Here is a 72,089-nt window from a genome sequence, read left to right as displayed (position 1 = left end):
TTTTGTAACTTAATTCTTTTTTATTTTTTGTACTTTAGTTAGTTTATTTCATTGTAGTTATTTGTAGATGTTGTATTTAATTAATTTATTGATAGTGTAGTGTTAGGTTTAATTGTAGGTAATTGTAGGTATTTTATTTAATTAATTTAATGATAGTATAGTGTTAGGTTTAATTGTAACTTAGGTTAGGATTTATTTTACAGGTAATTTTGTAATTATTTTAACTAGGTAACTATTAAATAGTTCTTAACTATTTAATAGCTATTGTACATGGTTAAAATAATTACAAAGTTGCCTGTAAAATAAATATTAATTCTAAAATAGCTATAATATAATTATAATTTATATTGTAGCTATATTAGGATTTATTTTACAGGTAAGTATTTAGCTTTAAATAGGAATAATTTATTTAATAAGAGTTAATTAATTTTGTTAGATTAAAATTATATTTAATTTAGGGGGGTGTTAGTGTTAGGGTTAGACTTAGCTTTAGGGGTTAATACATTTATTAGAATAGCGGTGAGCTCCGGTCGGCAGATTAGGGGTTAATGTTTGAAGTTAGGTGTCGGCGATGTTAGGGAGGGCAGATTAGGGGTTAATACTATTTATTATAGGGTTAGTGAGGCGGATTAGGGGTTAATAACTTTATTATAGTAGAGGTGCGGTCCGCTCGGCAGATTAGGGGTTAATAAGTTTAGGCAGGTGGAGGCGACGTTGTGGGGGGCAGATTAGGGGTTAATAAATATAATATAGGGGTCGGCGGTGTTAGGGGCAGCAGATTAGGGGTACATAGGGATAATGTAAATAGCGGCGGTTTAAGGAGCGGCAGATTAAGGGTTAAAAATAATATGCAGGGGTCAGCGATAGCAGGGGCGGCAGAATAGGGGTTAATAAGTGTAAGGTTAGGGGTGTTTAGACTCGGGGTACATGTTAGGGTGTTAGGTGCAGACGTAGGAAGTGTTTCCCCATAGCAAACAATGGGGCTGCGTTAGGAGCTGAACGCGGCTTTTTTGCAGGCGTTAGGTTTTTTTTCACCTCAAACAGCCCCATTGTTTCCTATGGGGGAATCGTGCACGAGCACGTTTTTTGAGGCTGGCCGCGTCCGTAAGCAACTCTGGTATCGAGAGTTGAAGTTGCGTTAAAAATGCTCTACGCTCCTTTTTTGGAGCCTAACGCAGCCTTTATGTGGACTCTCAATACCAGAGTTATTTTTATGGTGCGGCCAGAAAAAAGCCAGCGTTAGCTACGCGGGTCCTTACCGACAAAACTCTAAATCTAGCCGTATGGGACCTATTCACGTAAAGTACCTTCCTGTACTCCACATTGGGCGGACCGGGTGTCTCCTCCTACCTAAAGAAACCAGGTATGATTTCCCTCTGCAACCATGGGACTCAAACTCTGCTATTTTATGCTACATTACATTATGCCATCTGATTTAGGTTCCTGTTTATATAGATATAAGCACACTCAAGACAGTTATGCACGAGGGTAGCGTGCTCTTACCCGCTCCTTCCCTCTCCCCCCCTCACCTTGACGTTGCCTGGGTGCAACAAAATTCCCTTCCCCCCCCTCCTTCCCCTCTTTTCCCACCCCCATTTCCCCTCCCTTTAAACCCCTTCCCCCCTTTCCTTTTTCCCTGGTTTATTCAAAAAGTTTAAAAAAAAAAACGGATGGGTGCTAGTCACTTCAGGAATATATCTGACCTACATGTATCTCATTTTTTAATTGTTGCTTTTTCATGTACTTTATTACTTCTTGTTGTGATACACCCATTGGGGTTTTTCAATAAATAAATAAATTAAAATAAAAAAAAATTACACAAATTGGGACCCCATTGTTCCACACAACCCCCCAATGCGTTTTGCCTATCAAGGCTTTATCAAAGGCGGCGTGCCGCCGTGGTTTAAAATATTTATTCGTTACCGATACCGGAAGTCCCGCCTCCATTGAAAAACAATAGGTTATTCTTTTGCTGTCAGTCTTTGCCGACAGCCTATTGGGACCTTTGATAGATCGGCTAGTCAGCTTAAGGTGGATTTAATAACTTTACTTGAATTCGGATCCATGTCTATTTCTGTATTCCTTGAGTCCTTGTGTCTGTTGCAACATATATAGGTTTAAGGTAGACTATTTTCTTCCTATAGATTAAAAGATAGTTTTATCATGAATATTTAAATGATATTCAATACTTTCCATATATTTGATACTTGATAAATTATAGTTTGAAGTCTTATTCAGTATTTTATAGTTTTATTTGAAAGTTGGTTTTAAATTTCAGTTTTATATGAAATTTGGTAACATCATATATCTTTGGATATTGTTATATATATACAGTAAGTTGTAGGAATGGGAGTGTGATTTCTGCTTAAATGTCTTTAAGTGTTCTGTGTTTGTTGTGAGAAAAGTTCCAACTTGATTGTGATTTTTAAAAAAGATACGGCTAGATTACGAGTTTTGCGTTAGAGGCTATGCGGTGCTAGCGAGCAGTTTATGCTCACCGCTCACTTACAGAGAGCGCTGGTATTACGGGTTTTTACAAACCCGTTGTTAAAAGACAAGAAGTGAGTGTTGAGCAAACTTTTGCTTATTACCACACTCCAATACCAGCGATGCTTAAGTCAGCGGTTAGCTGGTGTAGCGTGCTCATGCACGATTTCCCCATAGGAATCAACGGGGAGAGCCGGCTGAAAAAAAGTCTAACACCTGCAAAAAAGCAGCCCCATTGATTCCTATGGGGAAATAAAATTTATGTCTACACCTAACACCCTAACATGAACCCCGAGTATAAAAACACCCCTAATATTACACTTATTAACCCCTAATCTGCCGCCCCCGACATCGCCGACACCTGCATTATATTATTAACCCCTAATCTGCCACTCTGGACACCGCCGCCACCTACATTATACTTATGAACCCCTAATCTGCTGCCCCAACATCACTGACACCTACATTATATTTATTAACCCCTAATCTGCCATCACCAAATGTCGACGCAACCTACCTACACTTTTTAACCCCTAATCTGCTGCCCCCAATGTCGCCGACACTATAATAAACATATTAACCCCTAAACCTAAGTCTAACCCTAACCCTAACACCCCCTAACTTAAATATAATTTAAATAAATCTAAATAAAATTACTATAATTAACTAAATTATTCCTATTTAAAACTAAATACTTACCTATAAAATAAACCATAAGATAGCTACAATATAACTAATAATTACATTGTTATCTAGTTTAGGGTTTATTTTTATTTTACAGGCAAGTTTGTATTTATTTTAACTAGGTAGACTAGTTACTAAATAGTTATTAACTATTTAATAAACTACCTAGCTATAATAAATACAAAAGTACCTGTAAAATAAAACCTAACCTAAGTTACAATAATACCTAACACTACACTATAATTAAATTAATTCCCTAAATTAAATACAATTAAATACAATTAAATAAAATTAGCTAAAGTACAAAAAAAAACCCACTAAATTACAGAAAATAATAAACAAATTACAATATTTTTAAACTAATTACACCTATTCTAATCCACCTAACAAAATAAAAAGCCCCTCCAAAATAAAAAAGCCCTACCCTACACTAAATTACAAATATCCCTTAAAAGGGCCTTTTGTGGGGCATTGCAGAAGTCTACATATAGACGGCATCTTCTATCTTCATCCATCCGGAGCGGGTCCATCCTCTTCTTTCCACAGTGACTGAAGAATGAAGGTACCTTTAAGTGATGTCATCCAAGATGGCGTCCCTTCAATTCCGATTGGCTGATAGAATTCTATTAGCCAATCAGAATTAAGGTAGAAAAAATCCTATTTACTGATGCAATCAGCCAATAGGATTGAGCTGGCATTCTATTGGCTGATTGGAACAGCCAATAGAATGCCAGCTCAATCCTATTGGTTGATTGGATCAGCCAATAGGATTGAAGTTCAATCCTATTGGCTGATTGCATCAGCCAATATGATTTTCCTACCTTAATTCTGATTGGCTGATAGAATTCTTCTCATCTTGGATGACGTCACTTAAAGGAACCTTCATTCTTCAGTCGCCATAGAAAGAAGAGGATGCTCCGCGTCGGATGTCTTTAAGAAGGACCCGCTCCACGCCGGATGGATGAAGATAGAAGATGCCGTCTGGATGAAGACTTCTGCCCATCTGGAGGACCACTTCTGCCCATCTGGAGGACCACTTCTACCGGATTCATTGAGGACTTCGGCCCAGTTGGATGAAGACTTCTCCCGGTAAGGTGATCTTCAAGGGGTTAGTGTTAGGTTTTTTTTAAGGGGGTATTGGGTGGGTTTTAGAGTAGGGTTGGTTGTGTGGGTGGTGAGTTTTAATGTTGGGGTGGATTTGTAAATATTTTTACAGGTAAAAGAGCTGATTACTTTGGGACAATGCCCTGCAAAAGGCCCTTTTAAGGGCTATTTGTAATTTAGTGTAGGGTAGGGCTTTTTTATTTTGGGGGGGCTTTTTATTTTGTTAGGGGGATTAGATTAGGTGTAATTAGTTTAAAAATCTTTTAATTTGTTTATTATTTTCTGTAATTTAGTGGGGGTTTTTTGTACTTTAGCTAATTTTATTTAATTGTATTTAATTGTATTTAGTTTAGGGAATTAATTTAATTATAGTGTAGTGTTAGGTGTTAGTGTAACTTAGGTTAGATTTTATTTTACAGGTAAATTTGTATTTATTTTAGCTAGGTAGTTTATTAAATAGTTAATAGTAAAATAAAAATAAACCCTAAGCTAGGTACAATGTAACTATTAGTTATATTGTAGCTAGCTTAGGGTTTATTTTACAGGTAAGTATTTAGTTTTAAATAGGAATAATTTAGTTAATTTAATTATAGTAATTTTATTTAGATTTATTTAAATTATATTTAAGTTAGGGGGGGTTAGGGTTAGACCTAGATTTAGGGGTTAATAACTTTAGTATAGTGGCAGCGACGTTGGGGGCGGCAGATTTGGGGTTAACAAATGTTGGTAGGTGTTGGCGATGTTAGGGACGGCAGATTAGGGGTTAATAATATTTAACTAATGTTTGCGAGGCGGGAGTGTGGCAGTTTAGGGGTTAATATATTTATTATAGTGGCGGCGATATCCGGTTCAGCAGATTAGGGGTTAAAATTTTTATTTTAGTATTTGCGATGTGGGAGGGCCTCGGTTTAGGGGTTATATGTAGTTTATAGGTGTTAGTGTACTTTTTAGCACTTTAGTTAAGAGTTTTATGCTACGGTGTTGTAGTGTAAAACTCTTAACTACTGACTTTAAAATGCGGTACCAGTCTTGACAGGAGAGGGTCTACAGCTCACTTTTTGGCAGACTCGTAATACCGGCGCTATGCAAGTCCCATTGAAAAAAAAGAGGATACGCAATTTATGTAAGTGGATTTGCGGTATTTCCAAGTCTGGCCAAAAAAGTGAGCGGTACACCTCTACCTGCAAGACTCGTAATACCAGCGGGCGTTAAAAAACAGCGCTGGGACCGGCCGACGCTGCTTTTTAAGCCTAACGCAAAACTCGTAATCTAGGCGAGTGTGTCCAATATATAAAGCAAAATAAAATTAATAAAGTGAAAATTGTGAAAAAATATATATACATATATGTAAAGTTATATATGAATTAGTGCAAAGGGCTATTGCTATATGCCCAGTGTTATTCATTTTTCTTTTATTTTTTGATCAAGGAAAAAAACAAAGACATCATTCACACCAGGATCATTTAAATGCGGAACCTGTTCCACCTGTCAATATGGAAAAAAAACAGACAAAATAACAGACAGATTTGAGCATACTCACTTGATCAATAGGTACATCAGCTGTAACACCTCAGGAGTAATATATGTACTGCAATGCTCATGCCAGAAGTACTATATAAGCATGATGACTCGTAAGATAAGAGTCAGGTTGATGGAACACCTAAGAAACATTAAGAATGCCCCTAAGGACAAAACTGAAAAACTGATGGGAAAATTATTAAAAGTGTAGCATTCCATTTCTTATCGGAGCATAATTCAAATCCAAAAAACCTCCGATGCTGGGGTGTAGAGCAAATAACATTAGGCATCAGAGGGGGAGATCTAGAAAGAGCCCTTCTAAAAGCTGAAAGTAAATGGATATACTTATTGAAATCAGTATATCCAAATGGTATTAATGAAAATAATAACTACTATGTATTTCTGTAAGAGACAAAATGAACATAATTGGTGAATTGATTATATCAAGTCAAAAGATACATTGGATTATCACAAAACATGCAACAGTAAGTAAACACAAATGGAAATGGTAAGAATTAATACACTATAGGATCTAAGTCATGGTTGTAATCAATACACATATCACAAAAAATATATAAACACAGGCAATAATATAAATTGCAAGTATTCATAAAAATATGCACAGGAATTTTAATAAGAGCAGTAACACGAATAAACTAACTGCAAGCATTTATAAAAATGGAGCACAAATTCAAATAATAAAAGAAAAATGAATAACACTGGGCAGATAGCAATAGAACTTGGCACTAATTCATTTATAACTTTACATATATGTATATATATTTTTTCACAATTTTCACTTTATTTATTTTAATTTTGCTTTATATATTGGACACTATCTTTTTAAAAAAAATTGTTGCTCACAATCAAGTTGGCACTTTTCTCACAGTAAACACAGAACACTTAAAGACATTTAAGTAGAAAGCACACTCCCATTCCTACAACTTACATTATATATATATATATAAAGCAATATCCAAAGATATATGATTTTACCAAATTTCAAATAAAAGAAAAAAAACTGAAATTTAAAACCAACTTTCAAATAAAGCTATAAAATACTGAATAGGACTTCAACCCATAATTTATCAAGTATCAAATATACGGAAAGTATTTAATATCATTTAAATATTCATGATAAAACTATCTTTCTATCTATTAATCTATAGGAAGAAACGAATCCACCTTGAACCTATATATGTTGCAACTGACGCAAGGGGGCCTATCAAATGTCTTGCGGACCTGATCCGACAGTGCGGATCAGGTCCGCAAGACATCGCTGAATGCAGAGAGTAATACACTCTCCGTATTCAGCATTGCACCAGCAGCTCACAAGAGCCGCTGGTGCAACAACACCCCCTGCAGACTCGCGGCCAATGGTCTGCCAGCAGGGAGTGTCAATCAACCCAATCGTACTCGATTGGGTTGAATTCCGGTGATTCCTGTCCACCGGCTCAAAGCAGGCAGACAAGGGTTATGGAGCAGCGGTCTTTGTGACCGCTGCTCCATAACTTGTGTTTCTGACGAGTCTGAAAACTCGCCAGAAACACGGGCCGTCAAGCTCCGTTCGGAGCTTGATAGATAGGCCCCAAGGACTCAGGATACAGAAATAGACATGGATCCAAATTGAAGTAAAGTTATTAAATCCACCTTAAGCTGACTAACCGATCTATCAAAGGTCCCAATAGGCTGTTGGCAAAGACTGACAGTGAAATAATAACCTATCATTCTTCAATGGAGGCAGGACGTCCGGTATTGGTAACGAATAAATATTTTAAACCACGGCAGCCCGCCGCCTTTGATAAAGCCTTGTTAGGCGAAATGCTTCAGAGGGGTTGTGTGGGACAATGTGGTCCCAATTTGTGTAATTTTAAACAATATCTGAGCAAATACAATCCATTCATCGCAGTGTCGCCGTGGCTCCCCTCCTCTGTGTTCTTGCCACGTCACGTTGCCTAGTAACATGACGCGGCCTTCCTGACACACCCCTTTTTGATCACGGCCTCCTCTCGTCACTGGCTTTAAATGCCGGCTGGGAGTTTTCCTCGGGGCCCGTTTGTTAGTGTATTTACCTGCTTGTGGCTCTGTGTCTTTTGGCTCTCTCAACCTTTACCGCTTACAGGATTTCGACCTTGGCTTATCTGACTACTCTCTGTTTGATCCCAAATAACCTGTCTCCTGAATATTGACCATTGCTTTGCCTGACTACTCTGCTACCTAATCCTACAAACCTGCTTAATGGGACATTGATCATTGCTTTGCCTGACTACTCTGCTGCCTTATCCTTTAAACCTGCTTAAAGGGACATTGATCATTGCTTTGCCTGACTACTCTGCTGCTTTATCCTACAATCCTGCTTAAAAGGGACATTGACCATTGCTTGCCTGACCACTCTGCTGCCTTATCCTACAAACCTGCTTAAAGGGACATTGACCATTGCTTTGCCTGATAACTCTGCTGCCTTATCCTACAAACCTGCTTAAATGGACATTTACCTTTTTATTGCCTGACCACTCTAATGGATTATCCTCTGCCTGTTCAAACCGGTTGCTGACCATTGCATTGTCTGACCACTCTAATGGATAATCCCCTGCCTGTTAAAAACGGCTGCTGACCTCTGCATTGTCTGACCATTCTTAAAGTATACCTCAACCAACATAAGTCTCAGTACATTACTCCCTCATCTCTCTAGAGACTTTCCAGTGACCCTGCAACATCAGTGAGTACTCAGTTTTCTGCGTAATAATTGTCTTTTATTCTTTCCTGAGTGGGTCACGTCCTGGTTTCTTCTCAGTGTGCTAGCGTGTGTTTATCTTATCACTCTAGCAATTGGGTTAAATCCTGGGCTGATTCCTTACGGCTGACAATAGCTGTTATTGATTGCATTGCGTTATATTATTTGAGTAACTGTAGGAACGTAGATGCACGGAACCAAGTACCTGCAACGGCATATATGAACAGATATTAACAAACCAAAGAAGTCATTTGAGCTTATACATACATGAATAAAAATTAATATAACATAATACAACACTAGTGTTAGAATTGTATGCTAAGTATTAACTAAATACAATCAAATATGATTAGTGGATTAACACCACATTCCTACTTTGGAAACAAAGGAACTAATATGCATGACAAGCACTTAAACATTATTTACTGAAACCGCAATGGCAAGAGCAAAATAGCGGTTAATAGCTATCTATAACAGCATATAACTACAACTTCTGAGAGATTGTGATTTAAAGTATATAAGTAGACACATGGTTTGCATAAATAAGGAGCACTGTTATAATCATATAACTATACAACGCAAACCGATGGTACCTTACTTTATCTGCAAGGGGGATATTTAGCAAAGAGAGTATAAACAATATACCTTAGGTGGAATTGTCACAGATTGACTAACAACTATTATCACGACTGCTAAGATACATAATACGAAGGGTCACAAACTTTCACAATTGTGGATGGCAACATTGTTACCTAGACTCACTATATAACATTTAACCACCCTGGATATTATTAATATACCAAATAAAAAACGCAAACCTTGAATTATTTGTGTTTGGGTTTGCAGTTCACCAGATATCAATCAATACAATACAAAATAAGTCAATGGGCAAAATAGTAACATATTTATTTGGTATTGCAACCATTATGTGAATATAATATACTAAAAACATTGAATCACGCATGTGAATGATGAATTTGGTGCCATTACATGATATTGCAGCCATAATATAAATTACAACACAAACGCTCAATCACTGATATCATAAGGAAAAAAAAATTAAACTTTCAATTATGTACATCAGAGTGAATGTTGAATTTGGTGCTATTGCCTGATATTGCAACCATAATATAAATCACAACACAAACACTCAATCACTGATATCGTATTGTAAGTTGAATTTGGTGTCATTACCTGGTATATAATATCTAATTTTATAAGTGACACCATCACCATAAGTAACACGTGGCAAACAACCACAACCCAACAATATTTTCAATACATTTAGCACAATCAGTATAACTATTCTTATATCATTTAAAGAGAAATAGACTGCTCAGTCTTAATGCTGTAAATGTATGTAGAATGAAAGTTCAGAGGTGAAACCGACTCTGTCCAAGAGTCCCACTAATGCGGATGTCACCTAAATACTGTAAAATATCCAAGTAAAGTTGATCAAAAAAGAGGACTCACCCGATTATAACCCTCTCGGTGCGGTATTGATTCCTTGTATCGTTTTGCAGGTATTCAGAGCAAACATGTATCCACCGGGCATTAGTATGCATACAGGGCTTTAATCCAGGGCCTCACAGAATATCAGTGTAATTCCGGTCTGGCTGCTAATACTAACACTGTTGCTGGGGGCTCTCCACACCCCTATTTAGGCAAAGTCATAAACAGAAAACAGGTATCGCAACAGTGTAGTAATAATATGGAAGAGAGATATGCAGGTAAAAACATAATTTAATACATGTTACAAAGCGTACATACAAAATTTCAGGCACAGCAAACAAACCCCGCTGACGCGTTTCCCGCTTCACAAGCGGTTCATCAGAGCTGGGAAAGAAGTGTCATAGGCAGCTGTTAAATCTTAGGTAACAAATCTGAATAACCAATTAGCAGACAGAAGTCTCACCTCTGACCTAACCTTTTACACTCCATATACTTCTAAGCATTAACTTTCTTGCAGTAACATAAGAAATGTTACAATATCATTATAAACATCACATAATAATATTACAAGTTAAGACTAAATAGAACACCTCTATTAAAATGAGTTAAATCAAAGTAAAGAATATCGGAACCCTGAAAACAAAATGTTAAGCGAAAATTGTTACAATTAAATTACATGTTACACATTAAAGTAGCCAAAAAGATATAAAAGTTAAATGCAAACTTAGTTATATTACGGCAAATGTGAATACATGTCATAATGTTACAACTTAGCAAAAATAAGGAGAGAAAACACATTGTACTAATCTTAATAGTAAAAGATCAGTCCTTATATAGTAGTTACTATATTAAATGGACATATTCATAAAACTAAGCATCTATAAATAATTTGATGTCACTAATTTTATTTATTCCTAGTGGGGAACCCGTTTTGAGGGTATAGATCCAATAAATTTCTCTTTTGCTCAAGATCTTATATCTATCACCTCCTCTGATGTTAGTTTTAACCTGTTCAATACCTTGAAACCGAAAATACCTGAATTTATCAATATGTTCAAAAAAATGCTTGGCCACTGGAGTTTTGGGTACCTCCGCCTCTAGGGACAAAAGATGTTCCCGAATCCTGTCCTTTAAGCCCCTAGAGGTGAGACCTACATATTGAAAATTACAGTGTAAACAGGTGATAAGGTAGACAACAAAGTTTGAACTGCAATTAATACGCCCCTGAATATTGTATATTTTTCTAGTGTTTGTGGACTGAAAAGTGTCTCCTACCATAGCAAAATCACAACTTTTACATGGCCTCACACCACACTTGTAGAAGCCACATTTTTTGGAAAGCCAATTGTTGGTTTTACCTGTCTGTATAGTGGCTTTAGTGGCTTTAGTATTGGAGTGTGAACCTGAGTTTTTGTTTATTCTATCACCTATAGTATCTGACCTATAGGAGATAAACTTGCAGTTTTTCGACAGATATCTTAAATCATCATCCATATCTAAAAGGGATAACCTTCTCTTGATAATATTACATATAGCATGATATTGATTGCTGTATTTGGTTATAAAGTTAACACTATTACTACTCTGATTTCTGGCATTGTATCTAGTTTTTTGTTTATCCTTGAGTAATTTACTTCTATCAAAGCCAGACACCAAAGTAGCAATATCATTTAGCTCTCTTACATTATAACCTCTTTCTACCAAACGTGAAGTCAAATTTCCAGCATGTTTCCAATACATATCCAAAGAGCTACAATTACGCATTAACCTAATGTACTGTCCTTTAGGGATCCCCTTTTTCAGATGTCTGGGATGTGATGAATCTGCTCTGAGAATAGTATTCCCGGATATATCTTTCCTATAAACTTCAGTGACAATAGATTCATCTTTGTGTCCTATCAGTACATCTAGATATGGTATATTGTCTCTAGAAGCATTATAAGTGAAACTTAAGTTGTTGTCATTTAAGTTAAGATCATCAACAAAATACTTCAATTTACTTTCTTCACCTCCCCAAATTATCAAAATATCATCGATATATCTGGTATATAACTTAATATTATCTTTATAAGAGTTCTCATTTCCAAAGATCTTTCTGGTTTCAAAATCAGCTAGATATAAATTGGCATACGAGGGGGCAAATTTTGCCCCCATCGCTGTCCCTCTAAGTTGCAGATAGAACTCAACATTATACATAAAGTAGTTATGGTGTAGTAAGAATGAGATAGCTTCCAATATAAAATCAATTAATCTGTCATCATACCCAGAATATCTGACAAGCATTCTCTGTACAGCATTTAATCCTTGCTCATGCGGTATGCATGAATATAAAGAAACTGCATCTATTGTGGAAAAAACATAACCCTCCTTCCATTCAAACTGTTGTATGGATCTAAGTAAATGTTTAGTGTCTCTCAGAAACCCAGGTAATGATTGAACTATTGGCTGTAGCTGTGCATCTACCCATTGGCCCAATCTCTCCCCCAGGGAGCCAATCGCTGAAATTATTGGTCTCCCTGGGGGATTGACTAAAGACTTATGTATTTTAGGTAAGTATTTAAACACTGGTACTCTCGGATGTTCAACAAAAATTGAGTCAGCTATCTTACCTGTGAATACTGCATTTTCTATTCCTAAATCCAATAGATGTTCAAGCTCTCTTTGATATTTAATGGTAGGATTAAAGGTGAGTTTTTTGTAGGTTTCAACATCACTTAACTGGCGATATACTTCATTATTGTAGTCTACCTTATCTAACACAACTATAGAGCCCCCCTTATCTGAGTTGACTATCATCAGATTCGAATTAGAACTCAATTGGTTCAATGCAAAGATCTCTTTTTTATTCAGATTACTGTACTTGGAGGTGTTTTTGGTTGTGTCATTACTTAGTTTCAAAGATAATTCCACTAAATCTTGTTCAAGAATTGAATGAAACAACTCAATCACATCATTACGAGCCTGTACAGGATAAAAAGTACTTGACTTAGATTTCAACATTGGTTGTTGTTTGAAAACAACTCCTGAACAAGAATCAATACTTTGTAACTCACAAAGTGTTGCAACATCACACAATTCCTTGAAATTACAATTGTCACTAATGGTAATCGTGTCTCTCATATCTTCATCAGCAAAATCCTGAGTTTCAACACTATTGGAAAAGTGCTTCTTTAAAGTTATTTTACGAATGAACTTGTTAATGTCCAGCATAGTATCAAATAAGCTGAAGTCCCTTGCAGGAGAGAAGCCAAGTCCCTTAGATAAAACAGACTTCTCATATGGACCCAGAGTTTTAGATGATAAATTGATTACTTGATGTTCTTGCTGCTGTTCTTCTTCCATTGTGTTCTTCGACTTGGATACCTGGGTACGCTCTGTATAACTTCTGCTCCCTCTACAGGTATCACCACCACCTTCTCCTTTTTTGAATGTTCCATTTGCAACTTGCCGTTTTTTGGCTTTGCTCCCAGGATCTTTTCATTGATCGCTGTTGTTCTCACTGGAGTTGAAGTAGATGGCAGTGACTCTGTCGGGGTTGAAGGTGTTAATACTGAGGTTGAAGTATTACTAGAATCACTGCAACCTGTTGCACTCTCAAAGCTGGAGAAAGTCACTTTTCGTTGATTTTTATTCTTGTTCTTATTTTTATTATTGAGCTTTTGTTTATTTCTCTGTTGTTTCCTATCCGAGCTCCAGCTATAAACTATCCCCAGTTCATAGTTATTTGTGTCTCTCTCATATTTCTTATATTTACTGTCAGATAATTCAGTACTCAGTTTCTCCAGTGTGTCATCAAGTTGTTTCTGAAAGGGCAACATTCTCTCATCATCTTTAAAACTCTCTAGATCTTTATCCAAGTCTTCAATCTCTGTCAATATTGCTTCTCTTTGTTCTTTTTTAAACTTTACAAGTTTCTCCATTAGGATTAGTGAACAATCTGACAGGGATTGATTCCAATCTTGCATAAACTCAGGGAAATCTTTATGGAATGCTGGAAATTTTTTCATTCTTAGACCTCGTTGTATTTTTTTCTCCTCCAAATAGCATTCCAAAAATTCTATATCCCACCACAACTTAAGTTCCTTAATATGTATTTTCTCCTTATTTGAAAAAAGGGTTCCTAATTCAACTTTGTTTTCACTAGTTGCTGTGCCTTTAAATAATTTTGCAAATCTCTCTCTCCTAGCCGTATCCATAGCTGCAGCCATTATAATATTATTATTCCTAACTTGGAAATATACACGCAAAAATATCCTTATGCCAGTCTCTATGGAGAGTATAATATCAATATATCATTTAAAGAGAAATAGACTGCTCAGTCTTAATGCTGTAAATGTATGTAGAATGAAAGTTCAGAGGTGAAACCGACTCTGTCCAAGAGTCCCACTAATGCGGATGTCACCTAAATACTGTAAAATATCCAAGTAAAGTTGATCAAAAAAGAGGACTCACCCGATTATAACCCTCTCGGTGCGGTATTGATTCCTTGTATCGTTTTGCAGGTATTCAGAGCAAACATGTATCCACCGGGCATTAGTATGCATACAGGGCTTTAATCCAGGGCCTCACAGAATATCAGTGTAATTCCGGTCTGGCTGCTAATACTAACACTGTTGCTGGGGGCTCTCCACACCCCTATTTAGGCAAAGTCATAAACAGAAAACAGGTATCGCAACAGTGTAGTAATAATATGGAAGAGAGATATGCAGGTAAAAACGTAATTTAATACATGTTACAAAGCGTACATACAAAATTTCAGGCACAGCAAACAAACCCCGCTGACGCGTTTCCCGCTTCACAAGCGGTTCATCAGAGCTGGGAAAGAAGTGTCATAGGCAGCTGTTAAATCTCAGGTAACAAATCTGAATGACCAATTAGCAGACAGAAGTCTCACCTCTGACCTAACCTTTTACACTCCATATACTTCTAAGCATTAACTTTCTTGCAGTAACATAAGAAATGTTACAATATCATTATAAACATCACATAATAATATTACAAGTTAAGACTAAATAGAACACCTCTATTAAAATGAGTTAAATCAAAGTAAAGAATATCGGAACCCTGAAAACAAAATGTTAAGCGAAAATTGTTACAATTAAATTACATGTTACACATTAAAGTAGCCAAAAAGATATAAAAGTTAAATGCAAACTTAGTTATATTACGGCAAATGTGAATACATGTCATAATGTTACAACTTAGCAAAAATAAGGAGAGAAAACACATTGTACTAATCTTAATAGTAAAAGATCAGTCCTTATATAGTAGTTACTATATTAAATGGACATATTCATAAAACTAAGCATCTATAAATAATTTGATGTCACTAATTTTATTTATTCCTAGTGGGGAACCCGTTTTGAGGGTATAGATCCAATAAATGTCTCTTTTGCTCAAGATCTTATATCTATCACCTCCTCTGATGTTAGTTTTAACCTGTTCAATACCTTGAAACCGAAAATACCTGAATTTATCAATATGTTCAAAAAAATGCTTGGCCACTGGAGTTTTGGGTACCTCCGCCTCTAGGGACAAAAGATGTTCCCGAATCCTGTCCTTTAAGCCCCTAGAGGTGAGACCTACATATTGAAAATTACAGTGTAAACAGGTGATAAGGTAGACAACAAAGTTTGAACTGCAATTAATACGCCCCTGAATATTGTATATTTTTCTAGTGTTTGTGGACTGAAAAGTGTCTCCTACCATAGCAAAATCACAACTTTTACATGGCCTCACACCACACTTGTAGAAGCCACATTTTTTGGAAAGCCAATTGTTGGTTTTACCTGTCTGTATAGTGGCTTTAGTGGCTTTAGTATTGGAGTGTGAACCTGAGTTTTTGTTTATTCTATCACCTATAGTATCTGACCTATAGGAGATAAACTTGTAGTTTTTCGACAGATATCTTAAATCATCATCCATATCTAAAAGGGGTAAAACTCCAGTGGCCAAGCATTTTTTTGAACATATTGATAAATTCAGGTATTTTCGGTTTCAAGGTATTGAACAGGTTAAAACTAACATCAGAGGAGGTAATAGATATAAGATCTTGAGCAAAAGAGAAATTTATTGGATCTATACCCTCAAAACGGGTTCCCCACTAGGAATAAATAAAATTAGTGACATCAAATTATTTATAGATGCTTAGTTTTATGAATATGTCCATTTAATATAGTAACTACTATATAAGGACTGATCTTTTACTATTAAGATTAGTACAATGTGTTTTCTCTCCTTATTTTTGCTAAGTTGTAACATTATGACATGTATTCACATTTGCCGTAATATAACTAAGTTTGCATTTAACTTTTATATCTTTTTGGCTACTTTAATGTGTAACATGTAATTTAATTGTAACAATTTTCGCTTAACATTTTGTTTTCAGGGTTCCGATATTCTTTACTTTGATTTAACTCATTTTAATAGAGGTGTTCTATTTAGTCTTAACTTGTAATATTATTATGTGATGTTTATAATGATATTGTAACATTTCTTATGTTACTGCAAGAAAGTTAATGCTTAGAAGTATATGGAGTGTAAAAGGTTAGGTCAGAGGTGAGACTTCTGTCTGCTAATTGGTTATTCAGATTTGTTACCTGAGATTTAACAGCTGCCTATGACACTTCTTTCCCAGCTCTGATGAACCGCTTGTGAAGCGGGAAACGCGTCAGCGGGGTTTGTTTGCTGTGCCTGAAATTTTGTATGTACGCTTTGTAACATGTATTAAATTACGTTTTTACCTGCATATCTCTCTTCCATATTATTACTACACTGTTGCGATACCTGTTTTCTGTTTATAACTATTCTTATAAACCAAAAGGTTAAGAAAATTGGGGGTATTTGAAATAAAATACCTGTATTACAAAACCTGACCATCAACTGATTTGTATGTTATCGGAATATTAAGGTATTAACACTATAGAAATACATATGCAACATCGTCACTTCCTAAGTTCTAGTTAGAAGCCACATTATCTAACCTGACAACTGACTTCCAGAGGTATAGAAACTATATAGTGTTCAACAATATAAGCAAGGTAATAATACAAGAGTGTCTTTTGAGACAATAATCACAATAGAAGGCCAGATAGCCCACTATCCAGGGGCACAGTAATATTGATACAACTATTTACTCATGATAGGGATTTTAAGTGTTTTTTTGTTTACCCATCTTTTAATAATTTAAATAAAAGTTAGATTTTATTATACACCTTCTGGTCTCCAACATTAGTCTGGGCATAGAGTGCTTGCAAACATTTTCTGTTTGTGGAAACTTGTCCATAGCTTTTTTGTGAAATCAAAAATAATGCTAGCACGACTCCTCTACTGTGATAATAACTACTGAGTAAAAATATATCAATATTATATATCTTAAAAATAAGAGGAGCCTGCCTTTATAGCGCCCTTGTCAGTGTATGTACATAGAGACTCAGAAGCTGAAGTTGATAATAATAGTAAAGAAGAAGAATATTATTCAGCACCCAGAAATGCAAACATTATTTAAGAAGAACTGGATAAAGAGATTCAGATAGAAGCTTTAACAGGGCTAGCAGATGAGACAGCAAAGCAGTGTAGATTTAATACCTAGACAAGATTTACTTAAATACAAAAAAAAGCAGAAAGAAAAATCTTATAACAAAAAGGTCAAATTCATCACAACATATAGTCTAGAGTACAATAAGGTATGTAACATTGTCAGAGATTCTTTACCAATCCTTTATTCAGATTCCATTCTGAAAGAGATCCTAAAAGAGGGATGTGATTTTATCTCTAAACGAGGTAAGACATTGGGTAATTTTCTTTCTCCCTCAGATGTAAAATCTAAAAAACCATCAACCTGGCTAAAACAAAGAAAAGGTTTCTTTAAGTGTAGGCGCCCAATTTGTACCACCTGTGAATATGTTAAAGAAGGTGAAGATTTTAAATCTACTGTCACCAACAAAACATATAAGATATACCACTATAACAATTGTTCAACTACTCATGTGGTCTACCTTCTAACATGTAATATTTGTCATCAACAGTACACAGGGAAAACCAAAAGACCACTAAAAGAGAGATTTGTGGAGCACCTACGCTCTATAGAGGATGAGCATTCAGTTACACCGGTATCAAGACATTTTAAAATGTTACATAATGCAGATTCAACAGCTCTGACTATACAGGGAATTGATTTTATTCCCCGTTGGAGACGAGGGGGTGACAGAGAGATGTCGCTCGACATAAGGGAAGTCATGTGGATGTTTTATCTACAGACTACCCATCCTCATGGGCTGAACATGAGAAGAGATTTAGATCTGTTCGCCAAATAATAAACACTTTACTAAGGGTTTCTTTCTCAATACGCTTAAACAAGAAATTTTAGAATTGGGACAACTTCATGTACATGTCTCTTGTCAGAGGCTCATTTTTTAATCTTTTTTCCACCATATGAATATAATTAACGATTGAGTGTAGATGAGACTAAAACACTGTATAACTATATTTTCTATAGACACTTACACTTAAAATGCTTAATTAGATTAATAAGGATTTTATAATTAAAAGGTATGTTTCTTGTCATAGGCTCATTTGAAACTTATATCAATATTTGCTCATATTAAGGGTTTCTTTCTCAATATGCTTAAATAAGAAATTTTAGAATTGGGATATCTTCATATACATGTCTCTTGTCAGAGGCTCATTTTTGAAACTTTTTTCTCCACCTTATGAATATAATTAACTATTGAGTGTAGATGAGACTAGAACTAGGTATAATTATATTTTCTATAGACACTTACACTTAAAATGCTTAATTAGATCAATAAGGATTTTATAATGTAAATGTATGTTTCTTGTCATAGGCTCATTTGAAACTTATATCATTATTTGCTCATATTAAAGCCATTTTTCAATCTTAAGTATGTAATGAGAAGCATTTATTGTTTACCCAAGAAAATATACATGTCTTTTTCTTTATGTCCTCATATCAGGAGTATGCATAAGGTTATATACATCATGTTTCTAAGTTGTATTTAATTATATCATCTATAAGAATTTGTATGTATTTTCACATAAATTTTATGTATATGTAACAAAGGTTTCTTGTCATAGGCTCCCTTACTATGGCCAGCAATTTACAAGTTTATACACATGTAATGTTACTTTAAGATCTGTGAGAATAAAAGGAGAACAGAACAGGTGCATCAATTAGCAGTGATCAAGTGCGTGAAGCACGAAACGTTTGCTGTTTTTTGCACCTGTTCTTTTACTTGTATTTTGCACAACTGTGCTGACCACTTTTTACATATTTTGCATGTTTTTAATCATGTTGGAATAAAGCTGAACTTTTTACTTTTTTCTGGGCTTGGAGCGCTGTTTTTTTGTTCCCTCTCTGGATTTCCTGTGAGAGCAAAGTCATAGCTTGAGACAGCTGAAGAACAAATATCTCCAGAGCAAGATCTCAGGCGCTCATCACAACCTAACAAAGGAGTTCCAGCTACACGACTTTCTTAATTTGCAAGATCATTATTGCCATATGAACCAGCATCATGGAAGGATGTGGAGCAGATGCCTGCTGCAGAAGCAAACAATTGGAAAATGCAGCAATGGAAGAAATAGAAGGTTTTGTAAAGAGTAAAGCAGACCCCTGCCTTTATACACACCACAGAGAAGGCAGATGGATATTCATATTGACCTATGTTGATAATCTCATTATGTGTCATGAAGATAAAAATGGCGGTGCAGAAATAGTACACTGTCTAAGCAAAGAAGTTGAAGTTAAACAACTGGACAATGGGTATTACTATTTGGGCATGCAGATTCCAATATAAGAAGATGGAAGTTTTCTACTCACTCAAAAATAAAAGGTCCTAGAATGGCTTGAAAGCTTAGGACTACAAGATGCTAAAACAATGCCTAATCCAATGGAAGGGGGTTCAACAAGCAAATGTAACAAAGTGAACCATTACCAGAAAACAATGGCTACAGAGAAGCTGTAGGTAAGCTTATATACTTATTTACAGCAACCAGACCTGACATAGCTACTGCACTAGACATACTATGCAGAAAGACTAGCCCACCCACACAAAGAGACTGGAATTGGACAGGAAGATAGTTGAAATGGACAGCACATTTACAATTAAGACTACCAGTAAATAGCAATCCTAGACTAGTAGGATACAAATATGCTGATTGGGCTGAAATGTATCGGATTGCATTGTCCACCAGTGGGAACATATTTTTTCTATTTAACTGTAAGCATGGCAAGTCAAAAGCAAGCTTCTGTGGCCCGTTCCTCTACTGAAGCTGAATATGTTTCTGCTGCAGAGACATGTATGGATCTAATCACTGCTGAAAGACATGGGAATAGATGAACCCACACCAATACAGATCTTTGAAGATAACCAAAGTTGTATAAGACTCTCTCTATCAGAGAAAAATAGTTAACATACAAAGCATATTGATGTGAAGTACCATGTAGTATAAGATCTACATGAAAAAAGACTAATTAAGTTATGCTATTGTCCCACAGAAGAGACAATGGGGGGTAGTTATCAAGCCGTCAACCTCAAATACGCTGGAATTCCGCAGCGTATTTGTGGCGAGGCTGATACGCCTTAGTTATCAAAGGCTCGAGACCGGCAAAAGTAGAATTTTGTAACGTAAGCATCGATCCGCCGGACTCCGTCCGACACAGATCGATTCTTACGTCATTCCAGATGTTCCGCACACAAGTGCGGCACAATCTGACTACTTTTGCTAGTTATCAAAAAACTAGCAGGTACGCTCGGCACTTTTACGGCCCAGCGTACCTGGTTTTTAATCCGCCACCCCTGGAGGCGGCGGATCCCATAGGAATCAATGGGAGTCTGACCATAGCGAAAGTACAAGTTCGCTGCTGACAGACATCCCATTGATTCCTATGGGAGCTGTCTACACCTAACACCCTAACATGTACCCCGAGTCTAAACACCGCTAATCTGACCCCCCCTACACCGCCGCAACTAAATAAAGTTATTACCCCCTAAACCGCCGCTCCCGGAGCCCACCGCAAGCTACTCTATACATATTAACCCCTAAACCGCCGCTCCCGGAGCCCACCGCAACTATAATATATGTATTAACCCCTAAACCTCCGCTCCCTGACCCTGCCGCAACCTATATTAAATTTATTAACCCCTATTAACCCCTATCCTAATCTGCCCCCCCTACACCGTCGCCACCTATAATAAATTTATTAACCCCTATCCTGCCCCCACTACGCCGCCGCCACTGTCATAAAATTATTAACCCCTAAACCTAAGTCTAACCCTAACCCTAACGCCCCCCTAACTTAAATATTAATTAAATAAATCTAAATAAATTAACTCTTATTAAGTAAATGAATCCTATTTAAAACTAAATACTTACCTTTAAAATAAACCCTAATATAGCTACAATATAAATAATAATGATATTCTAGCTATCTTAGGATTTATTTTTATTTTACAGGTACCTTTCAATTTATTTTAACCATGTACAATAACTATTAAATAGTTATTAACTATTTAATAGCTTACCTAGCTAAAATAAAGAGAAATGTACCTGTGAAATAAATCCTAACCTAAGTTACAATTACACCTAACACTACACTATACTTTAATAAATTATTCCTATTTAAAAATAAATACTTACCTGTAAAATAAACCCTAAGATAGCTACAATATAATTAATAATTATATTATAGCTATCTTAGGATTTATATTTATTTTATAGGTAACTTTGTATTTATTTTAGCTAGTTAGAATAGTTATTAAATAGTTATTAACTATTTAATAACTACATAGCTAAAAGAAATACAAAATTACCTGTAAAATAAATCCGAACTTAAGTTACAATTAAACCTAATACTACACTATCATTAAATTAATTAAATAAATTATCTACAAATAACTACAATTAAATATAATTACATAAACTAACTAAAGTACAAAAAATAAAAAAAGCTAAGTTACAAAAAATAAAAAAATAAGTTACAAACATGTTACAAATATTACAACAATTTTAAGCTACTTACACCTAATCTAAGCCCCCTAACAAAATAACAAACCCCCCAAAATAAAAAAATGCCCTACCCTATTCTAAATTAAAAAAAATTCAAAGCTCTTTTACCTTACCAGCCCTTAAAAGGGCCATTTGTGGGGGCATGCCCCAAAGAAAACAGCTCTTTTGCCTGTAAAAGAAAAATACAACCCCCCCCAACATTAAAACCCACCACCCACATACCCCTAATCTAACCCAAACCCCCTTACAAAAACCTAACACTAATCCCCTGAAGATCATCCTACCTTGAGTCGTCTTCACTCAGCCGAGCCACCGATGGAACTGAAGAGGACATCCGGAGCGGAAGAAGTTAATCCTCCAAGCGGCGCTGAAGAAATCTTCAATCCGATGAAGTCATCTTCCAAGCCGGGTCTTGAATCTTCCTTCCGCCGACGCGGAACCACCTTCTTCACCGATGGACTACGACGAATGACGGCTCCTTTAAGGGACGTCATCCAAGATGGCGTCCCCTCAATTCCGATTGGCTGATAGGATTCTATCAGCCAATCGGAATTAAGGTAGGAAAAATATGATTGGCTGATGGAATCAGCCAATCAGATTGAGCTCGCATTCTATTGGCTGTTCCGATCAGCCAATAGAATGCGAGCTCAATCTGATTGGCTGATTGGATCAGCCAATCAGCCAATCGGATTGAACTTGAATCTGATTCGATTTTCCTACCTTAATTCCGATTGGCTGATAGAATCCTATCAGCCAATCGGAATTGAGGGGACGCCATCTTGGATGACGTCCCTTAAAGGAGCCGTCATTCGTCGTAGTCCGTCGGTGAAGAAGGTGGTTCCGCGTCGGCGGAAGGAAGATTCAAGACCCGGCTTGGAAGATGACTTCGCCCGGATAGAAGACCTCTTCAGCGCCTCTTTGAAGATGACATCGGCCGGATCAAAGACTTTTCTTCAGCGCCACCTGGATGATGACTTCATCGGATGGAAGATTTCTTCAGCGCCGCTTGGAGGATTAACTTCTTCCGCTCCGGATGTCCTCTTCAGTTCCATCGGCGGCTCGGCTGAGTGAAGACGACTCAAGGTAGGATGATCTTCAGGGGATTAGTGTTAGGTTTTTGTAAGGGGGGTTTGGGTTAGATTAGGGGTATGTGGGTGGTGGGTTTTAATGTTGGGGGGGGTTGTATTTTTCTTTTACAGGCAAAAGAGCTGTTTTCTTTGGGGCATGCCCCCACAAATGGCCCTTTTAAGGGCTGGTAAGGTAAAAGAGCTTTGAAATTTATTTAATTTAGAATAGGGTAGGGCATTTTTTTATTTTGGGGGGTTTGTTATTTTATTAGGGGGCTTAGATTAGGTGTAAGTAGCTTAAAATTGTTGTAATATTTGTAACATGTTTGTAACTTATTTTTTTATTTTTTGTAACTTAGCTTTTTTTATTTTTTGTACTTTAGTTAGTTTATGTAATTGTATTTAATTGTAGTTATTTGTAGTTAATTTATTTAATTAATTTAATGATAGTGTAGTATTAGGTTTAATTGTAACTTAAGTTCGGATTTATTTTACAGGTAATTTTGTATTTCTTTTAGCTATGTAGTTATTAAATAGTTAATAACTATTTAATAACTATTCTAACTAGCTAAAATAAATACAAAGTTACCTGTAAAATAAATATAAATCCTAAGATAGCTATAATATAATTATTAATTATATTGTAGCTATCTTAGGGTTTATTTTACAGGTAAGTATTTATTTTTAAATAGGAATAATTTATTAAAGTATAGTGTAGTGTTAGGTGTAATTGTAACTTAGGTTAGGATTTATTTCACAGGTACATTTCTCTTTATTTTAGCTAGGTAAGCTATTAAATAGTTAATAACTATTTAATAGTTATTGTACATGGTTAAAATAAATTGAAAGGTACCTGTAAAATAAAAATAAATCCTAAAATAGCTAGAATATAATTATTATTTATATTGTAGCTATATTAGGGTTTATTTTAAAGGTAAGTATTTAGTTTTAAATAGGATTCATTTACTTAATAAGAGTTAATTTATTTAGATTTATTTAATTAATATTTAAGTTAGGGGGCGTTAGGGTTAGACTTAGGTTTAGGGGTTAATAATTTTATGACAGTGGCGGCGGCGTAGTGGGGGGCAGGATAGGGGTTAATAAATTTATTATAGGTGGCGACGGTGTAGGGGGGGCAGATTAGGGGTTAATAAATGTATTATAGGTGGCGACGGTGTAGGGGGGGAAGGATAGGGGTTAATAGGTTTAATATAGGTTGCGGCGGGTTCATGGAGCGGCGGTTTAGGGGTTAAACTATTTATTTAGTTGCGGAGAGGTGCGGGATCAGCAGGATAGGGGTTAATAATTTTATTATAGAGGGCGACGGTATAGGGGGGGCAGGATAGGAGTTACTAGGTATACTGTAGGTGGCAGCGGTGTCCGGGAGCGGCGGTTTAGGGGTTAATACCTTTATAAGAGTTGCGGCAGAGTCTAGGAGCGGCGGTTTAGGGGTTAATACATTTATAAGAGTTGCGGCGGGGTCTAGGAGCGGCGGTTTAGGGGTTAGTAACTTTATAGAGTTGCGGGAGGCTCCGGGGGCGCCGGTATAGGGGTAGAACAGTGCAGTTTAGTGTGAGTGCTTAGTGACAGGCTAGCAATAAAGCTGGGAAAAAGCCGAAGGGCAGCGAGATCGGATGAGTGATAACTGTCACAGTCCGCTGCTCATCGCCCCGCGGCTTTTTGACAGCTTTATTTGATAACTTAGGCGTATTTTTTAAGGTCCGCGGCGGCGAAGGTAGGCGAGCTTAGGCGGGCGTATTGGGCCGGCGAAGCCAGAAAAGTAGACGGCTTGATAACTACCCCCCAATAGCAGATATACGTACCAAGCCTAATACAATAGACTGTTACCAGAGTCTACATGAAAACTTAGGGGTTGTAGACCCAAAAGTATATTGAGTTGAGAAGGGGCCTTTTAGGAACAGAAGCAACCCTGCTTGCTTTCAGACACTAGGGGGTGATAAAGATAATGTATCTTGTTGTTCTTAGTGTATTCCTTCTCCTCCCTTGTGTCTATCTATGCTCTGCTGACCTTTTCTTAAAGGCACATGAAACTTAAAATATTTATTTAATGAATTAGATAGAGAACACTATTTTAAACAACATTCTAATTTACTTCCATTATCTAATTTGCTTCATTCTTTAGATATCATTTGTTGAAGAAATAGCAATGCACGTGGGTGAGCCAATCACACAAGGCGTCTATGTGCAGCCACCAATCAACAGTTACTGACCTATTACATTTTCTTTTCAACAAAGCATATCAAGAGAATAAAGCAAGTTAGATTATAGAAGTACATTGGAAAGTTGTTTAAAATTGTAAATCATGAAATAAATCATATGGGTTTCCTGTCCCTTTAAATCACTTCCTTGTTTTTCCTGTATTAGATACCAGAAAGTTCTTTCAATATCCTGACGGAAGATATCTGCTGTGTTGTTTCATTAATCCCCGATAAACCTGTGCTTATATCAGGCAGTTTAACAGATGTTTAAAAGCAAGAATAAAGTACGCCTGTTATCTTGAAGAAATATACTTATCCCTGTGACTCTCATTGCTGTGTGCGGTAAGCTGTCCATAAGCATCAAACATAGCTCTGCTATATTTGGTTTTAACAGATTAAATATTCCAGCACAAATGATATGAGACACCTTGAACATGCTCATATTTATGTATAGAAAGAATGGATAAAATCATTTGCAGTTCTATGACATAAACTTTGTTGACATCAGAATGAAGCCAAGGTGTGAGGTGTAAGGCTTCAGTGGGTAAAGTAAACAAAATATATCAGCCCCTGAAAATGAGAAAATTGCATAGGAAAAATTATATTCCCCTATATGCGTGATAGTCGCGATATCCATTAAAAGTATAGGGCGCCTTAAATGGATGTCGGCTTCTGGTAATTCTTCTTTACTATGGACTTGTAATACCAATTTGTGAAAACGTCCTGACGCTGTCCATCGATATTGATAGCGCACCCTGCGCTATCTATAGAGCTCCACTCTGAGACTTCAAGTGCTGTTTTTCTGTCTCTCTCCCCATCTGTTTCATGCCCTGTCTCTTTCTCTCACCACAATTATTTCCCGTCTGTGCGTATCACTGTCTTTACGTTACTGCATCCCGGCTTTTGGGGCATTTTTATAATTATGAAGATAAAATAAATCTTTTAATCTCATAAAAAAGCATGAATATGCAGTCATATTTTTTTCTTTAAATATGTTCTGAGCTAAGCACTTTGTTATATTATTTTCTAGATGACCTGAGACATAAATTCATACTATAATTTAACCCATTTCAGCGAGGAGAGATGTATACACTTAATGCTATTTGCAAATAAAAACCACATGCTATTAAAATGTCATAAGTAGAACTAAATAGTCTCATGAGTGGGATAATAATCTGGAAAACTGGCATTTAATTGAGTGTAACATGTGGCACGAAACAAGCTTTGAACAATTGAACGGTGTGAACGACAACAATCTTTCTATGAGGCTTTGAAACTGAAGTATGTTTCTATGGAAATCAGCATTAGTCATAATGTGGCCTTTATATGTGTTAATAGAACTAATTTCAAGCTATTATTTTGTATGTTATTAATTAAATGTATTTATAAACTGGCAGCAGATTTTTCATTCATATATCAAATGAATGTATGGAGAACACTCACCCATTTCTTCTCACACAGATCTGCACACATTTGCTACACAAGTGAGTGTAGCATCATAAACACGCAAGGGAATTAGGAAATGTGTGTTTTTAAAAATAAAAAAAAATAATGTTATAATAATGAACAAGTTTTTATTCAAAGCAATTTTAGAGCATGTCTGCAGTACGGCAATTCAGGCAAAATTCACCAGAGATGAGGAGATATTCTCATAGAAAAGGATCAAACAATCAAATAATAGGGCCCATATAGTTTTAAAGATATGATCTAAATATTTTCTTAGCCAATTTAGGCCCAGATTACAAGTGGCGCACTAATGTTATCAAGGGACACAATATTAATATCTCAGGGAGCTAAAATTAGCACGGAAATTGATATTACAAGTCCCTGGTAAAACAGATTTGCCAAAGAAAGGTTTAGCATGGCCAAAAACTCCATTTAGCTCGCCCTATACTTTCAATGGAGATTGCAACCACGCTAAACATTGCTCATATTAGAAGTTGAAAGTTAAAGGGACAGTCTAGTCAAAATTAAACTTTTATGATTTGAATAGGGCATACAATTTAAACAACTTTCCAATTTACTTTTATCATAAAATTTGCTTTGCTCTCTGCTTTGGTGTTCTTTGTGGAAAGTTAAACCTAGGTAGGCTCATATGTTAATTTTAAGCTGTTGAACGGACTCTTATCTCAGTCCATTTTGACAGTTTTTGACAGTTAGACACTGCTAGTTCATGTGTGTCATATAGATAACATTGTGCTCACTCCCGTATAGTTATTTAAGAGTCAGCACTGATTGACCAAAATGCATGTCTTTCAAAAGAACTGATATAAGGGGGCAGTCTGCAGAGGCTTAGAAACAAGGTAATCACAAGGGTAAAAAGTGTATTAATATAACAGTTTTGGTTGTGCAAAACTGGGGAATAGGTAATAAAGGGATTATCTATATTTTTAAACAATAAAAATTCTGGAGTAGACTCTCCCTTTAAGGCTTAAACTCAGGCAAAAACCCAATAATTGCGACCTGAGGCATAAAGTAAAGTGTAAGGGCTAAAATAAAAGTTACACAAAACACTTGTAAAAAATATTAAGGTAAAAAAAAATATTATTATATTATTATATATTTATTTTATATTGAAAAAAAAAATGTGTAAAAGAGTTTTAACCCCTTAGTGACCAGACTATTTTTAAATTTTCTTACCCTTAAGGACCAGGTCTATTTTTACATTTTTGTGGTGTTTGTATTTAGCTTTAATTTTCCTCTTACTCATTTACTGTACCTACACATATTATATACTGTTTTTCTCTCCATTAAATGGACTTTCTAAAGATACCATTATTTTCATCATATCATATAAGGTACTATAAAATATTTTATAAAATATAATGAAAAAATGGAAACCCCCCCCACTTTTTCTAACTTTGACCCCCAACACACATCTACAACCACCAAAAAAACTTCTATGCTAAATAGTTTCTACATTTTGTCCTTAATTTCGAAATACCCAATGTTTACATGTTCTTTGCTTTTTTTGCAAGTTATAGGGCAATAAAATATATATTGTAACACTGATGTCTGTCAGGAATCCCTGAATAACCCTTCACATGTATATATTATTTTTTTAGTAAACAATCCAAAGTATTGATCTAGGCCCATTTTGGTATATTTCATGCCACCATGTCACCGCCAAATACGATTAAATAAAAAAAATCGTTAACTTTTTTACTAACTTTTTCACAAACTTTAGGTTTCTCACTGAAATTTTTCAGAAACAGCTTGTGCAATTATGGCACAAATGGTTTAAATGCTTCTCTGGGATCCCCTTAGTTCAGAAATAGCAGACATATATGGCTTTGGTATTTTTTTTTTTTGGTAATTAGAAGGCCGCTGCACACCACACGTGCATTATGACCAGCAGTGAAGGGGTTAATTAGGGTGCTTGTAGGGAGCTTGTAGGGTTAATTTTAGTTTTAGTGTAGTAGACAACCCAAAGTATTGATCTAGGTCCATTTTGGTATATTTCATGCCCCCATTTCACCGCCAAATGCGATCAAATTAAAAAAATCATTAACTTTTTCACAAACTTTAGGTTTCTCACTGAAATTATTTACAAACAGTTTGTGCAATTATCGCACAAATGGTTGTAAATGCTTCTCTGGGATCCCCTTTCTTAAGAAATAGCAGACATATATGGCTTTGGTATTGCTTTTGGTAATTAGAAGGCCGCTAAATTTTGCTGCGCACCACAATTAGGTAGCCTCTGATGAAGTGAGCTGATACGCTCACGAAACGCGTAAGGCACGTGACGCACGTTTGTGATGTCACTTCCGGAATTCCGATCTCACTGTCAGGCGTTTTCGCCAGCAGCAACAGTTTCTTTTAGCTGTTCTTTTAGTAATTTTTTCAGCGCTACGCATCGCAATCTATTCATGCCCGTATTCACTCCAAGTAAGTGTTTTCTATTAGCACTTTAATATGGACACGGAAACCGCTCGCCAGGTACCCCTGTATATTAAGTCATTTTTTTATATACGTGGTTAACCCTGTTTTTTTACTCATTGTAGTTTATTATATTGTATTTTTTATATTGTATTTATTCCACCAATTAACTTATGCCATTTTTATTTCTTGATCTGTAAATAGTACATATATTTCTATATATATCCTCTTTTACACTTGTTCCTATACATTTATTTACCGTTTTTGGTCGCATTTTACCCATCAATGGAACATTATATTTCATTCCCCTATTTTTAACATCAAATTAAAATAAAATTTATTTTTAATTTTTTTTCCTTTTTTATGTATTATTGTTTTTAAAATAATTAAATATCAATTATCACTATTCTATTCTATTTTACTTTTTTCTTTCTGTATACTAGCTCATAGTAACTAGGAATTTTTGTCCAATCATACAGAGTGGTAACAGAGAGAAATTCCTACAATACTCCTTTCAGTCTTCCTGTTAGGACTCTCCACCATTCTCTCTAATATATATAAATATATATTATTTTGCACAATCTGTTATACACATTGTTGCACATATTGTCATCCATTTGTGAACAGAAATATTAATAAAGGTCACACAACACTTGTTACAAACTGCTATTTGTAACTGGCCCTTTAAATGGAAAAGTGCCCTGCTTCCCTCGATTGTCGAGAAGCCTATTTGCCAGCCTCCTTCCTCATGACTATGGCCCCTGGAAGATTGTGCCCCTGAAAACATATTAACTTTTATTGGGTGTGTATGGCCCTTTAAGAACCGTCTGGGGACATATTGTGACTTTGGTGAACAATGCCCCTTTAAGACTATGTCCCCAGACCTGTGAAATGACTTGTCCCTGGCTTTCTCCCACTTGGTTCAGTGGATAGGGCTTGCTGAACCAAGTGCCACACAGGCAGAGTGTTCCACAGAGGGGAAGCACTATTGCAAAGGCATTGGTTTTCATTGTGTGCCATTAAGAGTTAATTTTGTTCAATTCTAAATACAAGTTTGCTGGGATCAGCTCTAATTAAGTTTAGTGATAAAACATTCCCATTGTCTAATCAGACTGCTAGTGATAAGGTGGACTGCATTGTTTTATTGTGTGTAATGTTATCTGCTGAAGTAATGTTGTGGCCTGTAAAAGGGCGTTGTCTCTATCTAAATGTATCAAAATGTGTGATTGGGGATTTTATGCCTCCCCCTGAGAGTGTCTTTTTTGCATGTAACCTCAATAAAAAGCAGGCTGTGTGTCCAGCACATCAGACCTATTTTGACCCTCTAACTTGCAGCTTTGACTTATGTTTGTAGGATACAGCTTATAATCACTACAGGGATTGCTATGTTTTTCATACTCCCTTAGCTACAGGGATTGCTACAGAAGGAAGAGGTTCACCTACTGGAGCCTGGTCGTAGGTCCAGAGCGCAGAGCAGACGGCGAGATACCAGCCCAGCAGCGGTGGTTTGTAGAGTCTGCATTACGTATGGTGGCTACGCAGTAGTTATAGTGTCTACGGTGCTGCTGATCCTTTGGGGAGCGCTAGGAGCATCCTTTTCTACGGTCCAACTTCCAGCCAGCCTGGAGGCAACCGTAACAACACTGATTACAGGACCCTCACACAACGCTGATTACGGGACCCTGTGATCCAACAAGTGAGCATTTATAGGCACTTATTCCGTCTGCTTTATCAGTCACTAATTTAAGATATTTGTATCTCTTTGTATCCTTTTCAACATATGCACATGAGGAACGTCTTCTGCAAGTGCTAATAGAACAAACCCTTTTCACCACTACCCCCTCTAGTCTCACTAAGGAGGAGTGAGACACCACTAATAGCAGCATTCTTTAGACTTTATCATTAGGCATCCATTTCTTAAACGACTCTTCCTAATTTTGGCGCAACTACCTAACCCCCTTTTTTGTTTATATATATATATATATATATATATATATATATATATATATATATATAAAAATATATATATATATATATATATATAAATATATATATATATATATATATATATATTTACACATTTGAGCCCTTGCCAGTCAAATACCCTGAAACTTTCAAGATCAATTTTCATACATTTTAATATGGGTTTTTTAATAGTAATATTTTAAATACCCATTGTTCTTCACTTAGGAAAAAAAAATATTTTATATATATATATATATATATATTTATATATATATACAATGTATATGAATATCTACACCTATCTATCTATCTATCTATCTATCTATCTATCTATATACAGTATCTCACAAACGTAAGTACACCTCTCACATATATATACAATGTATATCAATATCTACATCTATCTATCTATCATCTATGTATCTCGCAAAAGTAAGTTCACCTCTCACATTTTTCATGTGACAACACTGAAGGAATTACACTTTGCTACAATCTAAAGTAGTGAGTGTACAGCCTGTATAACAGTGTAAATTTGCTGTCCCCTCAAAATAACTCAACACACAGCCATTAATGTCTAAACCGTTGGCAACAAAAGTGAGTACACCCCAAAGTGAAAATGTTCAAATTGGGTCCAAATAGCCATTTTCCCTCCCCAGTATCATGTGACTCGATAGTGTTACAAGGTCTCAGGTGTGAATGCGGAGCAAGTGTGTTAAATTTGGTGTTATCACTCTCACACTCTCTCATACTGGTCACTGGAAGTTCAACATGGCACCTCATGGCAAAGAACACTCTGAGGATCTGAAAAAAAGAATTGTTGCTCTACATAAAGATGGCCTAGGCTGTAACAAGATTGCCAAGACCCTGAAACTGAGCTGCAGCACGGTTAGCAAGACCATACAGCGGTTTCACAGGACAGGTTCCACTCAGACCAGGTCTCGCTATGGTCGACCAAAGGAGTTGAGTGCACGTGCTCAGTGTCATATCCAGAGGTTGTCTTTGGGAAATAGACATATGCCTACAGTCTTGCCTACAGTCAAGACATGGTGGTGGGAGTGTCATGATCTGGGCCTGCAAGAGTGCTGCCGGCACTGGGAAGCTACAGTTCATTGAGGGAACCATGAATGTCATCATGTATTGTGACATACTGAAGCAGAGCATGATCCTCTCCCTTCGGAGACTGGGCTGCAGGGCAGTATTCCAACATAATATCGACCCCAAACACACCTCCAAACAGACCACTGCCTTGCTAAAGAAGCTGAGGGTAAAGGTGATGGACTGGCCAAGCATGTCTCCTGACCTAAACCCTATTGAGCATATGTGGGGCATCCTTAAACGGAAGGTTGGGGAGCGCAGGGTCTCTAACATCCACCAGCTCCATGATGTCATGGAGGAGTGGAAGAGGACTCCAGTGGCAAGCTGTGAAGCTCTTGTGAACTCCATGCCCAAGAGGGTTAAGGCAGTGCTGGAAAATAATGGTGGCCTTACAAAATCTTGACACTTTGGGCCCAATTTGGACATTTACACTTAGGGGTGTGCTCACTTTTGTTGCCAACAGTTTAGACATTAATTGCTGTGTGTTGGTTTATTTTGAGGGGACAGCAAATTTACACTTTTATACAGGCTGTACACTCACTACTTTACATTCTAACAAAGTGTCATTTCTTCAGTGTTGTCGCATGAAAAGATATAATGAAATATTTACAAAAATGTGAGGGGTGTACTCACTTTTGTGAGATACTGGGTATATGTATGTTTCTCTATGTTAAAGCCCTTTGCATGCGTTTTGTTTTTTTTTTCTAACACTTGAGACCTCATATCTTTGAGCCCTTATAACTTTTTTGTGCAATTTTAATTTTAAATATTTTTTATTAGATGTTTTATTATGAGTATAATTGTACTTTGTAATGTATTATTGATTTTGTGACACTTTTTGTTTTGCAAAACAGTTAACCAGAGCTCTGAGGAAGTTCTAACCCAATGAACATTAAAGGGACATTAACTTGAATTGTGTTCAAGCAATTGTGTTTACTTTCAACTTGTAATATGAGTGAAAAAACAGACACACGTAAACAACTTATTGCTTGTGCATAACTGTTTACTGTTCACTTGTATTCTGGCCCTTTATGTATAAGTATTGAAACATTTTCATAACCAAAGCGCAAAGCACACACAGTGAAGAAAACTTTTTTCCTGTTATGTAACATGGTAGCATGTCTGGATAACATATGCTTTATTGTTTACAGCCTTTAGTTTCTACAGTAGTAGTAACATTACTGATTAGCAATTCAACCTACTAGCCTGGCCGCTGGTCTTACTAAGCTTGCCTGCCTGCCTACCTTCGTGTAACCAATGCTTATGCACAATTGCACAATAAGTGGGAAGGAAGTTATGGAAGAGATGCACCTGTCCCACCTTGAGTGTTGCCATGACCGGTTCTGTGTCTTTGTGCATGGTGAGGTTATGTTGCTGGGAGCATGTGACTTCCCCCTCAGAAACAGAGAACAGGAGTGGTCTTGGTCTGACAGTGACTGACTCAGTCACTGACGTGCTGCCCCCTGTTAAGTGCTGCCTAGGTCCGTTGGACTTATTTGGTTCCATTCTTGAGCCCTGGTTGCTGTCATGACATAGCCATGTGCTTTTTATTTTATGGTTCTAGACAGGTACTGGGGGTTACTTGCTCATAAAGATCGCCACAAACAATAATAAGTAAACCTTATAGCATAATACAAACATGCATGTTTATTATATTATATGCATAGATCATGGTGTGGACAAGAACTAACAGCTAGATTACAAGTTATTGCGTAATGGCTGTTCACAAAGAGCATGTGTGTGTTATTTTCATTGCGCACTTTTCATAAAGTCGGTATTACAAGTCTGAAAAGAACCTTGTTACGCATCGGGCTAATACGAGTACCGTGTTTATTTCCAAAGCATAACCACGGAAGCGTAATGGATTCTCCCATAGAGATCAATGCAAACTGAAGAATAGATGGATTTTTCTTCTAACACTCGATATCGCGAGAACTACACACTGCTCTGTCATATTACACATACAACATAATGGACACGAAAAATAATCAGATCAAATGTATAAACAGCAATTGCTCACACAACATAGCACATATGCATTCAACATTCACAATCCCTTACAACAAATACTACACAACATTTACACTAAACGAGGATTATCAAAATGCATCACGGAACAAAAAAACATGAAAAAAGAATTGCACACTGATACACAAACAAAACATTTGCATTGCCAATTAGGAAACATTATTAAAAAAAAAAAAACATTTACAACACTTAACTAATACGATACGAACAGAAATCAGCATTTAGATTTTGGGATACTAAATTAGGAGAATTTTATTCAAAACGATCACTATGACATCTTCGCATTATACACATTCCAGAAATACATATGTGCATTTAAAGAACTTGATATGAGCATGCGCAAATTAAAACAACTACTCCACATTGCACACATACAAATCATCATTCAAGCACACCTGGACCTCGTTTACTTGGCAAACTGGTACATCATTAACCATTTACATAGGGTATATAAGCACGCTCTAAGCATGGCTTCTTTGACTGTATTGCTTTTTCGAGATAGGTGCAGATCTAGGTGTTGGAGGTTTCTTATAGTTAGCTAGTTAGTGAGAGAGAGTTAGTGAGTGAGAGTTAGTTAGTGAGAGAGAGTGAGAGTTAGTTAATGAGTGTTAGTTAGTGAGAGAGAGGCCTCTAGTTATCAAGCCGTCAACCTCAAATACGATGGAATTCCGCAGCGTATTTGTGGCGAGGCTGATTCGCCTAAGTTATCAAGCCCTTTACAGCGGCAAAAGTAGAATTTTGTGACGTAAGCTTCGATCCGCCGGACTCTGTCCGACACAGATCGATTCTTACGTCACTCCAGATGTTCCGCACACAAGTTCGGCCCAATCTGACTACTTTTGCTAGTTATCAAATGATTAGCAGGTACGCTCGGCACTTTTCTGGCCCAGCGTACCTGGTTTTCAAACCGCCGCCCTGGAGGCGGCGGATCCCATAGGAATCAATGGGAGTCTGACCATAGCAAAAGTTCATGTTCGCTGCTGCCCGACATCCCATTGATTCCTATGGCATGTGTCTACACCTAACACCCTAAAATGTACCCCGAGTCTAAACACCCCTAATCTGCCCCCCCTACACCGCCGCCACCTACATTAAACATGCTAACCCCTAAACCGCCGCTCCCGGTGCCCACCGCAAGCTACATTATACATATTAACCCCTAATCTGTCCCCCCCTACACCGCCGCAACTAAATAAAGTTATTAACCCCTAAACCGCCGGTCCCGGACACCGCCGCAAATATTATAAATGTATTAACCCCTAAACCGCCGCTCCCGGACCCCACCGCCACCTATATTAAACTTATTAACCCCTAATCTGCCCCCCCTACACCGTCACCACCTATAATACATTTATTAACCCCTATCCTGCCCCCCTACACCGCCGCAACTATAATAAAATTATTAACCCCTAAACCTAAGTCTAACCCTAACCCTAACACCCCCTAACTTAAATATTAATTAAATAAATCTAAATATTATAACTCTTATTAACTAAATTAATCCTATTTAAAACTAAATACTTACCTTTAAAATAAACCCTAATATAGCTACAATATAAATAATCATTATTTTTTTTTAAATCATTTTGTGCCCATATAGCTCCTAAAATAATAAATACCTATATACAGTTAGTAATGGTATTTCCAGAGAAATATAACATAATTTACTTTTAATGAGAGGAATGAAATTGTATATATTGTATAATTTGGATTATTTTTATTAATATTTATCTTTTTGTTTTTTTTTAATCACATCTTAATCCAAAACCAAAAAAACAGTAAAAAAAGCATCATATGAAAGCTGTACTGACACTAAAAAAATAAAAATTAATCATAAAATAATATCTAGTTTTATTCTGATCATGTAAATCTATACTCAATAAAAATGCTTAAACAGAAACATGGTAAAAATAAGAAAATCTATCTGGTCTCCAGCAATAAAAATATTTTTCAAACCTCTACCAGTTGAGGGTTATTGCTGCCAACACCAGTTACACATTTCCATATAAGTTTTATCAAGTTGTCTGAGCTTCTCATGCAAACAATTATATGGCTATAAAATATAAATATAAACAGTTATAAATTACATACACAAGGGCAGACACAACAGGTCTGGGAACAAGCTTGTGACATAGAAAACACAAAACTATGACATCACAATATCAGCGAGATGCAAATACCTGAGCACCATTGTGGACATCTCACAGCTGTTTAGACACCTTTAGGATAACTCATGTGTGAAACACAAAACTATGACATCACAATATCAGGGAGATGCAAATACCTGAGCACCACTGTGGACATCTCACAGCTGTTTAGATACCTTTAGGATAACTCATGTGTGAAACACAAAACTATGACATCACAATATCAGGGAGATGCAAATACCTGAGCACCATTGTGGACATCTCACAGCTGTTTAGACAGCTTTAGGATAACTCAATGTTTTTACCTTGTGGATATTTCTTTGCTTTTTATTTTTTTTAACAACCTTGCGGATATCTAATTGTTGTTTAGCAGCCTTATAGATATCGCTGTTGTTGACATTTGTGGACATTTCTTCAAAGATGAAGATATTAGAAGCATGTATGTATTTATTCAGTTTTCTGAATCACATATTCTGAAAAAGTCATTGGGACCCCGAATTGGACAACAAAAATATTGGATGAATGGAGGAAAATGTAGTAAGGAAGAAAATGAAAATCTGCAGCAAATCAGATGAGCATATGCCAGGTAAGGATAGGGCCCCTGATTTACATAGGGCATAAAATACATGAGGTTGGTAAACGTCACATCATACCCAAGACCACAGTCCTGCTAACATCCATCATCATTATCACAGATTTTTATTGTACCCACAGGATACTAAAGTGTTACCTTTACCCAAATGGTTTATGAGTAGTGACAGCTAAATGAATAGGGACTATAGTGGAGAAGACCCTTATGGATATCTCAGTATTTCAGCCAAGCATTGCACATTTCTCACTCACATCTATGCTGCCTTCTAGACCACGGTACCTTAACTCCTTCACTGTCACACTGACCTATTGTAACCCATATACTCTCAGTGACACCTTAGTGTGGATCTAGTACAGTGTCTATAAGTTGTACATTATAACGTTTACCTCCTGTGTACACTTTTATTACATCTACTTGAGTCTTTTGAGACAAATGCTATAGGTTTAGATGTAGAGGTCACATATGGTTCATACAGGTGTGTGATGTTACCAGGGTAAATCCTTTATTCTACAGAAGATGTAGGAACAAATCAGACTTAGGGGTAGATTTATCAAATGGCGGGCGGACATCGCTACATTTATCATTGCACAAGCAGTTCTTGTGAAATGCTTGTGCAATTCCGCCCCCTGCACATCCGCGGCCAATTGGCCGCTAGCAACGGGTGTCAATCATCCCGATCGTATCTGATCTGGATTATTGCAGTCCGCAACCTCAGAGGTGGCGGACAAATTAAGGAGCAGTGGTCTTAAGACTGCTGCTTATTAAATTCTGTTTCTGGCGAGCCGGAAGGCTCACGCGGAAAAAGCAGCATACGCTGCATAATAAATATACTCCTTAGGCTTTTATGTAGGAAAGAGCATGACTGTGGGATTTTATTTTCAGTAAATGTTTAGTTACAGATATTCTCAAGTGCAAATGCTTCATATCAGTTTCCTTTGAATGGGGCTGTTGGATTTTTTCAGAGGTGTCTGACTTTGTTACACTTTTATAAAGTTGTGCCAATGTATGTAGTGAGGAAATTGTACAAAACAAGGGCCTTAAGCCATTACTGCATTCCTTATGCTTTATTATGTATATAACCACAATAATCATTTATATCATCTCAAGTAATATATTTTCTATGTAAACTGTGTAAAGAATACAAAGTACCTAGATATAGTTTTCTATTTATCACAACATATTAGGCTTTATCCTCTACATTAGTTCTCACATACCTAATAACATGTTGTTGGTAAAACATAAGATGTAGAAATGTAATGGCCTGTCAGACTTGTCCTACTCTGAGTATCAGCTTTACTGGCACCACAGGCCTCCCAGAGTTGTCCTACTCATCTTTGCATGCACCACAGGCCTCCCAGAGTTGTCCTACTCATCTTTACGTGCACCAAAGGCCTGCCAGAGTTGTCCTACTCTGTGTATCAGCTTTACATGCACCACAGGCATGCCAGAGTTATCCTACTCATCTTTACATGCACCAAAGGCCTGCAAGAGTTGTCCTACTCTGTGTATCAGCTTTACATGCACCACAGGCCTCCCAGAGTTGTCCTACCCATCTTTACATGCACCACAGGCCTCCCAGAGTTGTCCTACTCATCTTTACATGCACCAAATGCCTGCAAGAGTTGTCCTAATCTATGTACCAGCTTTAATAGCACCACAGGCCTCCCAGAGTTATCTTACACTGTGTATCAGCTTTACCTGCACCACAGGCCTAACAGAGTTGACGTATTCTAAGTATCAGCTTTACTGACACCACAGGCCTCCCAGAGTTATCTTACTCTCTGTACCAGCTTTACCGACACCACAGGCCTCCCAGAGTTATCTTACTCTGTGTATCAGCTTTAAGTGCACCAATGGCCTGCCAGAGTTGCACTACTCTCTTTACCAGCTTTACCAGTACCACATGCCTGCCAGAGATGCCCTCCTTTAAATACCAGCTTTACCAGTACTTCAAGTCTGCCAGAGTTGTCCTACTCTGTGTATCAGCGTTTCCTGCACCAAAGGCCTACCAGAGTTGTCCTACTCTTTGTAAAAGCTTTACAAGCACCACAGGCCTGCTAGAGTTTTCCTACTCTGAGTATCATCTTTACCTGCACCACAGGCCTACCAGAGTTGTCCAACACTGTGTATCAGCTTTACCTGCAACAAAGGCCTACCAGAGTTATCCTACACTGTGTATCAGCTTAACCTGCACCACATGACTGCTAGAGTTGTCTTACTCTGTGTACCAGATTTACCTGCACCACAGGCCTACTAGAGTTGACCTACTCTGAGTAACACCTTTACCTGCACCAAAGGCCTGCCAGAGTTGACCTACTCTGTGTATCAGCTTTACCTGCACCACAGGCCTACCAGAGTTGACCTACTCTGAGTATCATCTTTACCTGCACCAAAGGCCTGCCAGAGTTGACCTACTCTGTGTATCAGCTTAACCTGCATCACAAGTCTACCAGAGTTGACCTACTCTGAGTATCATCTTTACATGCACCAAAGGCCTGACAAAGTTTTTCTACTCTGTGTATAAACTTTACCTGCACCACAGACCTACCAGATTTGACCTACTCTGAGTATCATCTTTACATGCACCAAAGGCCTGACAAAGTTTTCCTACTCTGTGTATAAACTTTCCCTGCACCACAGGCCTACCAGAGTTGTGCTACTCTGTGTATCAGCTTTACCTGCACCACAGGCCTACCAGATTTGACCTACTCTGAGTATCATCTTTACATGCACCAAAGGCCTGACAAAGGTTTCCTACTCTGTGTATCAGCTTTACCTGCATTACAGACCTGCCAGAGTTGTCCTAATCCCTCTATCATCTTTACCTGCACCACAGGCCTGCCAGAGTTGACCTACTCTGAGTATCATCTTTACTTGCACCAAAGGCCTGCCAGAGTTGTCCTACTCTGTGTATCAGCTTTACCTGCACAACAGGACTACCAGAGTTAACCTACTCTGAGTATCATCTTTACCTGCATCAAAGGCCTGCCAGAGTTATCCTACTCTGTGTAGCAACTTTAAATGCACCACAGGCCTGCCAGAGTTGAACTAATCTGTGTACCAGCTTTACAAGTATCACAGGCCTACCAGAGTTGACCTACTCTGAGTATCATCTTTACTTGCACCAAAGGCCTGCCAGAGTTGACCTAATCTGTGTATCAGCTTTACCAGCACCACAGGCCTACCAGAGTTTACCTACTCTGAGTATCAGCTTTACCTGCACCACAGACCTGCCAGAGTTGTCCTAATCCTTCTATCATCTTTACCTGCACCACAGGCCTACCAGAGTTGACCAACTCTTTGCATCAGCTTTACCAGCACCACAGTCCTTTCAGAGCTTTCCTAGTATGTGTACAAACTTTACCTGCACCACTGGCCTCCCAGAGTTGTCCCTTTCTGTGTAACAGCTTTACTGGCACCACAGGCCTGCCAGAGTTGCCCAACTCTGTGTACCAGCATCACATGCCTGCCAGAGTTGTCCAAATCACTCTATCATCTTTACCTGCACCAAAGGCCTAACAGAGTGGCCCTACTCGCTATATCAGCTTTAACTGCACCACAGGCATGCCAGAGATGTCTTAATCTGTGTATTATCTTTACCTGCACCAAAGGCCTGCCAGAGTTGTCCTACTCTGTGTACAAGTTTTACCCGCACCATAGTCCATCCAGAGCTTTCGTACTCCGTGTACCAACTTTACCTGCACCACAGGCCTGCCATAGTTGTCCTACCCTGTGTATCAGCTTTACCTGCACCAAAGGTCTGCCAGAGTTGTCCTACTCTGTGTATCAGCTTTACATGCACCACAGGCCTACCAGAGTTGACCTACTCTGTGTATCATCTTTACCTGCACCAAAGGCCTGCCAGAGTTATCCTACTCTGTGTACCAACTTTACCTGCACCACAGGCCTGCTAGAGTTGTCCTAATCTGTGTACCAGCTTTACAAGTACCACAGGCCTGCCAGAGTTGTGCTACTCTGTGTATCAGGTTTACCTGCACCACAGGCCTACCAGAGTTGACCTACTCTGAGAATCATCTTTACTTGCACCACAGGCCTGCCAGAGTTGTCCTAATCCCTCTGTCATCTTTACCTGCACCACGGGCCTCCCAGAGTTGACCTACTCTGAGTATTATCTTTACCTGCACCAAAGGCCTACCAGAGTCTACCTACTCTGAGTATCATCTTTACCTGCACCAAAGGCCTGCTAGACTTTTCTTACTATGTGTATCAGCTTTACCTGCACCACAGGCCTGCCAGAGTTCACCTAATCCGAGTATCATCTTTACTTGCAACAAAGGCCTGCCAGAGTTGACCAACCCTTTGTATCAACTTTACCAGAGTGTTCCTAGTATGTGTACCAACTTTACCTGCACCACCGGCCTCCCAGAGTTGTCTAACAGTTTTATTAGCACCACAGGCCTGCCAGAGTTGCCCAACTCGAAGTATCAGCTTTAACTGTACCAAAGGCCTACCAGAGTGGCCCTACTCACTGTATCAGCTTTACCTGCACCACAGGCCTGCCAGAGTTGTCCTACTCTTTGTATCATCTTTACCTGCACCACAGGCCTACCAGAGTTGTCCTACTCTGAGTATCATCTTTACCTGCACCAAAGGCCTGCCAGAGTTTACTAACTCTTTGTTTCAGCTTTACCAGTACCACAGTCCTTTCAAAACTTTCCTAGTAGGTGTACCAACTTTACCTGCACCACAGGCCTCCCAGAGTTGTCCTTTTCTGTGTAACAGCTATACTGGCAACACAGGCCTGCCAGAGTGGCCTTGCTTTGTGTACCAGCTTTACCAGCACCACATGACTGCCAGAGTTGTCCTAATCACTCTGTCATCTTTACCTGCATCACATGCCTTCCATAGTTGCCCTTCTCAGAGTATCATCTTTACCTGCACCAAAGGCCTACCAGAGAGGCCCTACTCGCTGTATCAGCTTTACCAGCACCACAGTCCTTCCAGAGCTTTCCTACTTTGTGTACCAATTTTACCTGCACCACCGGCCTCCCAGAGTTGTCCTACTCTGTATACCAGCTTTACAAGTACCACAGGCCTGCCTGAGTTGTCCTAAACCCTCTATCATCTTTACCTGCACCACAGGCCTACCAGAGTTGACCTACTCTGAGTATCAACTTTACCTGCACCACCGGCCTGCCAGAGTTGTGCTACTCTGTGTACCAGCTTTACCTGCACCACAGGCCTACCATAGTTTACCTACTCTGAGTATCATCCTTATCTGCACCAAAGGCCTGCCAGAGTTGTCCTACTCTGTATATCAGCTTTACTTGCACCACAGGCCTGTCAGAGTTGTGCTACTCTGTGTATCAGCTTTACCTGCACCACAGGCCTACCAGAGTTGACCTACTCTGTGTATCAGCTTTACCTGCACCACATGCCTGCCAGAGTTGTCCTACTCTGAGTATCATCATTACCTGCACCAAAGGCCTGCCAGTGTTGGCCTACTCTGTGTATCAGCTTTACCTGCACCACAGGCCTACCAAATTTGAACTACTCTGATTATCATCTTTACCTGCACCACAGGCCTACCAGAATTGTGCTACTCTGCGTAACAGCTTTACCTGCACCACAGATCTATCAGAATTGTCCTACTCTGTGTATCAGCTTTACCTGCACCACAGGCCTACCAGAGTTGACCTACTCTGAGTATCATCTTTACCTGCACCAAAGGCCTGCCAGAGTTGTCCTACTCTGTGTATCAGCTTTACCTGCACCACAGGCCTACCAGATTTGAACTACTCTGAGTATCAGCCTTACCTGCACCACAGGCCTAAAAGAATTGTGCTACACTTTGTATCAGCTTTACCTGCACCAAAGGTCTACCAGAATTGTCCTACTCTGTGTATCATCTTTACCTGCACCACAGACCTACCAGTGTTGTGCTACTCTGCGTATCAGCTTTACCTGCACCACAGGCCTACCAGAATTGTCCTACTGGGAGTAAGATCTTTACCTGCACCAAAGGCCTGCCAGAATTGACTAACTCTTTGTATCAGCTTTACCAGTACCACAGTCCTTTCAGAGCTCTCCTAGTATGTGTACCAATTTTACCTACAACACCGGCCTCCCAGAGTTGCCCTACTCTGTGTACCAGCTTTACAAGTACCACAGGCCTGCCAGAGTTGTCCTAAACCCTCTATCATCTATACCTGCACCACAGCCCTACCAGAGTTGACCTACTCTGAGTATCAACTTTACCTGCACCACTGGCCTGCCAGAGTTGTGCTACTCTGTGTACCAGCTTTATCTGCACCACAGGCCTACCAGAGTTGCCCTACTCTGTGTATCAGCTTTACCTGCACCACAGGACTACTAGAGTTGTCCCACTCTGTGTATCAGATTTACCTGCACCACGGCCTGCTAGAGTTGTCCTACTCGATGTATCAGCTTTACCTGCACCACAGGCCTACAAGAGTTGACCTACTCTGAGAATCATCTTTACTTGCACCAAAGGCCTGCCAGATTTGTCCTACTCTGTGTATCAGCTTTACCAGCACCAAATGCCTACCAGATTTGACCTCCTCTGAGTATCATTGTTACCTGCACCAAAGGCCTGCCAGAGTTGTCCTACTCTGTGTGTGACAGACCCTGTGTTCAGAACTAAAAGAATTGACCTTGTGTAGCTTTGAGAAGCTGTTTTCTAAAAGACAGGTTTGCTGGCCTCAGCTATTGTGTGCTATAATTACGTTTGTGATAAACATTCCATTGTTTAATCACCTCCAGGGACCAGACACCTAGGTGATAAGAAAAGCCAAATGTCTTGTGTTTAAATTGTTATCTGCTTGAATAATGTAATCCTATTGTGGCATGTCAAAGGGCGTTGTCTCTCTAGCTAATGTACAACATTCTTTCAACCCCCCCATCTGGGGTTAGACCTGCATATATATTGGGCATATGGCCCTTAATAAAGTACACTCTGTTTTTTACACTCAATGTGGAGCTTGGTCTCATGTTTGAGGGGAAAACTGGTTGGGGTTGTGAATTGCTGATTCCCTATTCAGGACATTGTTCATCTGGTATTAACCCTTGGTATCCTGTTGGTACTGTAACAATTGGTGACAAGCGACGGAATGAACCTTATCGCCCAGAAGAGCAACTACACAAGCCAGTAACCTCAGGAAGAGGGGGATTATTACAATACTGACAAAGATGGAAAGAGTACCAGGGACCGTAGGAACCAATGGGCTCAGCATATCAGACAGAACCCCCGAAGAAGCAAGTTTTGACCGGGCTGTCAAAATAAGACTGGCACATTATGGCCCCAACCCATCTGCGGAAATTATCGACCGGGTCATAGCAGCTGTGAAGGCCAACCTACTTCGCCAAAGTGGCGCTGCAGCAGCCCAAGTCACAGCAACCCCAGTGGAAAAGAGAAAAGTAAATTTTGCAGCTTTTAAAAACTTCCTGGAAACAGAAGGAGAGATTAATGGGTACCTTGCGGATTTTGAGAGGCAATGTGCACTACACCAGGTACCCGCAGAGGACTGGGTCACAATATTATCCGGAAAATTATCCGGCCGGGCCAGTTAGGCTTTTCGGGCCATTCCAGATGAGGAAGTCGGGGATTATAATACTGTAAAAGAGGCTCTGCTCTCCAGGTATGCGGTTACACCGGAGGCATACCGGAGGCGGTTCAGAGACACTGTTAAATTAGCTAGAGATTCCTACCTTGAGTGGGCATGTAAGGTGCACTGCACAGCAGCTCACTGGATAGCGAGATGCCAAGCCATATCTGGGAAAGAGGTGCTGCAGCTATTCCTGTTGGAACATTGCTTCGACAAGTTACCCGCAGGAGTTCGAGAGTGGGTTAGGGACCGTAAACCCTCCACCCTGCATGAAGCGGCTCGCTTGGCAGATGAGTATACGGATGCCCGCAAACTGGACACTGCTACCATTAAGCCCCCTGCTAGAGTGGAGTATAGACCCCCAATCACCCCAGCAGCTGCCAGTTACCAAACCCCGGCACACCGCTATACCACACGGCCTCCGGCCACGAACTACCCTCAGAGAGCCCGGTTCAATTCACGGGGCTACTCACAACCTATTCGGTGCTTTGGAAGTAAGCAACTAGGGCACAAAAGACCAGAGTGTCCCCTAAACGCAGCGAACCAAGCACAGTCCTGGAGAAGACACGCCGGCGGAATCCCACGTAATCCTCAGCCTAGAGGCGCAAGAATGCTGGGGCAGCCTACATGAAGCAGACCCCGTGCAAGCTGCCCACCGGAATAACCGGCAACTGGTTAAAGTGAATGGAAAGGAGGTCAGTGGTCTACGGGATACTGGTGCTACCATGACCTTGCTTAAAAAGAACTTGGTGTCTGAGAAACAGCACACTGGAGACACTGTGGCTGTGAGGGTAGCAGGGGGCACTGTGTTCCGCCTACCTGTCGCCAGGGTACATTTGGATTGGGGAGTGGGTGCTAGACCTGTGAATGTGGGGGTCAAGAAGGACTTACCTGCTGATGTTCTCCTTGGAAATAACTTGGCCCCCCTTGTTTCTGCCTATGCTCCCATGGGTCCCGCTGATGTTAACCCTGTGACTACCCGTGCCCAGATCCGTGCAGCAGAGACTGACCCACCTGCTGCTAAGCCCCAGGACGCTGAGCTCAGTAAATCTCTATCCGCTATTGATACGTGGAAGTCCCGTTACAATGCGCTGATGAAGGAGAAGAGTCACGTAGAGGATAAAATGGTCACGTTAAATAATCATGTAACTGTGCTAGCGGGAGAGAAGAGGAGTGCAGAGGAAAAAGCACGTTTAGAACAGGAATCTCTGCTAGACAAGCTGCACCGACAGACTGCAGAAAACACCAGCTTGAGAGTGGAACATGAAACATTAAAGACAAACTTAGTGACACTGGAGGAGAAGCTGACACTGGCTCATAGTGAGGTGCAGCAACTCAAGGGCACCCTATGTCAGTATGAAGGGATTGTGGATACCTATAAAGAGCAGGTACAAAAAACTCGTAAGGAAGCTGATGAGATTTTGAAGGACTATTTAGCCCTGGTCTGGGCACTGAAGAAGTTGAACCCTCATTTATATGGGCAGGAATTCTCTCTCATAACGGGAATACAGATGGATTGTCCTGGCAAACTGACATGCCTACCACCTCCTAGTCCGGTCATCCCCAGGTTGACCCACCAAAGGGTCAAGCCGGGTCTACCGGAGTGTTCCACAAGGGGGGAGCTATGTGACAGACCCTGTGGTCAGAACTAAAAGAATTGACCTTGTGTAGCTTTGAGAAGCTGTTTTCTAAAAGACAGGTTTGCTGGCCTCAGCTATTGTGTGCTATAATTACGTTTAAGTGATAAACATTCCATTGTTTAATCACCTCCAGAGAGCAGACGCCTAGGTGATAAGAAAAGCCAAATGTCTTGTGTTTAAATTGTTATCTGCTTGAATAATGTAATCCTATTGTGGCATGTCAAAGGGCGTTGTCTCTCTAGCTAATGTACAACATTCTTTCAACCCCCCCATCTGGGGTTAGACCTGCATATATACTGGGCATATGGCCCTTAATAAAGTACACTCTGTTTTTTACACTCAATGTGAAGCTTGGTCTCATGTTTGAGGGGCAAAACTGGTTGGGGTTGTGAATTGCTGATTCCCTATTCAGGACATTGTTCATCTGGTATTAACCCTTGGTATCCTGTTGGTACCATAACACTGTGTATCAGCTATACCTGCACCACATGCCTGCCAGAGTTGTCCTACACTGAGTATCATCTTTACCTGCACCAAAAGACTGCCAGAGTTGTCCTACTGTATGTATCAGATTTACCTGCACCACAGGTCTACCAGAATTGTCCTACTCTGTGTATCAGCTTTACCTGCACCACAGGCCTACCAGAGTTGACCTACTCTGAGTATCATCTTTACCTGCACCAAAGGCCTGCTAGAGTTGTGCTACTCTGTGTATCAGCTTTACCTGCACAACAGGCCTACCAGATTTGACCGACTCTGAGTATCATCTTTACCTGCACCACAGACCTATCAGAGTTGTCAAACTCTGAGTATCAGCTTTACCTGCACCACAGGCCTACCAGAATTGTCCTACTGGGAGTATGATCTTTACCTGCACCAAAAGCCTGCCAGAATTGACTAACTCTTTGTATCTGCTATACCAGTACCAAAGTCCTTTCAGAGCTTTCCTAGTATGTGTACCAACTTTACTTGCAACACCGGCCTCCCAGAGTTGCCCTACTCTGTGTACCAGCTTTCCAATTACCACAGGCCTGCCAGAGTTGTCCTAAACCCTCTATCATCTTTACCTGCACCACAGGCCTACCAGAGTTGACCTACTCTGAGTATCAACTTTACCTGCACCACCGGCCTGCCAGAGTTGTGCTACTCTGTGTACCAGCTTTACCTGCACCACAGGCCTACCAGAGTTGCCCTACTCTGTGTATCAGCTTTACCTGCACCACAGGACTACTAGAGTTGTCCTAATCTGTGTATCAGCTTTACCTGCACCACAGGCCTGCTAGAGTTGTCCTACTCGGTGTATCAGCTTTACCTGCACCACAGGCCTACCAGATTTGACCTACTCTGAATATCATCTTTACCTGCACCACAGGCCTGCCAGAGTTGTCCTACTCTGTGAATCAGCTTTACCTGCACCACAGGCCTTCCAGATTTGACCTCCTCTGAGTATCATCGTTACCTGCACCACATGCCTACCAGAGTTGTTCTACTCTGAGTATCATCGTTACCTGCACCACAGGCCTACCAGACATGTGCTACACTGCGTATCAGCTTTACCTGCAGCACAGGTCTACCAGAATTGTCCTACTCTGTGTATCAGCTTTACCTGCACCACTGGCCTACCAGAGTTGACCTACTCTGAGTATCACCTTTACCTGCACCACAGGCCTGCCAGAGTTGTCCTAATCCCTCTATCATCTTTACCTGCACCACAGACCTGCCAGAGTTTACCTACTCTAAATATCATCTTTACTTGCACCAAAGGCCTGCCAGAGTTGTCCTACTTTGTGTATCAGCTTTAACTACACCACAGGCCTCCCAGAGTTCACCTACTCTGAGTATCATCTTTACCTGCACCAAAGGCCTGCTAGAGTTGTCCTACTCTGTGTATAAGCTTTACTTGCACCACAGACCTACCAGAGTTGACCTACTCTGAGTATCATCTTTACCTGCACCAAAGGCCTGCCAGAGTTGTGCTACTCTGTGTATCAGCTTTACCTGCACCACAGGCCTACCAGATTTGACCGACTTTGAGTATCATCTTTACCTGCACCACAGACCTATCAGAGTTGTCAAACTCTGAGTATCAGCTTTACCTGCACCACAGGCCTACCAGAATTGTCCTACTGGGAGTATGATCTTTACCTGCACCAAAAGCCTGCCAGAATTGACTAACTCTTTGTATCCGCTATACCAGTACCACAGTCCTTTCAGATCTTTCCTAGTATGTGTACCAACTTTACTTGCAACACCGGCCTCCCAGAGTTGCCCTACTCTGTGTACCAGCTTTCCAATTACCACAGGCCTGCCAGAGTTGTCCTAAACCCTCTATCATCTTTACCTGCACCACAGGCCTACCAGAGTTGACCTACTCTGAGTATCAACTTTACCTGCACCACCGGACTGCCAGAGTTGTGCTACTCTGTGTACCAGCTTTACCTGCACCACAGGCCTACCAGAGTTGCCCTACTCTGTGTATCAGCTTTACCTGCACCACAGGACTACTAGAGTTGTCCTAATCTGTGTATCAGCTTTACCTGCACCACAGGCCTGCTAGAGTTGTCCTACTCGGTGTATCAGCTTTACCTGCACCACAGGCCTACCAGATTTGACCTACTCTGAATATCATCTTTACCTGCACCACAGGCCTGCCAGAGTTGTCCTACTCTGTGAATCAGCTTTACCTGCACCACAGGCCTTCCAGATTTGACCTCCTCTGAGTATCATCGTTACCTGCACCACATGCCTACCAGAGTTGTCCTACTCTGAGTATCATCGTTACCTGCACCACAGGCCTACCAGAATTGTGCTACACTGCGTATCAGCTTTACCTGCAGCACAGGTCTACCAGAATTGTCCTACTCTGTGTATCAGCTTTACCTGCACCACTGGCCTACCAGAGTTGACCTACTCTGAGTATCACCTTTACCTGCACCACAGGCCTGCCAGAGTTGTCCTAATCCCTCTATCATCTTTACCTGCACCACAGACCTGCCAGAGTTTACCTACTCTAAATATCATCTTTACTTGCACCAAAGGCCTGCCAGAGTTGTCCTACTTTGTGTATCAGCTTTAACTACACCACAGGCCTCCCAGAGTTCACCTACTCTGAGTATCATCTTTACCTGCACCAAAGGCCTGCTAGAGTTGTCCTACTCTGTGTATAAGCTTTACTTGCACCACAGACCTACCAGAGTTGACCTACTCTGAGTATCATCTTTACCTGCACCAAAGGCCTGCCAGAGTTGTGCTACTCTGTGTATCAGCTTTACCTGCACCACAGGCCTACCAGATTTGACCGACTTTGAGTATCATCTTTACCTGCACCACAGACCTACCAGAGTTGTGCTACTCTTCGTATCAGCTTTACCTGCACCACAGGCCTGCCAGAATTGTCCTACTGAGAGTATGATCTTAACCTGCACCAAAGGCCTGCCAGAATTGACTAACTCTTTGTATCAGCTTTACCAGTACCACAGTCCTTTCAGAGCTTTCCTAGTATGTGTACCAACTTTACCTGCAACACCAGCATCCCAGAGTTGCCCTACTCTGTGTACCAGCTTTCCAAGTACCACAGGACTGCCAGAGTTGTCCTAAACCCTCTATCATCTTTACCTGCACCACAGGCCTACCAGAGTTGTCCTACTCTGTGTATCAGCTTTGCCTGCACCACAGGCCTACCAGAGTTGACCTACTCTAAGTATCATCTTTACCTGCACCACAGGCCTGCCAGAGTTGTCCTAATCCCTCTATCATTTTTACCTGCACCACAGACCTGCCAGAGTTTACCTACTCTAAATAGCATCTTTACCTGCACCAAAAGCCTGCCGGAGTTGTCCTACTTTGTGTATCAGCTTTACCTACACTACAGGCCTCCCAGAGTTCACCTACTCTGAATATCATCTTTACCTGCACCAAAGGCCTGCTAGAGTTGTCCTACTCTGTGTATAAGCTTTACTTTCATCACAGACCTACCTGAGTTGACCTACTCTGAGTATCATCTTTACCTGCACCAAAGGCCTGCCAGAGTTGTGCTACTCTATGTATCAGCTTTACCTGCACCACAGACCTACCAGATTTGACCGACTCTGAGTATCGTCTTTACCTGCACCACAGACCTACCAGAGTTGTGCTACTCTGCGTATCAGCTTTACCTGCACCACAGGCCTACCAGAATTGTCCTACTAGTAGTATGATCTTTACCTGCACCATAGGCCTGCCAGAATTGACTAACTCTTTGTATCAGATTTACCAGTACCACAATCCTTTCAGAGCTCTCCTAGTATGTGTAGCAACTTTACCTGCAACACCGGCATCCCAGAGTTGCCCTACTCTGTGTACAAGCTTTACAAGTACCACAGGCCTGCCAGAGTTGTCCTAAACCCTCTATCATCTTTACCTGCAACACAGGCCTACCAGAGTTGACCTACTCTTTGCATCAGCTTAACCTGCACCACAGGCCTGCTAGAGTTGTCCTACTCTGTGTATCAGCTTTACCTGCACCACAGGCCTACAAGAGTTGACCTACTCTGAGTATCATCTTTACCTGCACCAAAGGCCTGCCAAAGTTGTCCTACTCTGTGTATCAGCTTTACCTACACCACAGGCATACCAGAGTTGACCTACTCTATGTATCAGCTTTACCTGCACCACAGGCCTACCAGATTTGACCTACTCTAAATATCATCTTTACCTGCACCAAAGGCATGCCAAAGTTGTCCTACTCTGTGTATCAGCTTTACCTACACCACAGGCCTACAAGAGTTGACCTACTCTGAGTATCATCTTTACTTGCACCAAAGGCCTGCCATAGTTGTCCTACTCTGTGAATCAGCTTTACCAGCACCACAGGCCTACCAGAATTGACCTCCTCTGAGTATCATCGTTACCTGCACCAAAGGCCTGCCAGAGTTGTCCTACTCTGTGTATCAGCTATACCTGCACCTCATGCCTGCCAGAGTTGTCCTACTCTGAGTATCATCGTTACCTGTACCACAGACCTAACAGAATTGTGCTACACTGCGTATCAGCTTTACCTGCACCACAGGTCTACCAGAATTGTCCTACTCTGTGTATCAGCTTTACCTGCACCACAGGCCTACCAGAGTTGACCTACTCTAAGTATCATCTTTACCTGCACCACTGGCCTACCAGAGTTGTCCTAATCCCTCTAAAATTTTTACCTGCACCACAGACCTGCCAGAGTTTACCTACTCTAAATATCATCTTTACCTGCACCAAAGGCCTGCCAGAGTTGTCCTACTTTGTGTATCAGCTTTACCTACACCACAGGCCTCCCAGAGTTCACCTACTCTGAGTATCATCTTTACCTGCACCAAAGGCCTGCTAGAGTTGTCCTACTCTGTGTATAAGCTTTACCTGCACCACAGACCTACCAGAGTTGTGCTTCTCTGAGTATCATCTTTACCTGCACCAAAGGCCTGCCAGAGTTGTGCTACTCTGTGTATCAGCTTTACCTGCACCACAGGCCTACCAGATTTGACCGACTCTGAGTATCATCTTTACCTGCACCACAGACCTACCAGAGTTGTGCTACTCTGCGTATCAGCTTTACCTGCACCACAGGCCTACCAGAATTGTCCTACTGGAAGTATGATCTTTACCTGCACCAAAGGCCTGCCAGAATTGACTAACTCTTTGTATCATATTTACCAGTACCACAGTCCTTTCAGAGCTTTTCTAGTAGGTGTATCAACTTTACCTGCAACACCAGCATCCCAGAGTTTCCCTACTCTGTGTACCAGCTTTCCAAGTACCACAGGCCTGCCAGAGTTGTCCTAAACCCTCTATCATCTTTACCTGCACCACAGGCCTACCAGAGTTGACCTACTCTGTGTATCAGCTTTACCTGCACCACAGGCCTACCAGAGTTGCCCTACTCTGTGTATCAGCTTTACCTGCACCACAGGCAAAAAAGAGTTGACCTACTCTGAGTATCATCTTTACTTGCACCAAAGGCCTGCCAGATTTGTCCTACTCTGTGTATCAGCTTTACCAGCACCACAGGCCTACCAGATTTGACCTACTCTGAATATCATCTTTACCTGCACCAAAGGCCTGCCAGAGTTGTCCTACTCTGTGAATCAGCTTTACCAGCACCACAGGCCTACCAGATTTGACCTCCTCTGAGTATCATCGTTACCTGCACCAAAGGCCTGCCAGAGTTGTCCTACTCTGTGTATCAGCTATACCTGCACCACATGCCTGCCAGAGTTGTCCTACTCTGAGTATCATCGTTAACTGTACCAAAGGCCTGCCAGAGTTAGCCTGCTCTGTGTATCATCTTTACCTGCACCACAGGCCTACCAGATTTGAACTACTCTGAGTATCATCATTGACTGCACCACAGGCCTACCAGAATTGTGCTATTCTGCGTATCAGCTTTACCTGCACCACAGGTCTACCAGAGTTGTGCTACTCTGCGTATCAGCTTTACCTGCACCACAGGCCTACCAGAATTGTCCTACTGGGAGTATGATCTTTACCTGCACCAAAGGCCTGCCAGAATTGACTAACTCTTTGTATCAGATTTACCAGTACCACAATCCTTTCAGAGCTTTCCTAGTATGTGTAGAAACTTTACCTGTAACACCAGCATCCCAGAGTTGCCCTACTCTGTGTACAAGCTTTACAAGTACCACAGGCCTGCCAGAGTTGTCCTAAACCCTCTATCAACTTTACCTGCACCACAGGCCTACCAGAGTTGACCTACTCTTTGTATCAGCTTAACCTGCACCACAGGCCTGCTAGAGTTGTCCTACTCTGTGTATCAGCTTTACCTGCACCACAGGCCTACAAGAGTTGACCTACTCTGAGTATCATCTTTACTTGCACCAAAGGCCTGCCATAGTTGTCCTACTCTGTGAATCAGCTTTACCAGCACCACAGGCCTACCAGAATTGACCTCCTCTGAGTATCATCGTTACCTGCACCAAAGGCCTGCCAGAGTTGTCCTACTCTGTGTATCAGCTACACCTGCACCTCATGCCTGCCAGAGTTGTCCTACTCTGAGTATCATCGTTACCTGTACCACAGACCTAACAGAATTGTGCTACACTGCGTATCAGCTTTACCTGCACCACAGGTCTACCAGAATTGTCCTACTCTGTGTATCAGCTTTACCTGCACCACAGGCCTACCAGAGTTGACCTACTCTAAGTATCATCTTTACCTGCACCACTGGCCTGCCAGAGTTGTCCTAATCCCTCTAAAATTTTTACCTGCACCACAGACCTGCCAGAGTTTACCTACTCTAAATATCATCTTTACCTGCACCAAAGGCCTGCCAGAGTTGTCCTACTTTGTGTATCAGCTTTACCTACACCACAGGCCTCCCAGAGTTCACCTACTCTGAGTATCATCTTTACCTGCACCAAAGGCCTGCTAGAGTTGTCCTACTCTGTGTATAAGCTTTACCTGCACCACAGACCTACCAGAGTTTTGCTTCTCTGAGTATCATCTTTACCTGCACCAAAGGCCTGCCAGAGTTGTGCTACTCTGTGTATCAGCTTTACCTGCACCACAGGCCTACCAGATTTGACCGACTCTGAGTATTATCTTTACCTGCACCACAGACCTACCAGAGTTGTGCTACTCTGCGTATCAGCTTTACCTGCACCACAGGCCTACCAGAATTGTCCTACTGGGAGTATGATCTTTACCTGCACCAAAGGCCTGCCAGAATTGACTAACTCTTTGTATCAGATTTACCAGTACCACAGTCCTTTCAGAGCTTTTCTAGTAGGTGTATCAACTTTACCTGCAACACCAGCATCCCAGAGTTTCCCTACTCTGTGTACCAGCTTTCCAAGTACCACAGGCCTGCCAGAGTTGTCCTAAACCCTCTATCATCTTTACCTGCACCACAGGCCTACCAGAGTTGACCTACTCTGTGTATCAGCTTTACCTGCACCACAGGCCTACCAGAGTTGCCCTACTCTGTGTATCAGCTTTACCTGCACCACAGGCAAAAAAGAGTTGACCTACTCTGAGTGTCATCTTTACTTGCACCAAAGGCCTGCCAGATTTGTCCTACTCTGTGTATCAGCTTTACCAGCACCACAGGCCTACCAGATTTGACCTACTCTGAATATCATCTTTACCTGCACCAAAGGCCTGCCAGAGTTGTCCTACTCTGTGAATCAGCTTTACCAGCACCACAGGCCTACCAGATTTGACCTCCTCTGAGTATCATCGTTACCTGCACCAAAGGCCTGCCAGAGTTGTCCTACTCTGTGTATCAGCTATACCTGCACCACATGCCTGCCAGAGTTGTCCTACTCTGAGTATCATCGTTAACTGTACCAAAGGCCTGCCAGAGTTAGCCTGCTCTGTGTATCATCTTTACCTGCACCACAGGCCTACCAGATTTGAACTACTCTGAGTATCATCATTGCCTGCACCACAGGCCTACCAGAATTGTGCTATTCTGCGTATCAGCTTTACCTGCACCACAGGTCTACCAGAGTTGTGCTACTCTGCGTATCAGCTTTACCTGCACCACAGGCCTACCAGAATTGTCCTACTGGGAGTATGATCTTTACCTGCACCAAAGGCCTGCCAGAATTGACTAACTCTTTGTATCAGATTTACCAGTACCACAGTCCTTTCAGAGCTTTCCTAGTAGGTGTACCAACTTTACCTGCAACACCAGCATCCCAGAGTTGCCCTACTCTGTGTACCAGCTTTCCAAGTACCACAGGACTGCCAGAGTTGTCCTAAACCCTCTATCATCTTTACCTGCACCACAGTCCTACCAGAGTTGACCTACTCTGTGTATCAGCTTTACCTGCACCACAGGCAAAAAAGAGTTGACCTACTCTGAGTATCATCTTTACTTGCACCAAAGGCCTGCCAGATTTGTCCTACTCTGTGTATCAGCTATACCAGCACCACAGGCTTACCAGATTTGACCTACTCTGAATATCATCTTTACCTGCACCAAAGGCCTGCCAGAGTTGTCCTACTTTGTGTATCAGCTTTACCTACACCACAGGCCTCCCAGAGTTCACCTACTCTGAGTATCATCTTTACCTGCACCAAAGGCCTGCTAGAGAAGTCCTACTCTGTGTATAAGCTTTACCTGCACCACAGACCTACCAGAGTTGTGCTACTCTGAGTATCATCTTTACCTGCACCAAAGGTCTGCCAGAGTTGTGCTACTCTGTGTATCAGCTTTACCTGCACCACAGGCCTACCAGATTTGACCGACTCTGAGAATCATCTTTACCTGCACCACAGACCTACCAGAGTTGTGCTACTCTGCGTATCAGCTTTACCTGCACCACAGGCCTACCAGAATTGTCCTACTGGGAGTATGATCTTTACCTGCACCAAAGGCCTGCCAGAATTGACTAACTCTTTGTATCAGATTTACCAGTACCACAGTCCTTTCAGAGCTTTTCTAGTAGGTGTATCAACTTTACCTGCAACACCAGCATCCCAGAGTTTCCCTACTCTGTGTACCAGCTTTCCAAGTACAACAGGCCTGCCAGAGTTGTCCTAAACCCTCTATCATATTTACCTACACCACAGGCCTACCAGAGTTGACCTACTCTGTGTATCAGCTTTACCTGCACCACAGGCCTACCAGAGTTACCCTACTCTGTGTATCAGCTTTACCTGCACCACAGGCAAAAAAGAGTTGACCTACTCTGAGTATCATCTTTACTTGCACCAAAGGCCTGCCAGATTTGTCCTACTCTGTGTATCAGCTTTACCAGCACCACAGGCCTACCAGATTTGACCTACTCTGAATATCATCTTTACCTGCACCAAAGGCCTGCCAGAGTTGTCCTACTCTGTGAATCAGCTTTACCAGCACCACAGGCCTACCAGATTTGACCTCCTCTGAGTATCATCGTTACATGCACCAAAGGCCTGCCAGAGTTGTCCTACTCTGTGTATCAGCTATACCTGCACCACATGCCTGCCAGAGTTGTCCTACTCTGAGTATCATCGTTAACTGTACCAAAGGCCTGCCAGAGTTAGCCTGTTCTGTGTATCATCTTTACCTGCACCACAGGCCTACCAGATTTGAACTACTCTGAGTATCATCATTGACTGTATAGAATAAATAGAGAGGAGCGCCAAAAGAGGCAGGGTCTGATATGTGTATTGCTAGATCTTAGGTTCGTATAGCTTTGGCTTACTATTGGAATGGTCTCTGTGTGTATATCATAGAAATCAATCTAAAAGTGGGTTATGATATATATGACGCAAAATGTTTATTACAATTAACACGAAAAACGTATATAGGTTCATACAATAAAAACAGACGTTATATAATTAAAACAATAGGATGTACAGTTAAAATCATAAAATACAACCTTACAAATTAAAAACAATAATTAAGTACATGGATCCATGTGGCCACAATTCTAAGAAAACATGGCCTAGGGCAATCTAAAAGGTGAATATAGTTGACTGTATATAATATGGTAGGTTGTTTCACTGGCGTTTTTTGCACAGTGATGTGAGTACAAAAATGTTATTTTAACATAAGTACAAGAATGTCACTCTAAACATAATAATTGTGATAAATGTGTAGTGTAAAAAAGTGAGTATGGTGGTAAGATAGAAGAAAAATATATAAAAAATAATAATAGAAAAAATAATAAAAAACAGTTCCAAAATGAATTTGCAATAACTTGTCAGTGAGCACTTGAAATATACACCACAAATAAATACAAATACAAATGTGATCCAAAAGATGTGATCCAAAAATGTGTGTGTACAAAAGTGTAGGTGTGTAAAAAATGGTGTAAATAAAGAAAGGTAAAAATCTCAAATGCCTAAAAACCTTTTCTGCACAACTCAAAAATATTGTGAGCAACAAATATGTGTACAAATCGAACAATGTAGACTAAAAACTTCTGAGGTGTATATGTCCCTAGAGTTCAGTCCATATGATGAAATGTTCCTTTAAAATTCCTGAGTTGAAATCCTGAGTTGAAATCCTAAGGCGTGACAGGTCTTGAGGAATTTCCGGAGTATCATTATTTTTATCTCCATTTTTTATATTTTTTCATTATTTTTAACCTGTAACTCATCACTTTTTATAGGATTACACTTTCACATTTTCACTTTCACATATATTTTTTATATAAATTTTATTTTTTACAATTGGATCTTCAATACATCTACAGAACTTGAACTTATATACATCCTTAGGATTTCAACTCAGGATTTCAACTCAGGAATTTTAAAGGAACATTTCATCATATGGACTGAACTCTAGGGACATATACACCTCAGAAGTTTTTAGTCTACATTGTTCGATTTGTACACATATTTGTTGCTCACAATATTTTTGAGTTGTGCAGAAAAGGTTTTTAGGCATTTGAGATTTTTACCTTTCTTTATTTACACCATTTTTTACACACCTACACTTTTGTACACACACATTTTTGGATCACATCTTTTGGATCACATTTGTATTTGTATTTATTTGTGGTGTATATTTCAAGTGCTCACTGACAAGTTATTGCAAATTCATTTTGGAACTGTTTTTTATTATTTTTTCTATTATTATTTTTTATATATTTTTCTTCTATCTTACCACCATACTCACTTTTTTACACTACACATTTATCACAATTATTATGTTTAGAGTGACATTCTTGTACTTATGTTAAAATAACATTTTTGTACTCACATCACTGTGCAAAAAACGCCAGTGAAACAACCTACCATATTATATACAGTCAACTATATTCACCTTTTAGATTGCCCTAGGCCATGTTTTCTTAGAATTGTGGCCACATGGATCCATGTACTTAATTATTGTTTTTAATTTGTAAGGTTGTATTTTATGATTTTAACTGTACATCCTATTGTTTTAATTATATAACGTCTGTTTTTATTGTATGAACCTATATACGTTTTTCGTGTTAATTGTAATAAACATTTTGCGTCATATATATCATAACCCACTTTTAGATTGATTTCTATGATATACACACAGAGACCATTCCAATAGTAAGCCAAAGCTATACGAACCTAAGATCTAGCAATACACATATCAGACCCTGCCTCTTTTGGCGCTCCTCTCTATTTATTCTATATAACCTATTTACCTAGTGGGTGATCTTGGGGGACCCACTGCAGACAGGAGCAAGAGGTCACCAAACGCAGCGCTGTAAGATATCATAATTTCGATATCATCATTGACTGCACCACAGGCCTACCAGAATTGTGCTATTCTGCGTATCAGCTTTACCTGCACCACAGGTCTACCAGAGTTGTGCTACTCTGCGTATCAGCTTTACCTGCACCACAGGCCTACCAGAATTGTCCTACTGGGAGTTTGATCTTTACCTGCACCAAAGGCCTGCCAGAATTGACTAACTCTTTGTATCAGATTTACCAGTACCACAGTCCTTTCAGAGCTTTCCTAGTAGGTGTACCAACTTTACCTGCAACACCAGCATCCCAGAGTTGCCCTACTCTGTGTACCAGCTTTCCAAGTATCACAGGACTGCCAGAGTTGTCCTAAACCCTCTATCATCTTTACCTGCATCACAGGCCTACCAGAGTTGACCTACTCTGCGTATCAGCTTTACCTGCACCACAGGCCTACCATAGTTGCCCTACTCTGTGTATCAGCTTTACCTGCACCACAGGCAAAAAAGAGTTGACCTACTCTGAGTATCATCTTTACTTGCACCAAAGGCCTGCCAGATTTGTCCTACTCTGTGTATCAGCTTTACCAGCACCACAGGCCTACCAGATTTGACCTACTCTGAATATCATCTTTACCTGCACCAAAGGCCTGCCAGAGTTGTCCTACTCTGTGAATCAGCTTTACCAGCACCACAGGCCTACCAGATTTGACCGACTCTGAGTATCATCTTTACCTGCACCACAGACCTACCAGATTTGTGCTACTCTGCGTATCAGCTTTACCTGCACCACAGGCCTACCAGAATTGTCCTACTGGGAGTATGATCTTTACCTGCACCAAAGGCCTGCCAGAATTGACTAAATCTTTGTATCAGCTTTACCTGCACCACAGGCCTGCTACAGTTGTCCTACTCTGTGTATCAGCTTTGCCTGCACCACAGGCCTACAAGAGTTGACCTACTCTGAGTATCATCTTTACCTGCACCAATGGCCTGTCAGAGTTGTCCTACTCTGTGAATCAGCTTTACCTGCACCACAGGCCTACCAGATTTGACCTCCTCTGAGTATCATCGTTACCTGCACCAAAGGCCTGCCAGAGTTGCCCTACTCTGTGTATCAGCTATACCTGCTCCACATGCCTGCCAGAGTTGTCCTACTCTGAGTATCATCGTTAACTGCACCAAAGGCCTGCCAGAGTTGGCTTACTCTGTGTATCAGCTTTACCTGCACCACAGGCCTATCAGATTTGAACTACTCTGAGTATCATCTTTAACTGCACCACAGACCTACCAGAGTTGTGCTACTCTGAGTATCATCTTTACCTGCACCAAAGGCCTGCCAGAGTTGTCCTACTCTGTGAATCAGCTTTACCTGCACCACAGGCCTACCAGATTTGACCTCCTCTGAGTATCATCGTTACCTGCACCAAAGGCCTGCCAGAGTTGTCCTACTCTGAGTATCATCGTTAACTGCACCAAAGGCCTGCCAGAGTTGGCTTACTCTGTGTATCAGCTTTACCTGCACCACAGGCCTATCAGATTTGAACTACTCTGAGTATTATCTTTAACTGCACCACAGGCCTACCAGAATTGTCCTACTGGGAGTATGATCTTTACCTGCACCAAAGTCGTGCCAGAGTTGTCCTACTCTGTGTATCAGCTATACCTGCACCACATGCCTGCTAGAGTTGTCCTACTCTGAGTATCATCGTTACTTGCAACACAGACCTACCAGAATTGTGATACACTGCGTATCAGCTTTACCTGCACCACAGGTCTACCAGAATTGTCCTACTCTGTGTATCAGCTTTGCCTGCACCACAGGCCTACCAGAGTTGACCTACTCTAAGTATCATCTTTACCTGCACCACAGGCCTGTCAGAGTTGTCCTAATCCCTCTATCATTTTTACCTGCACCACAGACCTGCCAGAGTTTACCTACTCTAAATATCATCTTTACCTGCACCAAAGGCCTGCCAGAGTTGTCCTACTTTGTGTATCAGCTTTAACTACACCACAGGCCTCCCAGAGTTCACCTACTCTGAGTATCATCTTTACCTGCACCAAAAGCCTGCTAGAGTTGTTCTACTCTGTGTATAAGCTTCACTTGCACCACAGACCTACCAGAGTTGACCTACTCTCAGTATCATCTTTACCTGCACCACAGGCCTGCCAGAGTTGTCCTAATCCCTCTATCATTTTTACCTGCACCACAGACCTGCCAGAGTTTACCTACTCTAAATATCATCTTTACCTGCACCAAAGGCCTGCCAGAGTTGTCCTACTTTGTGTATCAGCTTTAACTACACCACAGGCCTCCCAGAGTTCACTTACTCTGAGTATAATCTTTACCTGCACCAAAGGCCTGCCAGAGTTGTGCTACTCTGTGTATCAGCTTCACCTGCACCACAGGCCTACCAGATTTGACCGACTCTGAGTATCGTCTTTACCTGCACCACAGATCTACCAGAGTTGTGCTACTCTGCGTATCAGCTTTACCTGCACCACAGGCCTACCAGAATTGTCCTACTGGGAGTATGATCTTTACCTACACCAAAGGCCTGCCAGAATTGACTGTCAGTATATTTATAAGAACCTTAGTAGTGCTATCCAAATAATAAATCAGTTTATGGCAGGGTTACAAACACAATATAAAAAAAAAAAATAGAAACCCTAATTAACCATGCATCTACTAGACCATACAATTAATATAAATACCTGAATTCTTTTATTTAGTTAATATCCATGAACATTTTTGAAATATATTTGCAATAAAAGAAATATGAAATAAATTTATATGCGTTTGAAAACCGACTATTAAGATATGCTATCCTTCTTACAAAACCCAGAAAAATATACCTTCACAATTCAGCCTTTTATTTATTTAACACAATGGGACTAAAAACCTTTAACATCCAAGCAATACAATTCTAAACAGTGTTTATAAAACAATAGGATAATATATATATTCTGCTATTTAACTGCAATTTATCCTAATACAAAATTAACTGACAATATCAGAACTTGCATAGATGAGTTACTTAGCCAATCAGACACAGATTTAAACAACAATACAATATATAGGCTGTGACTAGCAATTTGAAATACAATATACACTTCTGAATTATTATTATATATTTGCATAGATAAACAATTTAGGATTGGGATTAGTATAACAATACATAGGCTATGAAATGCTAACTTGAAATATTTCCTTAACTCTGCTACATACGGCAATAATAAATGTTTACTTTAAATGCTTGCATACAAACAGGCAGGCTAAGAGCTATTTAAGGTTATATACTACAATCTAAAAGCCCAATTTGTTCTTTCCAATTCAAAAATTTTAATTTTACTGTAGTGGCTATGCTTATAACTTATCTTACAAAAAACTTGTATACATCACCCAAATAAACAGCAATCCAGTTTCCAATATTTCTTAACAGGTCCAATTCACCTCAGAAATTCAAAATTGGGGTAAAACATATGGAGTCCAATGGTAGGTGTGTGCTTTTGATTAATAACTGCAGCAGTTACTCCTTTCTGGATCAGTCAACACAACCACCCCCTTCTTAGCCTCTATGCTGGGGTTTTAATCATCTGATTTCACCCCTCCCCTTTTTGATTATTTATCAGTCATTGGTGAATATTGGAAACGCCCAAGGCCTTGTCCCTTTTCATTGGATTATCTTATATTTAACAGCCAAAAGGCTTTCTGGCTGTAGTTCTCTCAACATAACACCGGGTGGCAGCATTACAATTAGACAGTACAAATAAATGCAGCATGACAAAGAAATACAGTTATACATTAAAACATCTTTCTTTAAAATGTATAATAACTGCCATAATTTCTTGCACCAGTCTCTCCCAATATCAATTATAGGTGAAGCGGCATCAGATTAATTTCCTGATCGTTTTGATATGAAACATCACATATATCTAACATTATATTAAAATAATTTATATTTCATTTAGCCTAACAGAAAATTTATATCTCATAGTCATATCACATCAAAGTCACTTCTATATCTTCATCTCACTATATTTTAAAAGATGTATTTGAAACGTTATAAACATTTATTGCACATTCATATGATATGATATTTCATTTCATGCCGGCATTCCATCTGAAATAAAATAATAAGTGTCATTAATTATTTCTTTCCAGGTCTACAAGTATTTATTTATATTCTTAAAAACACAGAGGTTAAGTAAGATCTTTTATGTTTTCAAAACATATATATATATATACACATATATATGCACATTCATTTCTATGTAGATTTAAGATTATCTGTCTGAAAAATATAGACAAAACAGAGGTTATTACACATTTTTGACTGACTAAAACAGTTACCTCCCAAGCTTAGTAAATATCCATGTAATAATAGAGAATTAGACCATTTTCAATTTCTATATTTGATACATTCTGAGGCATGCATTCAAACAGAAAGAAAATAAATAAATTGATGTCTATTTGCTGCCTGCTTATGTGAGCTTCCAGAGTCACACCTTAGCATTTGTCTGTGTTTTTCAAGGCCTCTACTGCTCCACATGGGGTCAATCCATGAGGAGTTGTAAAAGTCTTTAAAACAGCATATTTCCTGTTTAGCCAGCAGTGCAGATGTGTATTTGATGTAAGGGAATAATTAACACCTATGTGTATAAAAGCTGTTTCTCTATGATTTTGATCAGTTCCAAAAGTATAATTCAGACATTTCGTCTCCGTATATTTTGTGTGGTGTCACCTATCTGACAATCTTATCCCCTTAATTTGCCTTTTATGACTCATCCTTTCTCAAACTGTAAGTTGATTATAGCAAATTTGGTAAGGGCTTCAAGTTCACACTTTAGCTAGGAATGATTCTTTTGAAGTAATCCTTAGGAGTTTCCTGTGTAATTGAAGAAGTGGGTGTAGAACCAACCCTGTCTGTTTAGTCAGTTCTTCTGAATGCAATGAGTTATTTTCTACTGATCAGTGAAAATATCTGATCAAAGATACAGATTTATTAATCTTGAAATATATGATCAAAATATATATTTATTAATCTCACATATACCTTGACATAAATCCCCCTTCCAACTTCAAATAGATGTAGGACACATGTGTTTGAATTGGCTTAAAGTCAGTGGTATTTGATGAGGATCAGCCGTAAACCTCATAGACAGTCTCTTATGTAGGAAGTTTGTTATTTTGAGCCTTCATGTTTATCAGTTAGGCATCTTTAAACTACAGTACGCCTTTAGTGTAGTTGGGATCTGGGATGACACGCTCGCAATTGATTGATATGGACCCATTTATCTATGAAACTTTCATTTTTGGGGATCCGTATTTTATAGGCCACTGAAGATATTTTGTCAGTAATGACGAAAGGACCTTTCCATGAGGGAAGAAATTTCTTCTCCCTAACCTGATCTCTTCCAAAGTTATAAAGATAAACTTTATCATTTATTTCATATTCCTTTTTGGATGTTTTGAGATCATAATAGGTTTTAGTGGCAGTTGCGGCTCTTTCTAAATTCCTTTGAGCAAATGCAAAGGCATATTGCAGGTGCTTTCTTAGGTTTTCCACATATTGATGTGTATTGGCAGCATTTATCAAGTTTTGGTCTGATGTACGGTACAGCAGATGCTGAGGTAGAACCATTCTTCTACCAGTCATCAGTTCAAAAGGTGACATCTTAGTAGCATTACTTGGAGTTGCTCTTAATGCCATTAAGACTAGAGGTAGTTTTACATCCCAGTCTTTACCTGTTTCACTCACAAACTTTTTGAGGATTTTAACAATGGACTGGTTGTAACGCTCTACACCACCACTTGAGGCAGCTCTATAAGCAATATGGAGCTTTCTTTTAACCCCTAGTATTTTCCACATTTTGGTCATCACTTCGCTAGTGAAGTGGGTCCCCCAATCTGATTCGATTCTTTGGGGCAAACCAAATCTGGAAAATACATGGTTGATGAGCAATGCTGCACATGTTTCAGCACTATTGTTAGGTGCGCTAATGCACTCTACCCATTTAGTGAACAGGCATGTCACGGTTAACATGTATTTGTTACCTCTTGATGATCTTGTTACTGGGCCAATAAAATCAATTTGTATATCTGACCATGGCATTACCATCCCCCTTTTCTGCAATGGCGCTCTATGCATTGGTGCAGTGGGTTGGAACTGTGGGCAGATTAAACACCCTTGACAGTAGGTTTGAACATCTTTCAACATGTGTGGCCAAAAAGCATAATCACGTAATATTTCATACGTGAGTTTGGCACCACGATGACCAGATGTGGGAGCATCATGGGCATGTTGAAGCATTAGACCTCAGAACTTGGTGGGTACTACCCACTGCTGGATGCCAGTTTTGGAGGTTCTAATTAACAAACCATCCTGTAATTTGAATTGTGATTTAGATTTTATTAAGATTCTCAGATCTTCTTTGCCAATACAATCATCTTTTGAGATGGGGTTGCTTTCAGGATCTTCTATGTGTTTATAGAAGATGCCTACAATGGGGTCTTTTTTTTGACTAGTGATCAGGTCCTCACTAGGAGAATCCTTACTCCATTGTACCAAGTTAGGCTCACTCTGTTGTTTTGCTTGGTTTCTGGTAATGGCTTCTACCTGAATTGCACCCATTAAGTGGTCAATATTAAGGAGTTCTCCAGTTATGGCTCCTTGTTTGGCTAATGAGTCCGCAAGGTCATTGCCTTCCTTATCAGGACCTAGAACTCTGGCATGACCCTTGGTCTTTTTCCAGTGTATGGTTAAATCATTTGATACTACCAGATTATCAATCTCGCAGAACAACTTGCCATGCTTGACTGGTTTGTTATTGCTTTTCTGCATGCCATTTCTTTTCCAAGTTGGCAGGTATTCAACAAAACTGTCACGCACATAATTCGAGTCAGTTATGATCACAAATTCATGAATACCATGTTCAATAGCCATTTCAATGGTTTTGAAAACAGCAGTTAGTTCTGCAACCTGACTGGATCTTGGTCCAATGTTGAAACCTATAGATATATTTGGGAATCCATTTGCCCCAGTTATACCAATGCCAGCGACTAATCTGCACTCATTATCAATAGTGGCATGGTAAGAACAACCATCAACATACACCCAAGGTAATGTTTGGCAATTTTCCTCATTGTACATTTTATATGGGGAAAGCAATTGTTCTTCCAGAAAATCATCTTCTGATAATTCTTCCCCAGGATCTCTAGCAGTACAGTTGTGGAGCTCAGCAAGCCCTTGTGCGACTGGATTCTTTTTATTCTGCTTGTAGCGAATTTCTAATGGCCAGCCTTGCAAGGAAAGAGTCCACGCTGTTATGCGGCTATTAGACAAATTCCCATCTCTTATTCTCTCACTTTGCAAATATAGCAAAGGCTGGTGGGCCGTTTCTACAATAATTTTCTCGCCCTGTATATAGCTGCGGAAATTTTGTAAAGCCCATACCGTAGATAAGAGGGCTTTTTCACAATCGCTAAATTTTATTTCTACTGGGGATAGATTTTTGCTCGCATAAGCAATGGCTTTGTTCAAATTATCATGCTTTTGGTATAAAACAGCACTCATGCTTATATCTGTGTAACCTGTCTCTAAGAAGAAAGGTTTACCACCTTCAGGGTACGCTAAGCAAGGTGCTTGAGTGAGTTCTCTCTTCAGCTCTCTGATGGCTGTATCTTGAGACTCACTCCAGTGCCATTTCACATCCTTCTTTAGAAGAAGTAGTAGTGGTTTAGCTAATTCCGCATAATTATCAATGAATTTGCGAGAATAATTTGTCATACCCAGGAATGATCTCAATTCCTTTAAGTTAGTTGGGTTTTTAGAATTCACTATAGCTTCCACCTTTTTCTTTTGGGGATTTAATCCTTCAGAGGTAACTTCATGTCCCAAGAAGTTTACACGAGTGCGGCACCATTGAGCTTTTTGTGGGGATAATTTGACACCTGCCCTTTTAAGTTGGCTGAGGACGTGTTTAAGCTCTGCGATGTGTTTTTCAAAGTCTGTGCTTTTGATTAAAACATCATCAACATAAGATAAGGTCCCCCTTTCCAGTGCATCAGGCATAGCCTTATGCATGAATACAGCAAATTCATGTCCAGAATTTATGTATCCAAAAGGAAGTCTTTGAAATGCATATTGGACCTTTTGGAAGGAGAATGCTAGCTTATATTGGTCCTCTTCATGTACCTTTATGGTCCAATATCCCTGTGCACAATCAATGGCAGTGAATATTTTGGATCCCTGCATTTGTGCTAGGCACTGGTCAATGTATGGTACAGGCCAGCCAGACATGTATACTCATTTGTTTAGCTGTCTTAAGTCAGCACACAAATGCCATTGTCCATTGGGCTTAAGGACACCTAGAATAGGATTATTATAAGAGCTGTTTACCTGTCTGATAATACCTCTTTCTTCCAAATTCCTTATGATCTCTGCAAGAGAATCATATGAGGCTAAGGGAAGTCTGTATTGTTTGACAAATACAGGTGGTGCATCGGGATCTGTTTGTATTCTTGCAATGTGCAAGTCTGTAGTACCACAGTCATAAGAATCCTTAGCAAAAATATCCTTGCACTCCATCAGGAGTTCTCGCAGCTGTTGGCGTTCATCATCGCTAGAACAGCCATTGGCTAAGGATATTTACTCTTCGACTATTTGCTGAAATCCTGGAAAGATTTCAGGCTGTCCTATTTCATAGGCTTCTTCCAATCTAGAGGTGAGATCCCCTTGATTATAGTTTACATTGCTCCCATGACTCTGGGTATTGGGGTAATCTTGCTGTTTGATTGGCTGATCAAACACTAGAGAGGCTTCTTCAATTTTACAGATGCCTTCCTCTGAGCTGAAGGGATAAATAGACTGAATATTAAATAGACCCTCTGGCATGGATGCAAAGGATTGTTCTATTAATTGTTCTTCAGTTAGGTATCCTTCAGGTATTAGCCCAATTACATTATTCTGGAATCCAAAAGTGTAATAACTTGATTCCAGTGCATATCCTATGGTGGTTCCCTTGGATAATGTTATATCCTGTGGGGTCATGTTATGCACAACAATATGTATTGGAACAGTTCCAATATTCACCATAGGAGTGTAAGTCACTGTGACACCCAGATTTTGTATTCTATGGGAGAGGCAAATTAGTGTTTCAGAAGTTTTTAATTTCTGACCTCTCTTTACCTGTAAGGGTAAAAGAAATTTATCAGCCCCAGCAGGAATTATAACATTGCTAGATACCTGCATATTCACAGCATATGGTAATTGCTGGTTTGATTTCAGGGCTGTATTTTCATCCTGAAATACTCCAGGGTCCCCCTTTAACCTGCTCCAGAGGCAAGAATTAATCAAATCTATTTGTATGGCATATCTATGTAAGATATCATTGCCAATGTATATTTGATTATGGGGAGTATTTAAAACTAAAAACAGGTGCTTCACTGACTTATTGCCAATAGAGATAGATAATAAGCACTTAGCTGTGATATTATAGCTTTCAGACCTGTCATCCAGGCCGTTGACACAGTGTTCTTGGGGAGAAAGATATTTAATCACTTTAGGTTCAGCTATTTGCGCTAATAAACCTTCGCTTATATAGCTAGCTTCCTGTTTTAAGTTTATTTTAGCATACTTGGTTTTACCAAGGTCATGTACTTGTATAGGGATAAATAGATCCTCTTTAACTCTCTCAATCCCTGTGAGGTATTGAGCGTGGTCTCCCCCCTTAGGGATTTTATGATCCCCCTTGTGGAGTGATATGGTTAATACATCACCATCTAGGGAGATATTCGCTATCTTTCCAGGTGATATTTTAAAAGTATTACCATCAGAGCCACTAAAAGGAGTCTGATCATCTATTTGTAGAATAGTGATTTCAGGTGCAGAGTTATTCCTGAAATGAATCTCCACAGCATCTGGTTTCTCTTCCACCACGTGACAGCTATGTCGGGCGCAAGATATACCAGATTTTTCATAATTGATAGGCCGTTTAACTTGTGACCAAATTACATTATTTATGCAATCAATTATGGTGCTTAATCGCTTCAGGAGATCACTACCAATAATTAAACGATCAGTTGGCAGATCCACTATAATGACAGGGTGTCTTATGACCCTGTTCCCCAATTTAAATTTTAACCAGGCAGTACCGTAGACTTTTAGGGAGTCACCCCCAACACCTATTAGAGAACCGTCAAATTCTTTTATTTTAGGTTTGTGGGGTGTTAGCTCATTTAGCTGTGTGTAGTACCTGTGGGATAAGATAGTTGCCTGTGACCCAGTGTCAATTAATCCCCTGATAGGGTTGGAGACTGAATCATGCAGCTCAACTAATACATAATATCTTCCTGCAGTTTCTACCATTTCACACATAAAATTGGCATTCTCACACATCTGTGGGCTTCGCCACGAGTTACCTGAATTCGCCGTGTCATTCGATGCAGAGGAACCTTCATACCTACCTGTTTCCTCTATGACAGGGTCGGCTGGATTCTTTTGTACTGCATCTGTGGAGATAAGGTTAGGAGAGAGCTGAAAGGGAAGAGTTTTGTTAATTTTTCCCGGATGAGGTTGCTTGTCATCACGGCTAAATCGTCCGTTTCCGGTCTGTGGGGAGATAACATGATTAGTATCATTGATATTTATTATTACATTTTGTACATCTCTCCCCTCCCCCTCAGGTGATGCTCAGGTTTATGACTGTGCCTGTGGTCCACTGCTGATCACTGGCTGTACCCCTAAAAAAGTATTGTTCGGTTGCTGAGTCGTAGATTTTTGACTCATATTAGCGATTTGTTCGCTCAACCGATTTAACTGGGTAAACAGCATGTCTACCTGATTGTACAAGTTACCTCTACCCCTGGGCCTATCTCTTGGTGCCCCATTGTACTGATTCCTGGACCATTGGGTTCCCTCAGAATCAGGGCCACTATTTCTATTCTGGCGTGGTTGCCCCTGGGGTTCAGCTTGTTCAGCATTAGTATTTTGGGGAGCATTATATACCTGGGGTGTCTGGTTACCCTGAGAATATCTTCGCCGTCTATTGTATCTACCCTTGCACGGATACCAATTATTTGGTGGGTATTCTCTTTGTGAGTAATTATTCACCTGATTATGTCCCCCACTTTGGTTATAGTCTCCCTGCGCCTCAACCTGTGTAGGGGGAGGGGCGGAATTAAACTTCTGTGGAGATGGCCTGTTTTGACTGGCCACCTCTGCATAAGTTTTGTTTTTAGACTCCAAATTGAGGGGTTTAGGTGACACCCTAGTTTCTGCTACAATTTTGGGTTTTGATTCCTTTTTAACCCCCTGCTCACTGGACTGCTAAATAGAGTATAATTTTGTACTCTCTTTGATCAGCCATTCCAATGAGCAGTCCTCATCAAAATCTCTAGCTAAGTTAATTTTGATGGGTGTAGGCAGGGCTTAAAAAAATAAATTTACAAATTCTGAGCCATCAAATCTGGGATTATCTTCAGCCATACTGTACGCATTTTTCAATACAGAAAGGAATTCGATTGGACTCTGATTCGCACGACACTTTAAACCATATACCGCTATTTTCGCGGCAGTTTTAGTGCGATATTGCCCGAATTCTTTTCTGCATTGTTGTTTTACCCCATTCCAGGAATGAATATTCATATCCTTTAGTGAAGCAAAGAATTTGTGATGCTTACTGTCAAATACCCAAGGCAGAAATTCAATTTTCAATTTCTCACTTGTAACATTCATTATAGCTAACGCATTTTCAAAAGCCTGTAAATGATCAATTACAGATGTTGTTCCCTTATTGGAGAATATAGGTACTGCGCGTTGTACGAAGGTGATTATTTTATGGGAATCATAGACTTTATCAGACTTATTTTGGGATTCTCTGTTAGAGTTTCCCTCCCCCGCATCAGCTGCGCTACAGCTGTCCTCTGGATTTACATCCTGAGGGGATTGTCTATTTGGGAAATCTATTTCTGACCCGTTAGGGGTCATTTGTCTATGTTGTTCTATATATTTTCGTACCTCGTCCCTGACGCGTTCGCTAAAGGAGTTAGCATTATCTGTATTATTCTCATTGCTAATATAGGGGTTTTCATTATGGCGATATGACCTTTTTAAATCGCTTAATTCTCTCTGGCTTTGCGCAAGCTGTTTATTTAAATCTTGTATCTGTGCGATTAAGTCTGTATTATGCTTATCTAAGGCTGTTAGGTTTTGGGCAAATTCATCCATTTTATTTTTGGCTATTTTTAAACCCTCTTCGCGTCTGCGCGAGGAACGAATACTATTTTCTAGCTCCTGTATTTGCAATCGTTTGTCTGTGACACAAAACGACATTTCGTCAATTATGCATATTAAAAGGGGCCAGGATTTTAGTATTAGTTCGTCTCGCTTTATGGGAGCTTTGCATTGATTAATCATTAATAATTCCTGGAAGAATTCATTCTCTTCATTCCACATATTATTATTAACGGTAATATTTTTAGCCCTAGTTTCAAGCGTATCCATAAAATCATTTAATTCACCCGCAATATTAAACTTCCCTTTAAGGTAACTTAAGATATCTTTCTTAAGGACTTGACCTTTAGTAATAGGTATGGTTATGGGACCAATTTCATTGCTATGTATAGAATTAAATGAGTCACTTCTGGCTACAGACATTATTATATTGGTTTAGTACTTAGTTAAACTAAAACGCTAATACAATTTTTGCCAATAAAAAGAGAGAAGGAAAAAATTTTATATTTCAAAAAAAAAATTATTAATTTTGAAATATGAAAAATTAATATTCCGAAATATGAAAAATTAATATTTTTGATTAACTTTGAAAATATGAAAAATCAATATTTTTGATTAATTTTGAAATATGAAAAATTAATATTTTTATTAATTTTTCAAAATTAATCTTTAATTATATTTCAAGATATTAATGTCAATCTCGAAATATGAAAATTAATATTTCAACCTTTCAAAAAAAATTATATCTTCAAAATATTAATATCGAAATATGATTTTTTTTTTTTTTTCTCTTTTATAATAATTTCTATTTACTTACAAATATATTATATCAATTATGATGGATATTATTAAATTTCAGAACAGTGCCTCCAATTATTATGTCAGTATATTTATAAGAACCTTAGTAGTGCTATCCAAATAATAAATCAGTTTATGGCAGGGTTACAAACACAATATAAAAAAAAAAATAGAAACCCTAATTAACCATGCATCTACTAGACCATACAATTAATATAAATACCTGAATTCTTTTATTTAGTTAATATCCATGAACATTTTTGAAATATATTTGCAATAAAAGAAATATGAAATAAATTTATATGCGTTTGAAAACCGACTATTAAGATATGCTATCCTTCTTACAAAACCCAGAAAAATATACCTTCACAATTCAGCCTTTTATTTATTTAACACAATGGGACTAAAAACCTTTAACATCCAAGCAATACAATTCTAAACAGTGTTTATAAAACAATAGGATAATATATATATTCTGCTATTTAACTGCAATTTATCCTAATACAAAATTAACTGACAATATCAGAACTTGCATAGATGAGTTACTTAGCCAATCAGATACAGATTTAAACAACAATACAATATATAGGCTGTGACTAGCAATTTGAAATACAATATACACTTCTGAATTATTATTATATATTTGCATAGATAAACAATTTAGGATTGGGATTAGTATAACAAT

The sequence above is a fragment of the Bombina bombina genome, chromosome 1, assembly GCF_027579735.1.
Source record: "Bombina bombina isolate aBomBom1 chromosome 1, aBomBom1.pri, whole genome shotgun sequence".
Classification (NCBI taxonomy): Eukaryota; Metazoa; Chordata; class Amphibia; order Anura; family Bombinatoridae; genus Bombina; species Bombina bombina.
This window is presented reverse-complemented; position numbering follows the sequence as displayed.